Source organism: Pseudorasbora parva, chromosome 14 (genome assembly GCF_024679245.1).
Source record: "Pseudorasbora parva isolate DD20220531a chromosome 14, ASM2467924v1, whole genome shotgun sequence".
NCBI classification, from domain to species: Eukaryota; Metazoa; Chordata; class Actinopteri; order Cypriniformes; family Gobionidae; genus Pseudorasbora; species Pseudorasbora parva.
In genome coordinates this window covers 46,368,299-46,440,387 of record NC_090185.1, presented here as the reverse complement: position 1 = coordinate 46,440,387, position 72,089 = coordinate 46,368,299, and the positions used below count along the sequence as shown (strand labels likewise).

The following is a 72,089-nucleotide window of genomic DNA, read 5'->3' as shown; positions in this document are numbered from 1 at the left end:
ATTTCTGTGATGATTATTGTTGCTATGTTAATGATAAGGATGGTGATACTAATAAGAATAGTGGTAATGGCAATGATATAATAGTAATAATAGTGAGAATGATAATGTTCACTAATAATAATAATGAGAGTGTTTGATTTATTGGGTTGGTTTTGTTTTTGTTTTTTATGAGCTGTTTATGTATGTATATGTGTATTTATTTATTTTTTTCTTATATGTATTATGTATATCAGGGTGCATAGAGCTTTCATGTCAGTGTGTGTGTGTGTGAGCGTGTGTGTGTATGTCATGTATAGATATGTGTGTACAAAATATATACTGTATGTGATGAATTTGAGGAGACCCCAGGAAGAATAGCAACTGGCATGCCAGGAGCTAATGGGGATCTTAATAAAGAAAGAAAGAAAGAAAGAAAGAAAGAAAGAAAGAAAGAAAGAAAGAAAGAAAGAAAGAAAGAAAGAAAGAGCGCAGGAGGGACTTAAAGGGTTACTTCAGCGCTGGGAAGATGACTCTGTATTTAAACTGGGTCATTAATGTAGTAGAAATGTGAAATTATTTTTGAATTTGGTGCTTTTTAGACTGAGAAAAGACAGAAAATGTATTTTATTTCACGGGATGAAAGACAACAATTCCCAGAATGCTTCGCTGCCCTATGAGGCCACTCCCAAAGCCACCGCTACCAAATCACTGGATCACTTTCCCACCACGTTCATATTCATAAAATCGGTTCAGTTAACAGACACTACAATTAAAAACTGAACGTGTCTGTTCAGTATAATGTGATTTAGCCGCTGAGAGAGTGTCACTGCACAAACGCAGCAGGAGCACGATCATTAGAATGTACTCCAGGGTTTCTACTAATAAAAAGCCATATGCTAATCGCTGAAGTAACCCTGTAAGACCGTATCTGGACAATTTTAACCATTAATTAAGTCACATACCCTATATGTAGATATCAGAGAACAATTTAAAATATTGTTTCAACTCATTCTAAGGCACCTTTAAATGATTCAGTGAATGACTCATTAAGACATTTTGTTTTCATTTTTTTTCTTCTTCTTTCCATATTCAAAAATGTCTTTTAGTTAAGGTTTATTAATTTTAAAATTTTATTTGGATGCCCTTTTTTATTTTGGGCACCTTCTCTCCAAATTGTCTGTGCATATCCTGTTGGAAGCTTTTTAATAAATGCACACAGCCGAATAGCTGTGTCCTGTGGTGTTTTTTCTGCAAACAAGCCCACAAAAGGGTTTTTGGGGGCCCAAAAGGGTTAACCCACACAAGGCCTGTTTGGGTTTTCTGTGGGCAGGCCCACAGTGGGTTGCCCACACTAATTCCTCGTTGGGGCCCAAATGGGCAAATCCGCTATGGACCCCGCATGGGCTAACCCACTGGGGGCCCGTGTGGGTTTTCTGTGGGCAAGCCCACGGTGGGTTGTCCACACTAAACCCAAACGGGGCCCAAACGGGCACAGCCGCTATGGGCCCCGCATGGGCTAACCCACTGGGGGCCCGTGTGGGTTTTCTGTGGGCAAACCCACGGTGGGTTGCCCACACTAAACCCAAACGGGGCCCAAACGGGCACAGCCGCTATGGGCCCCGCATGGGCTAACCCACTGGGGGCCCGTGTGGGTTTTCTGTGGGCAAACCCACGGTGGGTTGCCCACACTAAACCCAAACGGGGCCCAAACGGGCACAGCCGCTATGGGCCCCGCATGGGCTAACCCACTGGGGGCCCGTGTAGGTTTTCTGTGGGCAAGCCCAACAGTGGGCTTGCCCACAGTTAGCCCACATGGGGCCCCAAAGGGCTTGCCCTTGCCCACACTGTCCCACAGAAAACCCACACTTACCCACAGTGAGCCCACACTGGCGTGTTTGCTGGGTGTCATGTGTTCTGATTGGTCTAAGCTCTATGTATCGTCATCGCTGTCATGTGTTCTGATTGGTCTGCGCTCTATGTATCGTCATCACTGTCATGTGTTCTGATTGGTCTAAGCTCTATGTATCGTCATCACTGTCATGTGTTCTGATTGGTCTGAACTCTATGTATCGTCATCGCTGTCATGTGTTCTGATTGGTCTGCGCTCTATGTATCGTCATCACTGTCATGTGTTCTGATTGGTCTGCGCTCTATGTATCGTCATCACTGTCATGTGTTCTGATTGGTCTACGCTCTATGTATCGTCATCACTGTCATGTGTTCTGATTGGTCTGAGCTCTATGTATCGTCATCACTGTCATGTGTTCTGATTGGTCTGCGCTCTATGTATCGTCATCACTGTCATGTGTTCTGATTGGTCTGCGCTCTATGTATCGTCATCACTGTCATGTGTTCTGATTGGTCTACGCTCTATGTATCGTCATCACTGTCATGTGTTCTGATTGGTCTGCGCTCTATGTATCGTCATCACTGTCATGTGTTCTGATTGGTCTGAGCTCTATGTATCGTCATCGCTGTCATGTGTTCTGATTGGTCTGAGCTCTATGTATCGTCATCGCTGTCATGTGTTCTGATTGGTCTGAGCTCTATGTATCGTCATCACTGTCATGTGTTCTGATTGGTCTGAGCTCTATGTATCGTCATCGCTGTCATGTGTTCTGATTGGTCTGAGCTCTATGTATCGTCATCACTGTCATGTGTTCTGATTGGTCTGCGCTCTATGTATCGTCATCACTGTCATGTGTTCTGATTGGTCTACGCTCTATGTATCGTCATCGCTGTCATGTGTTCTGATTGGTCTACGCTCTATGTATCGTCATCACAGTCATGTGTTCTGATTGGTCTACGCTCTATGTATCGTCATCACTGTCATGTGTTCTGATTGGTCTGCGCTCTATGTATCGTCATCGCTGTCATGTGTTCTGATTGGTCTACGCTCTATGTATCGTCATCACTGTCATGTGTTCTGATTGGTCTGCGCTCTATGTATCGTCATCACAGTCATGTGTTCTGATTGGTCTACGCTCTATGTATCGTCATCGCTGTCATGTGTTCTGATTGGTCTACGCTCTATGTATCGTCATCGCTGTCATGTGTTCTGATTGGTCTGCGCTCTATGTATCGTCATCACTGTCATGTGTTCTGATTGGTCTACGCTCTATGTATCGTCATCACTGTCATGTGTTCTGATTGGTCTACGCTCTATGTATCGTCATCACTGTCATGTGTTCTGATTGGTCTGCGCTCTATGTATCGTCATCACAGTCATGTGTTCTGATTGGTCTACGCTCTATGTATCGTCATCGCTGTCATGTGTTCTGATTGGTCTACGCTCTATGTATCGTCATCACAGTCATGTGTTCTGATTGGTCTACGCTCTATGTATCGTCATCACTGTCATGTGTTCTGATTGGTCTGCGCTCTATGTATCGTCATCACAGTCATGTGTTCTGATTGGTCTACGCTCTATGTATCGTCATCGCTGTCATGTGTTCTGATTGGTCTACGCTCTATGTATCGTCATCACAGTCATGTGTTCTGATTGGTCTACGCTCTATGTATCGTCATCGCTGTCATGTGTTCTGATTGGTCTACGCTCTATGTATTGTCATCACTGTCATGTGTTCTGATTGGTCTACGCTCTATGTATCGTCATCACTGTCATGTGTTCTGATTGGTCTGCGCTCTATGTATCGTCATCACAGTAATGTGTTCTGATTGGTCTGCGCTCTATGTATCGTCATCACAGTAATGTGTTCTGATTGGTCTGCGCTCTATGTATCGTCATCACAGTCATGTGTTCTGATTGGTCTACGCTCTATGTATCGTCATCGCTGTCATGTGTTCTGATTGGTCTACGCTCTATGTATCGTCATCACAGTAATGTGTTCTGATTGGTCTACGCTCTATGTATCGTCATCACAGTAATGTGTTCTGATTGGTCTGCGCTCTTTGTATCGTCATCACTGTCATGTGTTCTGATTGGTCTGTGCTCTATGTATCATCATCACTGTCATGTGTTCTGATTGGTCTGCGCTCTATGTATCGTCATCACAGTCATGTGTTCTGATTGGTCTGCGCTCTATGTATCGTCATCACTGTCATGTGTTCTGATTGGTCTGCGCTCTATGTATCTTCATCACAGTCATGTGTTCTGATTGGTCTGTGCTCTATGTATCGTCATCACTGTCATGTGTTCTGATTGGTCTGTGCTCTATGTATCGTCATCACTGTCATGTGTTCTGATTGGTCTGCGCTCTATGTATCGTCATCACTGTCATGTGTTCTGATTGGTCTGCGCTCTATGTATCTTCATCACAGTCATGTGTTCTGATTGGTCTGCGCTCTTTGTATCGTCATCACTGTCATGTGTTCTGATTGGTCTGTGCTCTATGTATCGTCATCACTGTCATGTGTTCTGATTGGTCTGCGCTCTATGTATCGTCATCACTGTCATGTGTTCTGATTGGTCTGCGCTCTATGTATCTTCATCACAGTCATGTGTTCTGATTGGTCTACGCTCTATGTATCGTCATCACAGTCATGTGTTCTGATTGGTCTGCGCTCTATGTATCGTCATCACAGTCATGTGTTCTGATTGGTCTACGCTCTATGTATCGTCATCACTGTCATGTGTTCTGATTGGTCTGCGCTCTATGTATCGTCATCACTGTCATGTGTTCTGATTGGTCTACGCTCTATGTATCGTCATCACTGTCATGTGTTCTGATTGGTCTGAGCTCTATGTATCGTCATCACTGTCATGTGTTCTGATTGGTCTGCGCTCTATGTATCGTCATCGCTGTCATGTGTTCTGATTGGTCTGCGCTCTATGTATCGTCATCACTGTCATGTGTTCTGATTGGTCTGCGCTCTATGTATCGTCATCACTGTCATGTGTTCTGATTGGTCTGCGCTCTATGTATCGTCATCACTGTCATGTGTTCTGATTGGTCTGCGCTCTATGTATCGTCATCACTGTCATGTGTTCTGATTGGTCTGAACTCTATGTATCGTCATCGCTGTCATGTGTTCTGATTGGTCTGCGCTCTATGTATCGTCATCACTGTCATGTGTTCTGATTGGTCTGCGCTCTATGTATCGTCATCACTGTCATGTGTTCTGATTGGTCTACGCTCTATGTATCGTCATCACTGTCATGTGTTCTGATTGGTCTAGGCTCTATGTATCGTCATCACTGTCATGTGTTCTGATTGGTCTGCGCTCTATGTATCGTCATCACTGTCATTTGTTCTGATTGGTCTAAGCTCTATGTATCGTCATCACTGTCATGTGTTCTGATTGGTCTACGCTCTATGTATCGTCATCGCTGTCATGTGTTCTGATTGGTCTACGCTCTATGTATCGTCATCACTGTCATGTGTTCTGATTGGTCTGCGCTCTATGTATCGTCATCACTGTCATTTGTTCTGATTGGTCTAAGCTCTATGTATCGTCATCACTGTCATGTGTTCTGATTGGTCTGCGCTCTATGTATCGTCATCACTGTCATGTGTTCTGATTGGTCTGCGCTCTATGTATCGTCATCGCTGTCATGTGTTCTGATTGGTCTACGCTCTATGTATCGTCATCACTGTCATGTGTTCTGATTGGTCTAGGCTCTATGTATCGTCATCACTGTCATGTGTTCTGATTGGTCTACGCTCTATGTATCGTCATCGCTGTCATGTGTTCTGATTGGTCTACGCTCTATATATCGTCATCACTGTCATGTGTTCTGATTGGTCTGCGCTCTATGTATCGTCATCACTGTCATGTGTTCTGATTGGTCTGCGCTCTATGTATCGTCATCGCTGTCATGTGTTCTGATTGGTCTACGCTCTATGTATCGTCATCACTGTCATGTGTTCTGATTGGTCTGCGCTCTATGTATCGTCATCACAGTCATGTGTTCTGATTGGTCTACGCTCTATGTATCGTCATCGCTGTCATGTGTTCTGATTGGTCTACGCTCTATGTATCGTCATCGCTGTCATGTGTTCTGATTGGTCTGCGCTCTATGTATCGTCATCACTGTCATGTGTTCTGATTGGTCTGCGCTCTATGTATCGTCATCACAGTCATGTGTTCTGATTGGTCTACGCTCTATGTATCGTCATCGCTGTCATGTGTTCTGATTGGTCTACGCTCTATGTATCGTCATCACTGTCATGTGTTCTGATTGGTCTACGCTCTATGTATCGTCATCACTGTCATGTGTTCTGATTGGTCTGCGCTCTATGTATCGTCATCACAGTCATGTGTTCTGATTGGTCTACGCTCTATGTATCGTCATCACTGTCATGTGTTCTGATTGGTCTGCGCTCTATGTATTGTCATCACTGTCATGTGTTCTGATTGGTCTACGCTCTATGTATCGTCATCACTGTCATGTGTTCTGATTGGTCTGCGCTCTATGTATCGTCATCACTGTCATGTGTTCTGATTGGTCTGCGCTCTATGTATCGTCATCACTGTCATGTGTTCTGATTGGTCTGCGCTCTATGTATCGTCATCACAGTAATGTGTTCTGATTGGTCTGCGCTCTATGTATCGTCATCACAGTAATGTGTTCTGATTGGTCTGCGCTCTATGTATCGTCATCACAGTCATGTGTTCTGATTGGTCTACGCTCTATGTATCGTCATCACAGTCATATGTTCTGATTGGTCTACGCTCTATGTATCGTCATCACAGTAATGTGTTCTGATTGGTCTGCGCTCTATGTATCGTCATCACAGTAATGTGTTCTGATTGGTCTGCGTTCTTTGTATCGTCATCACTGTCATGTGTTCTGATTGGTCTGTGCTCTATGTATCATCATCACTGTCATGTGTTCTGATTGGTCTGTGCTCTATGTATCGTCATCACTGTCATGTGTTCTGATTGGTCTGCGCTCTATGTATCGTCATCACAGTAATGTGTTCTGATTGGTCTGAGCTCTATGTATCGTCATCACTGTCATGTGTTCTTATTGGTCTGCGCTCTATGTATCGTCATCACTGTCATGTGTTCTGATTGGTCTGCGCTCTATGTATCTTCATCACAGTCATGTGTTCTGATTGGTCTACGCTCTATGTATCGTCATCACAGTCATGTGTTCTGATTGGTCTGCGCTCTATGTATCGTCATCACAGTCATGTGTTCTGATTGGTCTACGCTCTATGTATCGTCATCACTGTCATGTGTTCTGATTGGTCTACGCTCTATGTATCTTCATCACTGTCATGTGTTCTGATTGGTCTGCGCTCTATGTATCGTCATCACTGTCATGTGTTCTGATTGGTCTGCGCTCTATGTATCGTCATCACTGTCATGTGTTCTGATTGGTCTACGCTCTATGTATCGTCATCACTGTCATGTGTTCTGATTGGTCTGCGCTCTATGTATCGTCATCACAGTAATGTGTTCTGATTGGTCTACGCTCTATGTATCGTCATCACTGTCAGGCGTTCTGATTGGTCTGCGCTCTATGTATCGTCATCACAGTAATGTGTTCTGATTGGTCTGCGCTCTATGTATCGTCATCACTGTCAGGCGTTCTGATTGGTCTGCGCTCTATGTATCGTCATCGCTGTCATGTGTTCTGATTGGTCTACGCTCTATGTATCGTCATCACTGTCATGTGTTCTGATTGGTCTACGCTCTATGTATCGTCATCACTGTCATGTGTTCTGATTGGTCTGCGCTCTATGTATCGTCATCACTGTCATGTGTTCTGATTGGTCTGCGCTCTATGTATCGTCATCAATGTCATGTGTTCTGATTGGTCTAAGCTCTATGTATCGTCATCACTGTCATGTGTTCTGATTGGTCTGCGCTCTATGTATCGTCATCACTGTCATGTGTTCTGATTGGTCTGCGCTCTATGTATCGTCATCGCTGTCATGTGTTCTGATTGGTCTGCGCTCTATGTATCGTCATCACAGTAATGTGTTCTGATTGGTCTGAGCTCTATGTATCGTCATCACTGTCATGTGTTCTGATTGGTCTGAGCTCTATGTATCGTCATCACTGTCATGTGTTCTGATTGGTCTGCGCTCTATGTATCGTCATCACAGTCATGTGTTCTGATTGGTCTGTGCTCTATGTATCGTCATCACAGTCATGTGTTCTGATTGGTCTACGCTCTATGTATCGTCATCGCTGTCATGTGTTCTGATTGGTCTGCGCTCTATGTATCGTCATCACTGTCATGTGTTCTGATCAAGCCTGCAGTCTCCCTCTCATTTACTGAAGCTTTCGCGCCTCGATCGCCCCCCGGTGACCGGTCCCAGTATAGCCGCCCCTCTGTGATTTCTAATGGACGCGAGGCAAACAAAATAATAAAATTACACTTCAAAAAATTTCCCCCAAAGTTAGTTTATGTCACTGAAGGCAGTTATCATCACGATGATTTCATTTCAGGTGTTCGTTTTAAAAATAAGTTTAGTTTGAGTTAGTTATTTGATGCTATAAAAACGGGGGGTGTGACGTCATGATTGACAGCTGAGACTGACGGCTTCTCTGAGTGAAGTTGTCACTGAGGCTCTAACGGACTTTTTTCGAAATTTTTGGGAGCAGATTGGAGCTTTAGCTTTAATTTCTACATTTCCATAACTGTTTATTTCACACCAACATAATTAATTGTTCTGCATCTGCGAGAGTGTGGGCGGGCGTTTGATATCGCAGCTGTACTTCCTGCTCTACTTCCTGCGCTCTACTGCGCAACTCCGGTCCCGAAATCGCTACTGCGCAGACTCGGTCCCAAGATGTCCGCGCCGTGCAAGGCTGCCTGAAAGCTTCAAATAGGACAAGCGGAAACGGATGATGTCGAGTCGTCCATATTTTTTTACGGTCTATGGTTCTGATTGGTCTGCGCTCTATGTATCGTCATCACTGTCATGTGTTCTGATTGGTCTGAGCTCTATGTATCGTCATCACTGTCATGTGTTCTCATTGGTCTGAGCTCTATGTATCGTCATCGCTGTCATGTGTTCTGATTGGTCTGAGCTCTATGTATCGTCATCACAGTCATGTGTTCTGATTGGTCTACGCTCTATGTATCGTCATCGCTGTCATGTGTTCTGATTGGTCTGCGCTCTATGTATCGTCATCACTGTCATGTGTTCTGATTGGTCTGAGCTCTATGTATCGTCATCACTGTCATGTGTTCTGATTGGTCTGAGCTCTATGTATCGTCATCACTGTCATGTGTTCTGATTGGTCTGAGCTCTATGTATCGTCATCACTGTCATGTGTTCTCATTGGTCTGAGCTCTATGTATCGTCATCGCTGTCATGTGTTCTGATTGGTCTGAGCTCTATGTATCGTCATCACAGTCATGTGTTCTGATTGGTCTACGCTCTATGTATCGTCATCGCTGTCATGTGTTCTGATTGGTCTGCGCTCTATGTATCGTCATCGCTGTCATGTGTTCTGATTGGTCTGAGCTCTATGTATCGTCATCACTGTCATGTGTTCTGATTGGTCTGAGCTCTATGTATCGTCATCACTGTCATGTGTTCTGATTGGTCTGCGCTCTATGTATCGTCATCACAGTCATGTGTTCTGATTGGTCTGTGCTCTATGTATCGTCATCACAGTCATGTGTTCTGATTGGTCTGCGCTCTATGTATCGTCATCGCTGTCATGTGTTCTGATTGGTCTGCGCTCTATGTATCGTCATCACTGTCATGTGTTCTGATCAAGCCTGCAGTCTCCCTCTCATTTACTGAAGCTTTCGCGCCTCGATCGCCCCCCGGTGACCGGTCCCAGTATAGCCGCCCCTCTGTGATTTCTAATGGACGCGAGGCAAACAAAATAATAAAATTACACTTCAAAAAATTTCCCCCAAAGTTAGTTTATGTCACTGAAGGCAGTTATCATCACGATGATTTCATTTCAGGTGTTCGTTTTAAAAATAAGTTTAGTTTGAGTTAGTTATTTGATGCTATAAAAACGGGGGGTGTGACGTCATGATTGACAGCTGAGACTGACGGCTTCTCTGAGTGAAGTTGTCACTGAGGCTCTAACGGACTTTTTTCGAAATTTTTGGGAGCAGATTGGAGCTTTAGCTTTAATTTCTACATTTCCATAACTGTTTATTTCACACCAACATAATTAATTGTTCTGCATCTGCGAGAGTGTGGGCGGGCGTTTGATATCGCAGCTGTACTTCCTGCTCTACTTCCTGCGCTCTACTGCGCAACTCCGGTCCCGAAATCGCTACTGCGCAGACTCGGTCCCAAGATGTCCGCGCCGTGCAAGGCTGCCTGAAAGCTTCAAATAGGACAAGCGGAAACGGATGATGTCGAGTCGTCCATATTTTTTTACGGTCTATGGTTCTGATTGGTCTGCGCTCTATGTATCGTCATCACTGTCATGTGTTCTGATTGGTCTGAGCTCTATGTATCGTCATCGCTGTCATGTGTTCTGATTGGTCTGAGCTCTATGTATCGTCATCACTGTCATGTGTTCTGATTGGTCTGAGCTCTATGTATCGTCATCGCTGTCATGTGTTCTCATTGGTCTGAGCTCTATGTATCGTCATCGCTGTCATGTGTTCTGATTGGTCTGAGCTCTATGTATCGTCATCACTGTCATGTGTTCTGATTGGTCTGTGCTCTATGTATCGTCATCGCTGTCATGTGTTCTGATTGGTCTGAGCTCTATGTATCGTCATCGCTGTCATGTGTTCTGATTGGTCTGAGCTCTATGTATCGTCATCACTGTCATGTGTTCTGATTGGTCTGAGCTCTATGTATCGTCATCACTGTCATGTGTTCTGATTGGTCTGCGCTCTATGTATCGTCATCACAGTCATGTGTTCTGATTGGTCTAAGCTCTATGTATCGTCATCACTGTCATGTGTTCTGATTGGTCTGTGCTCTATGTATCGTCATCACTGTCATGTGTTCTGATTGGTCTGTGCTCTATGTATCGTCATCACAGTCATGTGTTCTGATTGGTCTACGCTCTATGTATCGTCATCGCTGTCATGTGTTCTGATTGGTCTGCGCTCTATGTATCGTCATCACTGTCATGTGTTCTGATCAAGCCTGCAGTCTCCCTCTCATTTACTGAAGCTTTCGCGCCTCGATCGCCCCCCGGTGACCGGTCCCAGTATAGCCGCCCCTCTGTGATTTCTAATGGACGCGAGGCAAACAAAATAATAAAATTACACTTCAAAAAATTTCCCCCAAAGTTAGTTTATGTCACTGAAGGCAGTTATCATCACGATGATTTCATTTCAGGTGTTCGTTTTAAAAATAAGTTTAGTTTGAGTTAGTTATTTGATGCTATAAAAACGGGGGGTGTGACGTCATGATTGACAGCTGAGACTGACGGCTTCTCTGAGTGAAGTTGTCACTGAGGCTCTAACGGACTTTTTTCGAAATTTTTGGGAGCAGATTGGAGCTTTAGCTTTAATTTCTACATTTCCATAACTGTTTATTTCACACCAACATAATTAATTGTTCTGCATCTGCGAGAGTGTGGGCGGGCGTTTGATATCGCAGCTGTACTTCCTGCTCTACTTCCTGCGCTCTACTGCGCAACTCCGGTCCCGAAATCGCTACTGCGCAGACTCGGTCCCAAGATGTCCGCGCCGTGCAAGGCTGCCTGAAAGCTTCAAATAGGACAAGCGGAAACGGATGATGTCGAGTCGTCCATATTTTTTTACGGTCTATGGTTCTGATTGGTCTGCGCTCTATGTATCGTCATCACTGTCATGTGTTCTGATTGGTCTGAGCTCTATGTATCGTCATCGCTGTCATGTGTTCTGATTGGTCTGAGCTCTATGTATCGTCATCGCTGTCATGTGTTCTGATTGGTCTGAGCTCTATGTATCGTCATCGCTGTCATGTGTTCTGATTGGTCTGTGCTCTATGTATCGTCATCACAGTAATGTGTTCTGATTGGTCTGTGCTCTATGTATCGTCATCACAGTAATGTGTTCTGATTGGTCTGTGCTCTATGTATCGTCATCACTGTCATGTGTTCTGATTGGTCTACGCTCTATGTATCGTCATCGCTGTCATGTGTTCTGATTGGTCTGTGCTCTATGTATCGTCATCACAGTAATGTGTTCTGATTGGTCTGTGCTCTATGTATCGTCATCACAGTAATGTGTTCTGATTGGTCTGTGCTCTATGTATCGTCATCACTGTCATGTGTTCTGATTGGTCTGCGCTCTATGTATCGTCATCACAGTCATGTGTTCTGATTGGTCTGTGCTCTATGTATCGTCATCACAGTAATGTGTTCTGATTGGTCTGTGCTCTATGTATCGTCATCACTGTCATGTGTTCTGATTGGTCTGCGCTCTATGTATCGTCATCACAGTCATGTGTTCTGATTGGTCTGCGCTCTATGTATCGTCATCACTGTCATGTGTTCTGATTGGTCTGCGCTCTATGTATCGTCATCACAGTAATGTGTTCTGATTGGTCTGTGCTCTATGTATCGTCATCACTGTCATGTGTTCTGATTGGTCTGCGCTCTATGTATCGTCATCACAGTCATGTGTTCTGATTGGTCTACGCTCTATGTATCGTCATCGCTGTCATGTGTTCTGATTGGTCTACGCTCTATGTATCGTCATCACAGTCATGTGTTCTGATTGGTCTGCGCTCTATGTATCGTCATCACTGTCATGTGTTCTGATTGGTCTGCGCTCTATGTATCGTCATCACTGTCATGTGTTCTGATTGGTCTGCGCTCTATGTATCGTCATCACAGTCATGTGTTCTGATTGGTCTACGCTCTATGTATCGTCATCACTGTCATGTGTTCTGATTGGTCTGCGCTCTATGTATCGTCATCACTGTCATGTGTTCTGATTGGTCTGCGCTCTATGTATCGTCATAAGTGTCATGTGTTCTGATTGGTCTGCGCTCTATGTATCGTCATCACTGTCATGTGTTCTGATTGGTCTACGCTCTATGTATCGTCATCACAGTCATGTGTTCTGATTGGTCTGCGCTCTATGTATCGTCATCACTGTCATGTGTTCTGATTGGTCTACGCTCTATGTATCGTCATCACAGTCATGTGTTCTGATTGGTCTGCGCTCTATGTATCGTCATCACTGTCATGTGTTCTGATTGGTCTGCGCTCTATGTATCGTCATCACTGTCATGTGTTCTGATTGGTCTGCGCTCTATGTATCGTCATCACTGTCATGTGTTCTGATTGGTCTGCGCTCTATGTATCGTCATCACTGTCATGTGTTCTGATTGGTCTGCGCTCTATGTATCGTCATCACTGTCATGTGTTCTGATTGGTCTGTGCTCTATGTATCGTCATCACTGTCATGCGTTCTGATTGGTCTACGCTCTATGTATCGTCATCACAGTCATGTGTTCTGATTGGTCTGCGCTCTATGTATCGTCATCACTGTCATGTGTTCTGATTGGTCTGTGCTCTATGTATCGTCATCACAGTCATGTGTTCTGATTGGTCTACGCTCTATGTATCGTCATCACTGTCATGTGTTCTGATTGGTCTGAGCTCTATGTATCGTCATCACTGTCATGTGTTCTGATTGGTCTGAGCTCTATGTATCGTCATCACTGTCATGTGTTCTGATTGGTCTGTGCTCTATGTATCGTCATCACTGTCATGTGTTCTGATTGGTCTACGCTCTATGTATCGTCATCACTGTCTTGTGTTCTGATTGGTCTGAGCTCTATGTATTGTCATCACTGTCATGTGTTCTGATTGGTCTAAGCTCTATGTATCGTCATCACTGTCATGTGTTCTGATTGGTCTGCGCTCTATGTATCGTCATCACTGTCATGTGTTCTGATTGGTCTAAGCTCTATGTATCGTCATCACTGTCATGTGTTCTGATTGGTCTACGCTCTATGTATCGTCATCACTGTCATGTGTTCTGATTGGTCTGAGCTCTATGTATCGTCATCACAGTCATGTGTTCTGATTGGTCTGCGCTCTATGTATCGTCATCACTGTCATGTGTTCTGATTGGTCTGCGCTCTATGTATCGTCATCACTGTCATGTGTTCTGATTGGTCTGTGCTCTATGTATCGTCATCACTGTCATGTGTTCTGATTGGTCTACGCTCTATGTATCGTCATCACTGTCATGTGTTCTGATTGGTCTACGCTCTATGTATCGTCATCTCTGTCATGTGTTCTGATTGGTCTGCGCTCTATGTATCGTCATCACTGTCATGTGTTCTGATTGGTCTGTGCTCTATGTATCGTCATCACTGTCATGTGTTCTGATTGGTCTACGCTCTATGTATCGTCATCACTGTCATGTGTTCTGATTGGTCTACGCTCTATGTATCGTCATCACAGTCATGTGTTCTGATTGGTCTGCGCTCTATGTATCGTCATCACTGTCATGTGTTCTGATTGGTCTACGCTCTATGTATCGTCATCACTGTCATGTGTTCTGATTGGTCTACGCTCTATGTATCGTCATCACTGTCATGTGTTCTGATTGGTCTGTGCTCTATGTATCGTCATCGCTGTCATGTGTTCTGATTGGTCTACGTTCTATGTATCGTCATCGCTGTCATGCGTTCTGATTGGTCTGCGCTCTATGTATCGTCATCACTGTCATGCGTTCTGATTGGTCTAAGCTCTGTGTATCGTCATCACTGTCATGTGTTCTGATTGGTCTGCGCTCTATGTATCGTCATCACTGTCATGTGTTCTGATTGGTCTGCGCTCTATGTATCGTCATCACTGTCATGCGTTCTGATTGGTCTGCGCTCTATGTATCGTCATCACTGTCATGTGTTCTGATTGGTCTGCGCTCTATGTATCGTCATCACTGTCATGTGTTCTGATTGGTCTACGCTCTATGTATCGTCATCACTGTCATGTGTTCTGATTGGTCTGTGCTCTATGTATCGTCATCACTATCATGTGTTCTGATTGGTCTATGCTCTATGTATTGTCATCACTGTCATGTGTTCTGATTGGTCTATGCTCTATGTATTGTCATCACTGTCATGTGTTCTGATTGGTCTATGCTCTATGTATCGTCATCACTGTCATGTGTTCTGATTGGTCTATGCTCTATGTATCGTCATCACTGTCATATGTTCTGATTGGTCTGCGCTCTATGTATCGTCATCACTGTCATGTGTTCTGATTGGTCTACGCTCTATGTATCGTCATCACTGTCATATGTTCTGATTGGTCTACGCTCTATGTATCGTCATCACTGTCGACTCGTCCCGCCTGCAACTCTTCTCATTGGTTAGTGGCGTCAAGTCTGACGACGACGTTACGGCAAACAGGAAATGCGGTTAATAATATGAGACAGGGGTAGCTGCAGCTTGGAGTAATAGGCGTGGCAAGAGGTAGGGGCGTGGCAGGAGGTAGGGGCGTGGTGAGAGGTTTCTCATTGGTCAAAGGAGCTTCCTCCTGGCGACTGCGTTGGCCAATCAGCAGTAACCTTAGTTTTACTATCGTATGAATCAGTGGAGGAATGAGTTTTGACTTGAACACAAGCCTTTGATGACGAATTCAACTGACGTTTTAAAAAACTTAATTGTAAAAATGACTATTGAATAAATGTTGTTTTGGATAAAATGTTGTTTGTTTTGCTTACTTGATTAATGTCACTTAAAAGTAGTTTATTAAACCGGTTTTACTTCATTTTATATTATATGATGAGTGTTTGATCAAACACGTATACACACACACACACACACACACACACACACACACACACACACACACACACACTCACACACACACACACACACACACACACACACACACACACACACACACACACACACACACACACATATATATATATGTATACCTTTATACAGCAAAAACATTTGCTTTACCATTATTATAAAAAATAATATTACTTTTAGTTTGTATGTAGCCTACTTTAAATGAAAGTACAAAATTAGTATGACTTTAATAGTGTCAGGAGACATTTTTATCTTTAAAATAATAATTAGTTTTTTAATTTTTTTTTTTAATTTATTATTTAGTTCAAGTACAGACATTTCAAGTTTAATGCAATAAAAACGATGAATACAAAGCATTGTAAATACAGCTCAAAGTGTGTAGATCAGAGAATAACAATAACAAGTATACAATGAACAATACAAATAAATACACAAATATAAGTTTATGAATCAAGGTAGAAAAATTATTGTCTTGTGATCTCATGTTTGAAAGCGTTTCAAAGTATACTGTGAGATCAGTCTTCTAAAATGTAATATAGGAAGGGTTCTTTCATTTGTGTCATGCTTATAAAACTTCAGCAAAATAATTTAATTATATTTAAAAAAAATCAGAAAAATACGGGTTTTGGAAACAAAGTAAAATGATATGAAGTTCTAAAATCTAATACTTGGAATTTCTATTTTAGGAATATCTATTTTAAAGTCAGTCTAAAATGAAATAGAAAAAGGGCAATACAAAAATAAATGTTTAATATATTCAAGTGATGTGTTAAAAAAGTGCATTTATCACAAACAGTATGAATGTTTTTTTAATGATTGACTAAAAAAGTCGCGGTGGTGATGACGTCACGTAACCCGCGCCATACAGAAGGTTTCGAAGGTAACATACCCTGCGTCTCAATCAGCTCCCTAGTTCACTAGAGTGAAAGAAATGTATTTTGTCTTGTATAATTATTTGTGTAGTTATAGTGATTCAGTTTATGGCTCGCTTTTATGCGGATCAGGAATTTCGCGTCCTGGTCATAGACTGTAAAAAGACGAGAAGACCTTGCGGCATGCCCCATACCTCGCGGCACGCCCCATTTCTTTCCGACCTCATGGCACGCCCATTGCTCCAGTCTGCAGTTACCTCTACTTGAATAATATAGTTTCTTATACTTATGAAGTACTAGCATGCATAAAAAACAAAACTGTGCATCCGTTAATTACTTATACCTGGTGATAATATATAGTATCAAACACAACACATTGTAAATTGGTTAATTTTTGGAAAACGTTTTATGTATGTAGACTACTTTCCTAACAAGGTTAGGTTACTGCTTTTGACTTCACATCGCAATGTTACAATGCAATAGTTTTAAATTATTTGTATACTATATATTATTTATTTATAACTTATTTGTAAGTTATATATCTTATTTGGTTGTTTATATTGTTATTTTAGTATATTCTTTATGGTTACACGCATGCATTAACATATAAATAAAAGTTTAATGTTCTCAGCAAGAATGTCAAGTCTTATTGTGTTATTAAAATGAATAGATGATGGGTTTACTTGATAATGAAAAGGGTTAGGGTAAAAATACCAGCATGGTTTGTATAACAACATGCCAAGACAAATAGTTAAATGTTATTGAGATATAAAACCGTTTAATTAATTCTAATAAAGAAGGTGGGATTTGTATATACAACTACACACACACACGCACGCACACACACACACACACACACACACACACACACACACACACACACACACCTTCTCTATAATTAAAATCAAGAAGCTTTATTGGCATGACAAAAAATACATTAGAGATATTAGTAATAATAATAGAACTAAAATAAAAAAGACATACATACACTGTAAAATATTGTGTCGTAAAATAACGGTAATCTACTGGCAGCTGTGGTTGCCAGCAATGTACTGTTAATTTACAGCCCTCTACTGTTTATATACAGCTCTCCTTTTTTACAGTATTTTACCGTGATAATACCATGAAAGGTACACTGTAAAATATTGTGTCGTAAAATAACGGTAATCTACTGGCAGCTGTGGTTGCCAGCAATGCACTGTTAATTTACAGCCTTCTGCTGTTTATATACAGCTCTCCTTTTTTACAGTATTTTACCGTAATAATACCATGAAAGGTAACTTTTCATTTGGAAAACTGATTGCTTCAAACAGTTCTCATTTTAAAACTAGTAATTATGGGTGTTTGTATCGTAAAACTTCATTTGAGTCCTTTCACATGTGTAAGGTGTAGTAGTGAAATAATTTAGAAACATGACTTTAACTTCACTTTTTGTGGTTCATTGTGAGCAATAGCACACACGTATGTGATAAATTACTCAACAAACAGCTCATAACTGCATCAGCAAACACAGTCACTGCCGTTAAATAAAGCATCAGGCAGCATATCATCAATGTTTCTCTGCTCATTCTGGACTGAAGCACAGGCTCTACTCTTCAGCACAACGGTAACCCACAAAACTAATGAATTCAACTGAAAGATCTCTTCTATATCATCTTGTGCAACAACACATAAACACAGGTCATTTTAATATTTACTCTCCTTATCAGTTACTGACTTTGCACAACTTTTTTCTATTAACTTGCACTAATATTTCAGTGAAAATATCTTGATTCATCTGATAAATTTGACTGTTACGTTTTACAGTATATTAGTGTAGTACACTGTAAAAAAATGCTGTAAAAAAACGGCCACATTTTGACAGTAAATTGCTGTTTTCCATTAAAACAGTAATATACCGTATAAAACAATGAATTCTGGGTAATATTTGTCATTTTCGAGAAAATAGCCAACAGTAATATACTGTGAATTAACACACTTAAAGTCGACACTCAGAGGCTGTGTTCAAAATCACTCCCTATCCCCTTATTCACTATTCCCTACACTAGTTCACTGATATAGACCACTCGACAGAGAGAGAGAGGAAAGAAGAGAGTGAATTCAGACACTGATGAACACCTGCTGTTATCACTGAAGGAAAGAGAAACATGATTTCATCAACTGAAGATAAAAGAAGACATTAAATCTCTGAAGATCTCATCAGAGGATTAAACAACTCCACAAACAGCATTACCAGCTTCACACATTACTAACCAGACTGACTTTATTTCTGTCAGACAACTACAGAAGCTCTTATTGAGAATTATCAGATGATGTTTGATTGTTTCTTCTGACGTTACCATTATGGTGATCAGTGTTTGCTTTAGTTGGGCTCTTGAACATTAACACAATAACATTAGTTTTTCTCTCGCTGCTGTAATGGTGTGTTTTCAATACATGTGTTATAGCAAGCAAAGCTGAGAAAAAAACATGAGTTGGTCATGTTGACTATTTAATAATAGTTTAAATCACTAATAATTTACTAGTCTTATCTATAAACATGTAGTTGACACTTAATTTTTTGCAAAACTTGAACCCTATAATTTTATAACATTAGTATTGACACAGCCAGATAATTTGAAGAGCATGGGAACAGCTTGTGGTCAAAACATCTGAATCAATCGGACTCACATAGACATCAAGAATCGGCGTATGAATCTCAGCCGTGGTGACACTCAAAACTCCCAGCATGCATTGCGGCACGAATAAATTATGCTGCTGATTAGCCTGGTTATTTTCTTTAATTCTTATTATTTGCGTTTATTTTTGCTGCTGTTGTTGTGTTGACTTTGAGTAGTGTTTTGTGATGTTCAGAGTTGATCTGTTCGTTTTTTTATTGATTGTCACCATTGTTGAGATTCATGTGCTGATTCTTCATCTCTATGTGAGTCTAAATGACAACAGAGAGCAAACTAATTTTTGAACTCATGACTTTATAAATTATAACTAATTCCTAATCAGTGGATAATAATTTCAGAAGGATCCCAGTTTAATAACGTAAAATAAGAGTTTATATGTGTTTTTAAAAGAATGGGCTTGTTTAGGGAAGAAACACTGGACAAGATTAACAAACTAAACATCCTATTACAATTATAGCAAAATATAGTCAATAACTTCTGGCCACATTTTTTTTCTTGGCTTTTTTGCTACAATATATGTGTTTAAGAAACACACAGTTATAGCAGACAAAGAAAGACTAATTACAAAGTCAAGGGCCAAGAGCCCAACTGAAGCAAACACTGATCACGATAATGGTGACCAAATATTTTCAATTAAACATCAACACCTAAAGATCTGATAATTCTCAACAAGAGCTTCTGTAGTCGTCTGACAGAAATAAAGTCAGTCTGGTTAGTAATGTGTGAAGCTGGTAATGCTGTTTGTGGAGTTGTTCAATCCTCTGCTGAGATCTTCAGAGATTTAATGTCTTCTTTTATCTTCAGTTGATTTCATCTAAAGCTGTGGCTGAAGTCAGTTGTAGTTCTTGTGTTTCTCTGTCCTTCAGTGATTCTTGTTAACAGGTGTTCTCAGTTATCACTTAATTGATCTCTTAATTATCTCATGAACTTCATCAATGCTTCAATTACTCTAACACTCTGTAGTGTGTACACTCTTCAGTGTTCATTTAAAACTGAAGATTTTGCTGTGGGGTTAAAAGGGTTAAAGGGGTTAGATGAAAAATCCCACAGAGGGAAGCGTAAATTAACAGTAAGAAACTGTAAATTCATTTACAGAAAAGTTCTGTAAAAAACGGCACTTTACTGGCAACCAGAGCTGCAAAAAACTACAAAAAAATGTTATTTTTACAGGAAAATGCTGGCAGCTGTGGTTACCAGAGAATTATGAAACTATGCGCACTATGAAATTCAAAATTAAGTCTGTGGTTAGAGGAGGCACAGTTTTTTTTTCATTTTTATTAAAAATAAATAGAAAACCAGTAAGTATTACATTAAAATGTAAAGCATAAAATTTATGTATGTAAACTGCATATACATTTTCAATGCATTTGGGTTATTTTTTCATAGACAAATTAATAAACTAAAGATGATTAATATATGCCAGTTATACGTAAATGAAACAGTTAGGAATTATGTAAAAGTACTCAGAAAAACACCCATGTTAAATTAAGACTTCCTAGTGTTCATGTGTATGCTCACTACTGAGTTAAAGTACCATTGAAGCAGTGTTGAAGTTAATGAGATAATTTATTGATGATTGAACATTAATGATGAACACCTGATGATAATAAGCACAATCACTGAAGGAAAGAGAAACACGAGAACTACAGCTGACTTCAGCCACAGCTTTAGATGAAATCAACTGAAGATAAAAGAAGGCATTAAATCTCTGAAGATCCCATTAGAGGATTAAATAACTCCACAAACAACATTACCAGCTTCATGCATTACTAACCAAACTGATTTTATTGTTGTAATTTATGTTTTAATTAAAATAATAGTTTTATATGAAGTCACCATGATGGTGAGCAGTGTTTGCTTTAGTTGGGCTCTTGACCCTTGACTCTCCAACATTAGCTTTCTGGCAGCTTTAACTGTGTTTGTAAAGCACTTTTGTTATGGTATGGAAAGCCAAAAAACCATGGCCAGGTGATTTGGCTCTTTAATGATGATTATATTAATCATCATGTAGTGGCTGAATCACTAAACTCATTCAGATTCTAATGCTCTGGTTATAGAGGTAATGTGTTAATTGTGTAGCCTGCGTAATAAAAGCCATGTGGTTTACATTATAAACTCATGCATTGTTGTGGCAATCAAACAACTTGCAGGACCAAAAAAAGGTTTAATCTATGGCATTATTTAGACAAACACAGACATCATGAATCAGTGTTTGCATCTCTACAATGGTGACAACAAAAAAAAAACACAATTCAGATGCATAATTTATTCATGCCGCAATGCATGCTGGGACTCATTGGAGAGTTTTGATTGGTGGTACCCAGCATGCACTGCAGCATTAAGCTTTTCATTGATTGTCACCATTGTTGAGATGCATACACTGATTCTTGATATCTGTTTGTGTCTAATGTTTGCCATAGATTAAAACCTTTTGTGCACTATATTTTTTTAAATTCTGCATATTAGAATTGCCACGACAGCGCTCATGCTATAGAATCAACTGGCCACTATTATGATTAAACAAAATTAATAACACATAAACAGAGTCTTAGACTCTGAACAAGACCAGTGATCACTAGATGATGATTATATAATCATGAACAAAGAGACAAATCATCTGACCATGTGTTTTCTTGGCTTACCATGCTGTAACTAAAATGCTTTATAAACACAGTTAAAGCAGCCAGAAAACTAATGTAGGAGAGTCAAGGGTCAAGAGCCCAACTAAAGCAAACACTGCTCACCATCATGGTGACTTCAAATAAAACTATTATTTTCAATCAAACATCAACATCCACAGAAATAAAATCAGTCTGGTTGGTAATGTGTGAAGCTGGTAATGCTGTTTGTGGAGTTATTTAATCCTCTGCTGAGATCTTCAGAGATTTAATGTCTTCTTTTATCTTCAGTTGATTTCATCTACAGCTGTGGCTGAAGTCAGTTGTAGTTCTTGTGTTTCTCTTTCCTTCAGTGATTGTGCTTATTATCATCAGGTGTTCATCATTAATGCTCAATCATCTCTTAATTATCTCATTAACTTCAACACTGCTTCAATGGTACTTTAACTCATTAGTGAGCACACACATGAACACTAGGAAGTGTTCATTTAACGTTTCATTTATAAATGATTTACAAATAAGATTTTTATTACTGATTCTTAGATAGTGATTCTTAGTAAGTTGATTAATTTGTTTGTTAAAATTACATAATCCAAATGCATGGAACATTTATATGCAATACAAATACATGTTTAGACATTTTTTAAATGCATAAACGTGTAAAGTGACTTACATTTTTAAGATTAACAAAAATTGTCAACAATATTTGCATGTCAAATTAACAAACTAGTTTTTACAGTATTTTCTCAAAAAACGTACAGGTTTTTAATACCAATATTTGTAGTTTTATCAAATAAAATTTTATTATAATCACATGTTGTAAATATAACAAAATATTCTGTTTAATAGTTTACAAAATGTCACTGTGATTCAAACAAAAAATATATATGCTTTTGGGTTTTCTATAATTTTCTTTTGGGATTTTACATTGTTTTTCTGTAAATTTCACGGGCATAAGGTTAGATCTATTGCAGTTATTCACCGTATATAGTAAGGAAACTTTGTGTTAACCAAATAACAGTTTTTAACTGTAGCATTTTTACAACCTTTGACCGTTAAAATCACGATCATTTTTTACAGTGTACTGTGAAACGTAACAGTCTAATTTACCAGATGATTTAAGATATTTTCACTGAAATATTAGTGCAAGTTAAAAAAAAAAGTTGTGCAAAGTCAGTAACTGATAAGGAGAGTAAATATTAAAATGACCTGTGTTTGTGTTGTTGCAAAAGATGATATAGAAGAGATGTTTCAGTTGAATTCATTAGTTTTGTGGGTTACCGTTGTGCTGAAGAGTAGAGCCTGTGCTTCAGTCCAGGATGAGCAGAGAAACATTGATGATATGCTGCCTGATGCTTTATTTAACGGCAGTGACTGTGTTTGCTGATGCAGTTATGAGCCGTTTGTTGAGTAATTTATCACATGTGTGTGTGCTATTGCTCACAATGAACCACAAAAAGTGAAGTTAAAGTCATGTTTCTAAATTATTTCACTACTACACCTTACAAGTGTGAAAGGACTCAAATGAAGTTTTACGATACAAACACCTATAAATACTAGTTTTAAAATGAGAACTGTTTGAAGCAATCAGTTTTCCAAATGAAAAGTTACCTTTCATGGTATTATTACGCTAAAATACTGTAAAAAATGAGAGCTGTATATAAACAGTAGAGGGCTGTAAATTAACAGTATATTGCTGGCAACCACAGCTGCCAGTAGATTACCGTTATTTTACGACACAATTTTTTACAGTGTATTATCACCAGGTATAAGTAATTAACGGATGCACAGTTTTGTTTTATACATGATAGTTCTTCATAAGTATAAGAAATTATAAACATTGTTATTAACATGTGTTTTGTTTGTGTTTTTTTATTGTGAGAAAAAACATGTAATATACAACAAAGAAAACATATTAATACATATATACAGCAAAATAAAATAAAAAAAGAACAATGAAACAAAAAAAAATGCCAGAGTATATAAACCTTGATAAATTAATTTAAAAAAGTATATTCATTATAAATATAACAAGTCTTTCTTTCTTTTTTATTCACAATATTAATCAAACTGGTGCAATAGTCCTTAGTCTCCTGAAGAAAATGAAGAAAATGTGGCTTGGATCTTGACCATTTCTTTTTGTGTTCCCAAAATAATAAAAAGTTGTACAATAAAGGTGAAATTATTATTATTATTATTATTATTATTATTATTATTACATTCATTGGAATAACATACATATATCAAAATTATTTAATTTAAATATAACATTTGTTTTCCTTCTAATGAAATTTTCCACGTCCACCCAAAAAAATCTTTGTGTATATACAATAACAAAATAGATGAATAATATATAATTTTTCTATTGAACAATAGAATGTAATAATGTAATAAAAATTTAAATGTAACTTCTTTTACTTTATTATTTAAGCAGTATGCTTCACAAATACACCAAGCTTCATTCCAGTTTATATTTCTAAATACACTGTTCCACAATAAACTTTTATGAGTAGCTGTTTCACCTGTTATAATCAGAGGTGGGGAGTAACGAATTACATTTACTTCGTTACACTTACTCGAGTAAATTTTTTGGGTAACTTGTACTTTTAGAGTATATTTAAAACTGGGTACTTTTACTTTTACTCAAGTACATCTCTTGTGAAAAAACTGTACTTTTACTTCGTTACATTCGGTGGCGTTCCTCCGCTACTGTCAATGGTAATAATTAATTATATATTTTAAAACAAGTTAATATGACCTGTTCGCAAGTCTCGCGAAACGTTGGAGAGGCTGCTTCGCGAGAGCCGCATCACCTGCATAAAATTAGTGCGCGTTTAGTCAGATGATGGCCAAAGCAGAGGAAGATCACGAAGATGTGTGTGTGAGCTATGGTAGGCCGTTCCCTCTAGTTCACGTTTTCATTCCTAGATGTCAATAAGAATAGTTTCATAATGCAATAGGCTACTGTGTGCACCAAAACAAACTGACATCTCAGCATGCAGCTCCAACCTGAAAAAACATGTAGCTAGTGGGAAGTGTAACAATGTTGCTTATATTTGAACACTATTAATGGTAATTTGGTAACTATGGACACTTTTTTCTTATTGTAATACTATTTCACACACTGTCAGAGTGTTTCCAACAATAATAAACACTAGAGGCAGAAAAACAGCATTTTTTATCGTTTTGTTTAACCATAGTCCATGATTTGTAAACAAATACATTTTGAATGTTCGTCTTTTCTTACCCATTAAGCTTGCTTGATAGCTCAGCTGATACAGATTTGTATTTGCAATGTGAAAAACTTGGGAACGAACCCCGTGAGGAACGAGTCGTGATAAAAGAGATCAAAGACGAGTTCAAAACACAAGCTAAAATTACCTGGATCACGCACATGTGTTCCGAAAAAAAAAAAAAGCTTTTAGCGCCACCCAGTGGACATTTCACTTTAAAACTGCCGTGATATGTAAGTATTGGTACATATTTTGTGGTTTGCAAAACCATTGCCACAGCTACGTTTTTCCTATGACCAGGCTAAAAACGAAACAAATAAATAGCCTAATTCGACCTCTTGCATTTATACACACATCCAGACAGACAACAGTCTGAAGTGTATACATACAAATAAAAACAGGATTGTATTTTATTCCTACCTAAAGACCGCATATACTTATAAAAACATAAGAACAAAGCATGTTTTAAACAGAGCTCTGGTTACCCCAGCACACTATTAATTTACACTGTTTAACCATTAAACACACACACACACACACACACACACACACACACACACACACACACACACACACACACACACACACACACACACACACACACACACACACGAGTATATATATATGGAGGTCTGTGAAAGCTCTAGTCTGAAATTCAGGGTTTTCGCTTCTTATCAATCAGATCGAAAGTAACTAGTAACTAAATACTTGAGTAGTTTTTTCACCGAATACTTTTTTACTCTTACTCAAGTAACTATTACGATTGTAACTTTTACTTTTACTTGAGTAAATATTTCCGTAAGTACTTTTACTTTTACTTGAGTACATATTTTGGCTACTCTACCCACCTCTGGTTATAATATCCCTAATATGTTTATTAGTAGGCTTACAACTGTGTTTCAGAATATCAATGTCTCCTAAAAACATGCTGTCTTGAACATATACTGCCTCAGGACATTGTTATTAACCGCATTTCCTGTTTGCCGTAACGTCGTCGTCAGACTTGAAGAGACACCCCTCGCTGCAGCCTGTAGCACGATGACGTTGCTGGATCAGATCCAATACGTACTGGATGGTGGATCGTTATGACAATGTCATTCATACAGATCTCTGAGTTAATTTATAATGCGTATGCACTAGTCATAATGTATGATCATTATTGTATATAGATGATGTTCTAAACTGTGTAGTTGTAGAACTGATAAATAGTATTAAGTAATTTTTGATTAATAAATCATCTTTTCATAAATGTGATGCTTAAATTATCCTAGTTTCGCTGTGCATGCATGCAAAACAGTTAATTTTTTATATATTCTGATCATACTTGCTGTTGAGTGGAAGGAAAAATGAGTTAAGTAATTGTCTCTGTAATTTTAATCCTCAATGCAACACGATCTGTAAAGAACTTTAAAATACCAGTAGCCTACACATTCAAGGAAAAATGCAAAACGCGTGTCCTGATGGCGTGAGCATGTTATTAATCATTATTTTTGCACGAGCAGTTTGAGTATTTATCTATCCAGCAAACTCTCCTGTGCATTCAATGTCCCCAAAACTCTTCTGCGCATGCGTATATGACGTCATCGAATTGTGAATGAAACCACCGCGCATGCGCGTCCAGTACGCGTTGGATCTGATCCAGTACGTCATCGTGCTACAGGCTGCAGCGAGGACTTCTTGGACTTGAACGCCACTAACCAATGAGAAGAGTTGCGGGCGGGACGAGTCGTGCAGTCCCGCTCCAGGTGCAACCCCGCCTCAATCGACATCATACTTTGGCACTAACCAATGAGACGAGTTGTGGGCGGGGGCACAAACCACACGTGCAGCCCCGCCCCGACATGCAACCCCACCTCGATCTGCAGGCTGCAGCCAGGTGTACTTGGCAGTTTCAGGACCTCAGTTCTATGACCCAGGTGGTTTAGTTAGCCTACATAGTATCAAGATATTTAATCTCAGGAGTATATTTTATGTGATTTTTTAAATTCAAAATGCATCAGAGGTTAATTACAAAGTGTGTAATACCTGCTTTGATGCACAATTTAAAGTTTAAACAAATTCATTTACACAAAATATAACTGAAAAATGTATATCAATCTTTTAAAAAAAGTTGAGTTCCTTAAATCTTAATTCCTTGAATTATACTCTATATTGATTAACCTCCTTAAATTTAACTAATTAGTTCATTATCAGGTAAAATAAAGATGGAATCAGTATATGCAGTCACTAAATTACAGTCAGATATTTTAAAGGTTGTATAGAGGCAAGACAAGACTCAAGAATGATTGAAGAATATATATTTATGTCATTTTTGCAATAACAACAGCACCAAAAAGACCCCTTTTTTCTTCAGTTGCCTCACAGACGGAATGGATATATCCGATTTAACACTTGTGCACTGCTGGAGTTGTAGAGAGAGAAAGCCAAACTGAATATTAAAGGGGGGGGTGAAATGCTGTTTCATGCATACTGATCTTTTTACACTGTTAAAGACTTGGAATCCCATACTAAACATAGACAAAGTTTCAAAAGTTAAGGTGGACGTTTGATGGGAGTATTTCTTTGTCAAAAATACTACTTCCGGTTAGTCATAAGTTTCGGCAAGTTTTTTGAGATCATGCGTCCCCTTTGACGTTAATGGGGGCGGAATTTCCTTGTATGGGCCTTACGGACAATTCTACCGGAAGCGCGTGAGAGAGAGAGAGAGGGAGAGAGCGAAAGCAACAGGCTATGCCCATCAAAGCGCTGGCTCGTAGGCTGCTGCACAGGTGATGTGCACATAACAATGTCACCAAAAAAGTGCGTTTTTGGTTGCCAGACCAAGACAGTCCTGCACAGATTCCCCCAAAACCCCGCGTTAAGGCAACAGTGGATGTAATTTGCTTTTCCGGATCAGCAACTGAGTTGCGCGAATGTTTATATCTGTTCGCTGCATTTCGGTGCCGACTGTTTCATAAACAAGGCCCAGCTCGACGCCGGATTTTCCCGATCGCCTAATGCTGAAGGATGGAGCAGTCCCAACGATAAAGGTCCCAACGTTAGAACCGCAGGCGGTGAGTGAGACTGCTTCAAATGTCTGTGTTTTTGCCTATGCTCATCAAGTAGCCCAAACATGATCACGTATAGTTAATTGATCAATGGAGCATGCGATGTGTAGTGCGTGTACATTTGTTTAGCTGGCCACTATATGTGTAACTTTATGTTTGTGTATTGTAAAAGCACTCCAAACAACAATACACAAAGAGTGGGGAAATATGTTGAACTAAATAAGCACGCTTCTTCATTCAAATGCGCTACTATTCCGTGTCTTTCTATGTAAACACTTACTTAGCCTGCCGTGCAAAACCAGTCCGTTACTGTCTACACAAACCACGCGTAAACACACACACACACGTGCACAACTGGACTTCCCACATGTACACCTTCAAAGACAAAAATACGACGATATAATTCAAGTATAAATATGTAAATAACACAAGCTGCTCAGCATATTATATAGTTAGTGTATAACTTGTACCACATAGAGACGTCCTGCTCTAGTCGTTTTTGCTGCTGCTCCTGTTCAACTGCAGCCTCTGGGTCTGATTCCGGATCATAGATGTATGGCTGTATCTGATTAAGAGCCATATTTTTATTTTGAATAAAGTTTTTTTCCCGCTGTTAGGGATGACACAGCTTTACGACGCACTCGACTCAACACAATAGCAGCAGCGCACACATGTCATTATTTAGCTCCGCTCACACGATACGCCCCCACCCGCTCGGATTTTTTCGGAAAGACTCGGAACAGCGCATCTTTCTTATATAATTATAAAAAAAATAAAGACTTTTCGGAGATATGCAGGATGCAATGCTACTCTATAGGTACTCAAGATTGACATGACACTGACTGAAACTGAGTGTTTCACCCCCCCTTTAATGTTACTCATGTCTAATTCCAAACTCCAAATTTACAAGTATATAAGAGCTATATCCACCAATTGAGACCATGGTACTTTACAGTTGAAGCTGCATATAGCATAAGGCAACTACTTTAAACATTTCCTATATACCTTACTTAGCTAAATGGATGACAACTGACAGTCATTATACTAATCTGGTGAACATGGTAATTTTGATAAATGAGCCATGACACAAAATTAACTGTAGATAAATTGTAACTGAAAAATTATAAAACTATAAAATTATAAAACTATAAAATTATAAAGCTATAAAATTATAAAACTATAAAATTATAAAACTATAAAATTATAAAACTATAAAATTATAAAGCTATAAAATTATAAAAACCAGCAAGTGTTACAGAGATGAATACAAATATATATATTGTTATAATACCCTTCTATTTTGAAACACTCCATCAGAAGAAGACACCACCACTTTCTAATGAAAGGCATGTCCAGCTGAAAGATGCGTGACATTGACAGATACTATATTAGCATATACTTGGCAAAAAAACAAAAAACGGAAACAACAACAACAACAAAAAACACTGAGACTTTATCCCGCAGTCATTTCCACAGTGATGGCGTGGCAATCCCTAAAAGGAAAAAAAAGGTAACACATGTCAAAAGCCATTGCCATCTCGGTTACATTATGAAATTTACATGATATGCAGAATGGAATATAATAATATTTGTTTGGAGTAGCTAAATATGCATTTATTAATCACTGCAATATTATGCCCAGTCTTTTCAGTCTAGCTCCAAGGATAACAAAAAAAACATTTGTGCAAGATTCATACAGAAAAATTATTTAAAAAAAAATAAAGGATTATTTTAATAGTTTTAATCCTTCACAGCAAAAATATATCAGTACAAGAACGTAGCCAAAATATAAATGGCTGAACTTGTCAAATATTATGCATCATTTAGACAGACTAATATTGTAGTGAAACCAGGCAGTCAGCGCAGATGAAAGATATTTTATTCTTAACTATGGTAAAATAATGAGTATTCAGCAAGTTTGCCCTCTAATACAGTACGCTACAGGTAATCGTACACACCCTTACAACAACATGCTTTTGTCATCTTTTTAAGTTTAATAATGTGCTGGCTAGATGTAATATAGTCATTAAAAATCAAAAAGGATTTAATAAATCTCAGCCACACCACGATCAAGAACATCATAGTAGCCTAGTTAATGAAACTAGCACACAAATTCTTAATTTGTCTGAATTAATTATTAATTCATAGTTAGCAGCTCTCACTTTGGCTATTTTGTTTCGTTTAAAGGTTATAAAATAAAACTTGATTGAATATCGGTACTCACAGTCTGATAGGTGTCCATCGTCCATCTTAAATTAGTGTTTTGGTGATTCATTTCGGTAGGTGGTGCTGTCACAAAAAACTAGGGTCCTAGAACTGGGGTTTGTTTTTCCACTAATAGAAACACATTAGACACATTAGAGATCATTTAAACTCTGAGGTAGCCTAGAAATCTAGACCTAGTGGCAGCAGGGTCCAGGTATCGTTCGTTCATTTGTTTTTGCTTTCACAAATGAAAACGAAAAAACGAGAAAACAACTCCTTTGTTCGTTTTTTCGTTTTTTTAGAAAAAAGAAAAAACGACATTATGACTTGATTTTTGGTTTTCCCGTTCTTGCACAGAAATCGGATTGGCAGGAAATGGATTCGTGTTTTTCAAAATAAGAGTTTTACCAAAACTGTATTTGTTTGCCTGTAAAATTAATAGTCTATATGCATGCTATTTGTCACCCAATTATTTGGCTTCTTTGACTGAAAAAATCTATTGAAATAGCCTAAATGTAAAACATGTTCACTGAGCATTGAGTGTTGTCATCATACAAATGTAAATAATAGATGTTAATAATAAATAAATTTAAATAAATTTTAGATGTTTTTATTAACTTAAATTTCAATGAATAATATATATTTTTGTTATATTAATATAATATAATATTAAGTTAATGCTTCAGTTTATGTTTGCACTACAAACATCATGATGGAGTGGCACAATTTACACAAAAATAATTAATATGCTTTCAGGTTCCTAGAACAATTAATATGCAACATGCTTTTAGTCAAAGTTTGGTGGTAGGCTAATATTACATCGTCATTATAATACAATATAATGCATGATGTGCTCACTCGGTTGAGAGAAGATCCAAACTCTAATAATAAAGCCAAGAGAAAACTGTATTTTTAAAATCATCGTCATATCTATCTGTCCTCTAATAGCCAGACACGATGTATGGCTATTATGACCAAATAAAGGAATGTCGGTATCAATAAAATACATTTTTGGATTGACACAGGCTGTTTAGACATGGCATCTGGATTTACACAACAACTTATAATTGCATAAATTATGTTAAGAGATGAATGTTTAAAATGTAATGTAGAAATATGAAATAATTAGAAGGAAAAAAATGAAACATCGACTTTTTAACTATGAAACTAACACCGCCAGTAGGTGGCAGCAAATCTCTATCCTCGTGAGAGAGTTGAATCCTTTATTCAAACGAGTCTTTTAAAAATCATAATTCTTTTAATCTAGCAAACGACTCTGGGCTAATCTATAAAAATTAGCCTACTCAGTAACTTTATTGAACTGTTGTATAATGTCACATTTGCGATTGTGCAGATGTTCGGAGAAACACTCTTGCTGGTGTGATAGCCTAACTCACAGCCTCATAGGCTCGTGTTAGAACTATATAAAACGGGGACTCGTTAGGCCTAAAAAAAATTTTTCTTCTTTTCTTTCTTTCTTTTTTTCATGTAGCCAATGCCTATTCCTATTGTGATGACCGTGGAGAGAGCGCTCAAAACTATATCATTTAGTGAACAAATTTATAGAAATGATCATTCTCTGTAAAGCAATGAGACGTGAACATATGAGAATTTATCAAGATTTCTCTAAATGTGCGCTCTTTTGGACTAAAAGCCTAATTGAAGCGATTTAAAGTAGCCGATCGGATGGAGTTAATGCGGATCAGCGCGTGCTATTCTTTGCGAAATAAAGATACATATTCTGGTTGCGCCGTTTGATTATGGCCTCGAAGCTCAGTCGGAGGATATTTAGGACTGGGTATTTTTATTCTGTGCTCCCCTCCGTCTTTCAAACTAGCTTTCAAACTACTCCGTGATCGCGAAAAGACGCGTTCGGCGGAGCCGCGCACTCTAAGCGCTCAAAGGCTATAGCCAAATCACTATACTTTGGGCTGATTATAGGCTACCTCGCTCGCACATGGCCAGACAGTGGAAATACGTTTTATAATTCCTGGTTATCTGGCATAAATTAGCCTCATTGATCTTATACATCTTGAATTCGTTTGATATACCTACTAAAAACATCATTGCTGGATTATTTTGACTATAGGCTATTATAAAAGCAGATGAAACATATAGCCTATGGCTACTGTTTATCACATATTAGCCTACTTTGGGCCAAATTTACGTTTAGAAACCATTAAAAAAAATTATCCCTCGGGAGTCTGAGCTGTTTTGGGGCCCTTTAAAAGTTTTGCTCTGACATTTGTGCTTTTTTATTACAATGTATTCAGCACAAACTGTGCTACTATAACATGAGAACAATATGTAGCCTTGCTTGTATTTTTGAGAGAATAATGTTTGTGTATGGGTTTTAAAAAACAAACAAAAAAATGTTTTAAAATTAGGTCTCAAAACACACAATAGATATGCGGCCACAATACTTTAGTAGACTAATGGATGTGGTTGCCTATGTTTAATTAAAATCATAAGTTTAATTAATTTATACGCTACAAAACTAAGTAGGCTATAGAATAGGAAAATATGTGTATATGTCATTTTGACACGAATACATATTAATAAATGACATGTTCATGTTTGAAAGTCTGTAGGTTAACATAAATGCAGATATAGGCCTAATTGTAATAATAAAAAACAGAACAATACAGAACGAAATATTCTGTAGCCTATTTTGCCGTCAATACCATCTATATGTATGGTCAACTGCAGGCTACTGCCGACGTTCTCTTTGCTGTATCAATAGGCAATATATTTATATTTAACATGAAGTATATAGGGCTTCCCTGTACATCAATACCAGCAGCAGCAGCGCCGCGTCAGACACGCTTCTGGTGTGCAAAGACAGAGAAAACACCAGGCAGCCGCCCCGCGGATGAGACGCAACAGAAACGCCACACTCACACCACGCTTGCAGTGTGTCTCCGGCCAGAGACACACTGCAAGCGTGGCGTTTCTGTTGCGTGTCAGCCGCGGGGCGGCTGCGTTTTCTCTGTCTTTGCACACCAGAAGCGTGTCTGACGCGGCGCTGCTGCTGCTGGGAAGCCCTATACTTCATGTTAAATATAAATATATTGCCTATTGATACAGCAAAGACAACGTCGGCAGTAGCCTATTGACCATACATATATATGGCATTGACGGCAAAATAGGCTACAGAATATTTCGTTCTGTATTGACAGGTTTAATATTTCAAAATCGATAATTATGTTGTTTTTTATTATTACAAATAGGCCTATCTCTGCATTTATGTTAACCTAAAGACTTTCAAACATGAAAATGTCATTTATTAATATGTATTCGTGTCAAAATGGCATATAAACATCTTTTCCTATGCTGTTTTGCCTAGAAACGCTTCCAACACGCTCGCGTGTCGCGTGAAAAATAGGCGTAATTCTATTTGAAGCATGCACGTCCGAGCCGCGCGGCTGACGGAGGCAGTATGCAAGCGCTAACCCGTTAACATGGGAGCCGAAATAAAAACGGACACGCCACGCAGCCGAGACGCTCACGACACGCTTGCGGTGTCTCCGAACGCCGGCTCCGCCGGCCGAACGCGTCTTTTCGCGATCACGGAGTAGTTTGAAAGCTAGTTTGAAAGACGGAGGGGAGCACAGAATAAAAATGCCCGGTCCTAAATATCCTCCGACTGAGCTTCGAGGCCATAATCAAACGGCGCAACCAGAATATGTACAGTCTTGTTCAAAATAATAGCAGTACAATGTGACTAACCAGAATAATCAAGGTTTTTCGTATATTTTTTTATTGCTACGTGGCAAACAAGTTACCAGTAGGTTCAGTAGATTCTCAGAAAACAAATGAGACCCAGCATTCATGATATGCACGCTCTTAAGGCTGTGCAATTGGGCAATTAGTTGAAAGGGGTGTGTTCAAAAAAATAGCAGTGTCTACCTTTGACTGTACAAACTCAAAACTATTTTGTACAAACATTTTTTTTTTTCTGGGATTTAGCAATCCTGTGAATCACTAAACTAATATTTAGTTGTATGACCACAGTTTTTTAAAACAGCTTGACATCTGTGTGGCATGGAGTCAACCAACTTGTGGCACCTCTCAGCTGTTATTCCACTCCATGATTCTTTAACAACATTCCACAATTCATTCACATTTCTTGGTTTTGCTTCAGAAACAGCATTTTTGATATCACCCCACAAGTTCTCAATTGGATTAAGGTCTGGAGATTGGGCTGGCCACTCCATAACATTAATTTTGTTGGTTTGGAACCAAGACTTTGCCCGTTTACTAGTGTGTTTTGGGTCATTGTCTTGTTGAAACAACCGTTTCAAGGGCATGTCCTCTTCAGCATAGGGCAACATGACCTCTTCAAGTATTTTAACATATGCAAACTGATCCATGATCCCTGGTATGCGATAAATAGGCCCAACACCATAGTAGGAGAAACATGCCCATATCATGATGCTTGCACCTCCATGCTTCACTGTCTTCACTGTGTACTGTGGCTTGAATTCAGAGTTTGGGGGTCGTCTCACAAACTGCCTGTGGCCCTTGGACCCAAAAAGAACAATTTTACTCTCATCAGTCCACAAAATGTTCCTCCATTTCTCTTTAGGCCAGTTGATGTGTTCTTTGGCAAATTGTAACCTCTTCTGCACATGCCTTTTTTTTTAACAGAGGGACTTTGTGGGGGATTCTTGAAAATAGATTAGCTTCACACAGACGTCTTCTAACTGTCACAGTACTTACAGGTAACTCCAGACTGTCTTTGATCATCCTGGAGGTTATCATTGGCTGAGCCTTTGCCATTCTGGTTATTCTTCTATCCATTTTGATGGTTGTCTTCCGTTTTCTTCCACGTCTATCTGGTTTTGCTCTCCATTTTAAGGCATTGGAGATCATTTTAGCTGAACAGCCTATCATTTTTTGCACCTCTTTATAGGTTTTCCCCTCTCTAATCAACTTTTTAATCAAAGTACGCTGTTCTTCTGAACAATGTCTTGAACGACCCATTTTCCTCAGCTTTCAAATGCATGTTCAACAAGTGTTGGCTTCATCCTTAAATAGGGGCCACCTGATTCACACCTGTTTCTTCACAAAATTGATGACCTCAGTGATTGAATGCCACACTGCTATTTTTTTGAACACACCCCTTTCAACTAATTCAACTAATTGCCCAATTGCACAGCCTTAAGAGCGTGCATATCATGAATGCTGGGTCTCATTTGTTTTCTGAGAATCTATGAACCTACTGGTAACTTGTTTGCCACGTAGCAATAAAAAAAAATACGAAAAACCTTGATTATTCTGGTTAGTCACATTGTGCTGCTATTATTTTGAACAAGACTGTATCTTTATTTCGCAAAGAATAGCACGCGTTGATCCGCATTAACTCCATCCGATCGGCTACTTTAAATCGCTTCAATTAGGCTTTTAGTCCAAAAGAGCGCACATTTAGAGAAATCTTGATACATTGTCATGTTCACGTCTCATTGCTTTACAGAGAATGATCATTTCTATAAATTTGTTCACTAAATGATATAGTTTTGAGCGCTCTCTCCACGGTCATCACAATAGGAATAGGCATTGGCTACATGAAAAAAAGAAAGAAAGAAAAGAAAAAAGAAAAAAGAAAAAAAAAAAACCTTTTAGGCCTAACGAGTCCCCGTTTTATATAGTTCTAACACGAGCCTATGAGGCTGTGAGTTAGGCTATCACACCAGCAAGAGTGTTTCTCCGAACATCTGCACAATCGCAAATGTGACATTATACAACAGTTCAATAAAGTTACTGAGTAGGCTAATTTTTTTTTATAGATTAGCCCAGAGTCGTTTGCTAGATTAAAAGATTTAGGATTTTTGAAAGACTCATTTGAATAACGGATTCAACTCTCTCTTTAAGATAGAGATTTGCTGCCACCTACTGGCGGTGTTAGTTTTATAGTTAAAAAGTAGTCTCATTTCTACATTACATTTTAAACATTCATCTCTTAACATAATTTATGCAATTATAAGTTGTTGTGTAAATCCACATGCCATGTCTAAACAGCCTGTGTCAATCCAAAAATGTATTTTATTGATACCGACATTCCTTTATTTGGTCATAATAGCCATACATCGTGTCTGGCTATTAGAGGACAGATAGATATGACGATGATTTTAAAAATACAGTTTTCTCTTGGCTTTATTATTAGAGTTTGGATCTTCTCTCAACCGAGTGAGCACATCATGCATTATATTGTATTATAATGACGATGTAATATTAGCCTACCACCAAACTTTGACTAAAAGCATGTTGCATATTAATTGTTCTAGGAACCTGAAAGCATATTAATTATTTTTGTGTAAATTGTGCCACTCCTTCATGATGTTTGTAGTGCAAACATAAACTGAAGCATTAACTTAATATTATATTATATTAATATAACAAAAAAATATATTATTAAATAATATATTAATATAATAAAAAATAATATATTAATATTATTCATTGAAATTTAAGTTAATAAAAACATCTAAAACAAATAATACATGTATTATTTACATTTGTATGATGACAACACTCAATGCTCAGTGAACATGTTTTACATTTAGGCTATTTCAATAGATTTTTTCAGTCAAAGAAGCCAAATAATTGGGTGACAAATGGCATGCATATAGACTATTAATTTTACAGGCAAACAAATACAGTTTTGGTAAAACTCTTATTTTGAAAAACACGAATCCATTTCCTGCCAATCCGATTTCTGTGCAAGAACGGGAAAACCAAAAATCAAGTCATAATGTCGTTTTTTCGTTTTTCTAAAAAAACGAAAAAACGAACAAAGGAGTTGTTTTCTCGTTTTTTCGTTTTCATTTGTGAAAGCAAAAACAAATGAACGAACGATACCTGGACCCAGCAGATTTAATCTGCCCGAAAGTGTCGTCTAGGCACTCTCAATACCATTCGGAGCTGTGTTCCTCAAAATCTGGACTGCCCAATCACATCATGTATAGAGTCGGCGGGCGGGGCCATAATGACAACTGCCGAGTTGCGTTTGCGTGCTTCTATTTAACACAGAAACTGGCGAACGGCGGCGGTCTTTCGAATCAGCTTTGACCGCGACTCTGGAAGACTTGGAGTTAAGCTTTTCTCTAAGAAAAGAACAAAGAGCAGCACTGAAGTCATTCTTAAAAAGGGAAGATGTGTTCGGAGTTTAGCCGGCCGGGTAAATGGTGAGTTTCCAGTCCAAACATCTTGATGTGGGTCTGGCTTGTCAGGCTAACTCTGAGGCCCTCTGAGGTGTAATTGTATTTTAATTACAGGGGGGTGTTACAATTGGGAGTACAATTTCATGAAGGCATAAAATTAATCCTATTTGACCTTTTGCTCTCTAACTTTCTGAACGAGTTACAACTAAGTAATTAGACTTGTTGGAAACTGTAAATGAAAATCACAGTATGAGCATGAATTAATACAGATCTGTAAGAAAATTACAGCATGATCACGAATTAATAAAGATCTATAAGAAATTGACAGGATGATTATGAATTAATAAAGATCAATAAGAAAACGACAGTGTGATCACAAATTAATAAGACTATAAGAAGATGACAATATGATCACAAATTAATAAAGATCTATAAGAAAATGACAACATCATCATGAATTAATAGAGACCTTTAGGAGAAAGTCAGTACGATCACAAATTAATAAAACTATAAGAAGATGGCAGTAACACCACATATAAAGCAACATCTATAAGAATAAAGCAGTGGAATCAACAATCAATAAAAATCTGTAAAAAATTAACAAAATATGAGCCAAGCTTTGGTGTACTGTATTTAGATGCATTTAACCTTGCTCTGACCCCTGTGAAACTCCCTCTGGTTGTAGTTCTTTGCCGTGTCTGTTTCAACAATGGTAGGTGAATATGAATTTACCCATAATGCACTTCTTTTCCAGGTTTTCCTTAGTGTCATGTCATTTTAATAAAATAAAATAAAAGAGATTCATATTGTGTTATGTAATATTCTTGTATTCAAATTTCTATGAAATGTGTAACATCTTACTTAAAAAAAAAAAAAAAATGTGTTACCATAATCGTAATAGGCGTCTATTTTAGTTGGGTTTGCGCAGTGTTGCCATAGTGAGTCATATCAGTTTTAATCCAATGAGTGTTCAATGAGTAGTTTGGCAAAGTCAGTGACACCCAATAGCTACAGGTTATTTAGATAACCTTTGTGCAATATTGAATTGTGCATTTAAAAGACTATATGGTACATGCATTTTTCAGGTTGACTTCTAAATTTCTTTATTAAGTTTATATCGTGGCTCAAGATAGTATCTCATATGCATGGAATCTTGTTAATTAGCTCAAGTAATTGATTATCTGCTTTGGCTGTGTATATATATGTATATATATATAAACTAAACATGACGGTGTAGATGAGCAGGAATGAACAAAGATCTATAGCAAAGTGACAATACGGTTGTGAATTATTATAGATTTGTAAGACAATGACAATACGGTCATGAATTGATAAAGAGCCATAAGAAAATAATACAATAACATTTAACAGTTATTTCACATTATATACAATATTTCAGTTTTTTTGTAGGTTTAATAACAAATCCTTTTTTACACTTTTACACACACACGCACACACACACACATACACACACACACACACCACTAATAGAACTTTATACACAATAACGGTCTCGCTGAGGATCGTTGAGAGACGGAATTATGCACCTTTTCATCGCACACGCACACGCACCTTTCCTTTTTATATCCATCCATTAACCATGTACAACTTTCAAAACACGAAAACAAGAATACAGCCCTTTCTTCTCTCTGCCAAGAAGGCAGAAATCGTCACGTTGAGCCAACGCCGGCTCCTCTCAATGCGAAACGGTCCTGCCAGTCTGACCTCTCCAGTTCAAACGGGGCACAATGTCTGTAAAACAAACACATTAATCAATACTAATAAATAACAATGTGAAATTTGAAATAAAACTTGGGTGCTTCATATACGCCAAATATGGTTTCACTGCATAAAAATCAAATGTAAAAATCACATTGACTGTGCTATACTAGTGACACCTTGACACTGATGCCAGACCATAAGCCTCACCTTGTGTGAACAGGTTCACTTTATCTTCTTCTGGCACCCGAGCATGACCTGCAGCCTGAAGACGCTGATCCTGCAGCCACCGCTGGCCAGCAGCTCCTCAGAGAGCCCAGTCCGATAAGGAGCTGATGAATCCTGATCGCTCTCTTGATCATAGCTCTGGCAAGAGGAGAGTTATTCAGTGAAAACAAATATATAAACAAGCTGAAATCTCATAGCCTGACAAGCCAGACCCACATCAAGATGTTTGGTCTGGAAACTCACCATAGACAGGGCTCAATCCGAGGGGTGGGATAAACGGTTGTCTTTCAAACTCCCTCTGCACGCGATAGGATAGCGCTACACCAACCAGAGCAACGAAGGTGAAACAGAGCTCGCTGACAGATTAAACATTCGCCGTATCCGGTCGGCTAAACTCCGAACACATCTTTCCTTTTTAAGAATGACTTCAGTGCAGTTCTTTGTTCTTTTCTCAGAGAAAAGCTCCACTCCAAGTCTTCCAGAGTCGCGGTCAAAGCTGATTCGAAAGACTGCCGCCGTTCGCCAGTTTCTATTTACTAGAAGCACGCAAACGCAACTCGGCCGTCGTCATTATGGCCCCGGCCGCCGACTCTATACACGACGTGATTGGCCCGTCCAGATTGTGTGGAATACAGCTCAAAAGTAGCCTGGATGCCAGCCGAACTTAGCCCGAACTTAATTTTTAGGTCGGGCAATTCGGTCTGGCCTTGCTCCATAGAGGAGTGATTATCCCCAAACAGAAACTGTTCGGACCAATAAAATCATCAGGGCGGGCTTTAGACGATGACGGACAGATGATCAACAGTAACGTAATCATGCACGTCATCAAAGGGGCTTGGATTATATTTGTTTGAATCCTAAACAGAGAGCTTGTTTGTATCTGCATTCACCATCACAATTTCTCTCAGAAATGATGATCATGTTGGGTAAGTACTCTGTGTATCATTAAATTATTTTAAAACTCTTGGCAAAGATCGTGTATTCCAGCCTGATTTCAGCGCGCGTGCAGACAGGGTTCCCAAGTTTTTACAACAAAACGCGGCAACTACTAGGGGGTTCTCCGGTGAAAAAATGGCGTTTGGGGGAGACAGGTCTAACTGCAGAACCGCAGAACCCATATACGTCACTCACAACGCTCTGAGGACAACAGCGCCATGCCACAGTCTCATGCCGGAAGTGGGCGGAGCTGATTTATCTTCGCATACATTGCTCTATTTGGAGCGTTTCAAGCCCAAATTTTAAACGATGTTAATAATGTCAAGTATTTAATTAATAAGTTCTAATTGAAGATAGATAGAGAGATGATAGATAGGCTAGATAGATATACTCACTCATAGTTAAATCATATAAATATGTTTTAAAATAAACAATACTGGATATTAATACAACATAAAATAATTTACGTTAAAAATGTATTTATAAAAAAAATATTGTAACGTTTTTAAAGTAAAAAGTTGCTATTATTTTTTATTTATTTATATTATGTCTTAAATATTATACTAGATAAACTGAACACAAATCTTAACACACAAAAAATGAAAACAAAGATTGAGCATTTGAACATTTATTTTTATGACACAATATATTTGTTTTTTACTCAAGCATCTCAGAATAAACCTTTTTTTCATAGTACATAATATACATTACACAATTCTACACTGTTATGCATGATTCAGATTAATCAAACAAACCCCAAAACACACAGAAATTGTTTAATTTTATAAAATGTTCCTTAAAAACCCCTTAAGTAGCAAAGGCATCATATACTAGCTTGGGTTTGCTTTAGAAAATACACAATCAGACCAAGGGGAATAAATTGAGCTAAGTTGAAAGTAATTGCACAGCAGGTACATGACAAATTAAATCTAAAATAGATGTAACCTCTATAAACATTGACAACTGTCTCTTTGGCCAGTTGTCGGTCAACCATTCAGCCTGTGAAAGTTGAAGGGCTTTTTCCTAGTCTTCCACTTTCACATTTCAGAAATCAGGGCTCTTCCACTAAACTGTTGAAAACTTTTGGTTGTTCCACAGTCTTTAAACTGCAGTGCAGAGGTCTTCTGTGATCCGCGGCTCCTTCATGAGACAAGGGTACAAAAAAATAGGATGAAATGTTGGAAGTGTTTTAACAATACCGTGTGTTGAAGTCAGGATGTAGCATGTATAATAAAGTTGTGAAATTCAGTTTCTCATGTCTAAATTTCTGACATAAATGATACCCTGTCACAATCAAATTAATTAACCATTTTCAGTTCAAAAGGTATACAGAAATTAAAGGCAAGCACTTCATAGAGCTTCTCACACTGAGCTTATCGTCATTCTAAACACACTTTTAACCTCGGGTAAAGTAACATTTCACACTTTTATATTTACGTGCTTTGGACAGTCACTGAAACACTGTGCACTCTATATAAATAATAAAGTCAGCATTGAAGAGGAAAAACATCAAATGCAAACAGAAAACGCAATTGCAGCGAAGAAGAGACCATTTAAATTATTGTATAGTCTGAAATGTCCATTCAGGATAAACTTGTAATACAAGGACATGCAAAGCTTGAGCATTTATGAAAACATCTTGTGTGCAGTGCAGTGTCTATCAGTGACCCGATACTGCACATATGTTATCCCATGGTTTATTAAAGTACAGTGTGGAACGGCAGTGTGTGAATACCCAGGATTAATTGTTCATCTCAGGTAAATGATGATCAGTGTGAAACATGAAGCAAGATAACCCAGGATTCTGTATACCCGGAGTTTACTATTTCAAGTGTGAAAAACCCTAATGTTTTTTATCCTAATGAAGGGAAGCTTGTATTTAAAAAAAAAAAAACCTTTTCCTTCTTTTTCTTACCATTAACATGACGATCCTACTGTCAATAGAGCCATCCAACTGTTGTGGAACAGTCTAAAACAATTGAACATTATAGAATAGAAGAACATTCCTGGAAAATGTGACATATAACAACACACTATCTGTATAAGTAGCTTATGTCTTTATTAGAGCCTTTTAAAACTAACCTTGTTTTTGATCAGCTTCCATTATCCTGGGTGACATTCTGATTGTCAATTTACTGCAACAAAATCAAACAGATATATATAATGCTTGGTTGTGTACTTAATTTAATTTTAATGGGACACATTCAAACACATGAAATAGTGTTTGCATTTTGTTAGCTTAAGCACTATATACACTTGAAACTTTATAACCAACTAATTCAAAAGGGACAACAAATAAATACTATTTCTTGCTACTGTGTATAAACAAATAACTCAAAACCTTCATACCTCCATGGACAGCTGCTTTTTGAAGTGAATTTGAAGGTGTACTGTGCCATCTGGTCAGTTTAACACACTGGGCAGTAGAAACTGTTGCAGAATGTCTTGCATTGATGTACATGAAGTAAAGCTGATCCTCTCCAAATCGTAATGCCTCAATAAATTAGTGGGAAAAACACATAAAACACAGGTCAGTATCAGATAAAAGCAAATAAAAAATACGGCGCCAACAACAAAATAAAATCACAAACAATTATGTTACTTAAACCAAGACCATATCAACAGACGCGATAGACATCGTGAAGCAAAGCACATTAGAAAAAAATAGAGCCACGTTCTGTATAAAGTGTTAATACAACAACGATGAATCAAATACACAACACAAATAAACTTGATAGATTAAAACCACAACACAAAACAGCTGTTTACCGTGTCCTCTTCTTCCGCCGTGCCGATTGTTTAGTTTTCGTGAACTCCGCCCACTTCCGGCATGAGACTGTGGCATGGCGCTGTTGTCCTCAGAGCGTTGTGAGTGACGTATATGGGTTCTGCGGTTCTGCAGTTGGTTATTATTGGTTTGGGGGGTAAAATGTGTGTTATTGTGGCAAGGTTGCCTGCTAAAATTCGCACTCCAGGGTCTATATATCACATAATAGTCACTTCAACCCGCAGAAATAGAAAAGAACCCGCGGAAAAAACTTATCAGAATATGAGTCTGATACTGCTCCCATTGGGCTGTGATTATGGGGCGTGTTTCAAGCGAACCAGGAAAGACATCAATTGGATAGACCTACAACCAATCAGAGCAACCAAGCAACGCATTACGTTAGTTGTCAAATGTCAACAGAACCCAACTGCACTGTGTTGCCAAGTCTGCATTTTTTTCCACGTGTTGTTTTACGTGTCCGCGGGTTAAAGCAACTATTATGTGATATATAGACCGATGAATGCGACTTTTAGCAGGCAACCTTGCCAAAATAACACACATTTCACCCCCCAAACGCCATTTTTTTCACCCCCCCCCCCTAGTTTTTCTATACATGCATGCTAAAGAGTTAAAATGGTAATAAATTATGGTCATATTTGCTGTTGAGTGGAAGCAAAAATGAGTCAAGTAATTGTAATTTTAGTAATTGTAATTTTAATCCTCAAGCTACATTGCAACACAATCTGTAAACAACTTAAAATACCAGCAGCCTACACATTCAAGGGAAAATGCTAAACAGTTGTCCTCGCAGAGCAATATGTGTCCAGTGTGCTCACACATCTAATGCGACGGATCAATGGAGTTAACCAAGGTCACTTGGGAAAGCAGTGAGGATGTTAAGTGTCCAGTAAGCAGTCTTAACACATCCAGTTTAAAACAACCCCTTGCTCGGCAAAAGATTTTCTCCTTTGGCCGTAATCAAAGAGGAGCTCCTCGTCAGCTGGAATGTCCCCGGATGAAATTAAGGGAATTACATCTCTGTCATTTTGGACAAACAGCCTCGAACGGATGTTGGCACTCTTAGAGGAGTGTCTTTTCAGGTGCCCGTAGGTTATGGCGAGGGGGTGACACTGGCAACTTTCTTCACGAGCATCAATGCACATGCCCTTGCTCGCTTTGTTCCTGAAGAAGAACATGTAGCCAGGTCTCATGTCAGCGGTCGAGGCATGGATCTTCATGCCCTCTTTTTGACTGATCTGCCGTCCGTGGTAGTCACAGGCGACCTCCCCCTCTTTAAAGGACCTTTTGGTGAAGACGCCACGCCCTTTCCCTGGGACCTCCTGAACAAACGTGGTCCCTCGTTGCTGAAATGAAATAAATCATGTGGTCAAATGAATGTACATATGATGAGGTGAAACATGTTCAGTCCCAGGATACATGAATGATGATGTGAAACTTTACCTCTGATAGTACTTGCCAGAGCTTTCCTCGGATGCGGTCTCATTGGCAACTTCTTCTCCGCCGCTTTGAGGAACAGTTGCCAGTAAAGAGGACGCAGGCAGTGTGAGGGCAGGGAGGACCGGAGGTACGTTCCTTACCACCAAGCCCTTCTTTTGCATCTCCTCTAAAAACCTAATAAAATAAAGTGAATACACACACACACACACACATTTGAAGAAATATTGAGTATTGTACTTTGACAGGAAAAGAGAAAGCATAAATGTTGGCTTCACACCTGGCAAGAGGATCAGCAGCTCCCAAAATGTCCCGAATCTGCTGGTATTCCCAGAAGCGTCCCTTGTGGGATAATTCAGACAGCTCCTTCTTGGCTTCAATAACAGTAGCCTGAATCTCTGCCTCGGTGCGGTCACACAGGCAAGCCGTCCTGAGATGGCCAGGCAAAGTGCGCGGTGCCTTCTTGCAGTGAGGGCAGAGGAAGTACATTCTGCTGCTGTGGAATCTGTGTGAATACATTTTTGATCCAAAGCACAGCCAACAAATTATTATTGTGAAATATTATTTTTTTTTTCTTTCAAAAATATTTGCATTTATACTGCAAATAAAAATGAAAATATAATAAAACATACATTTACACTTTTGGTTCCTTGCAGATGTCACCTTTGGCTTGGCTTTCTCAGTTGGGACACTACATTTTTAACTAAATATTCACATAAACTGAATCACTAAACTAAATGAACTATATCAAATAAATTACTGATCTGCCCACAGTGTCGCGATATGGCAATTGAAACGAGCTGATGATGTCACACAGTTTTCTCTAGAGCAGCTGTAAAGGCGATTTTCCTGTTAACACTGTGAAGCTGCTTTGAAACAATCGACATTGTAAAAAGCGCTATTATTTATGATTAATCTATGATTTATGAAGGATCATGTGACTCTAAAGACTGGATTAGGGCTGAAAAGCAAACAATTCTCTTCTTACTAATTTTGTCTTGTTTCTAGTCTAAATATCTAAAAGTTCTTAAATCAAGATGCATGTACTAGGCAAGGAAAGATATTTGTCCTTGTTTTCTTAAAAATAAAATCAAAATAAAGTGAATATTTGCTTAAAACAAGCAACATGATCTTATGGCATTTTACTTGTGTAGTAAATGAATCTTGAATTTTTAGATATTTGGACTGGAAACCAGAAAAATACTAAATAAGAAGAGCATGTTCTGCAGTGCATGTACATTCATCCCTCAATCACAGGAATAAATTACATTTAAAATATATTCAAATAGAAAGAAATTATTTGTAAACATATTTACAATAATACTGTTTGTTCTCATTCTAATATGACTTGCTGCTCAACAAACATCTATGATTATTATCAGTGTTGAATGCAACTGTGTAAAACAAAATTATCTGCCAGTGGGGTGAGAAAAATCATCTTACTTCTGTTTGGGACAGAAACAAGATTTACTTTTCTCACCCCATTGGCAGATAATTGTTCTTGTTTTAAGCAAATAACTCACTTCACTTTGATTTTCTTTTCAAGAAAACAAGACAAAAAAAAAAATCTAATGTCATTTTACTTATCTTGTGAATGCATCTTGATTTAAGAACGATTAGATTTTTGGACTGGAACAAGAAAAAAAAATACTTTAGCATTACATTAGCATGTTTTTTTTTCTTTTTCTTTTTTTTCTTTCAATGTAATTACACACAGGGCTCGACTTTTGATTGACCTCTTCCTAAAATGACACAATACTTAAAGGGGGGGTGAAACACTCAGTTTCAGTCAGTGTCATGTCAATCTTGAGTACCTATAGAGTAGCATTGCATCCTGCATATCTCTGAAAAGTCTTTATTTTTTTATAATTATATAAGAAAGATGCGCTGTTCCGAGTCTTTCCGAAAAAAGCTGAGCGGGTGGGGGCGTATCGTGTGAGCGGAGCTAAATAATGACATGTGTGCGCTGCTGCTATTGTGTTGAGTCGAGTGCGTCGTAAAGCTGTGTCATCCCTAACAGCGGGAAAAAACTTTATTCAAAATAAAAATATGGCTTTTAATCAGATACAGCCATACATCTATGATCCGGAATCAGACCCAGAGGCTGCAGTTGAACAGGAGCAGCAGCAAAAACGACTAGAGCAGGACGTCTGTATGTGGTACAAGTTATACACTAACTATATAATATGCTTAGCGGCTTGTGTTATTTACATATTTATACTTGAATTATATCGTCGTATTTTTGTCTTTGAAGGTGTACATGTGGGAAGTCCAGTTGTGCACGTGTGTGTGTGTGTTTACGCGTGGTTTGTGTAACGTTAGACAGTAAGCGGACTGGTTTTGCACGGCAGGCTAAGTTAGTGTTTACATAGAAAGACATAGAATAGTAGCGCATTTGAATGAAGAAGCGCGCTTATTTAGTTCAACATATTTCCCCACTCTTTGTGTATTGTTGTTTGGAGTGCTTTTACAATACACAAACATAAAGTTACACATATAGTGGCCAGCTAAACAAATGTACACGCACTACACATCGCATGCTCCATTGATCAATTAACTATACGTGATCATGTTTGGGCTACTTGATGAGCATAGGCAAAAACACAGACATTTGAATCAGTCTTACTCACAGCCTGCGGTTCTAACGTTGGGACCTTTATCGTTGGGACTGCTCCATCCTTCAGCATTAGGCGATCGGGAAAATCCGGCGTCGAGCTGGGCCTTGTTTATGAAACAGTCGGCACCGAAATGCAGCGAACAGATATAAACATTCGCGCAACTCAGTTGCTGATCCGGAAAAGCAAATTACATCCACTGTTGCCTTAACACAGGGTTTTTGGGGAATCTGTGCAGGACTGTCTTGGTCTGGCAACCAAAAACGCACTTTTTTGGTGACATTGTAATTGTGCACATCACCTGTGCAGCAGCCTACGAGCCAGCGCTTTGATGGGCATAGCCTGTTACTTTCGCTCTCTCCCTCTCTCTCTCTCACGCTCTTCCGGTAGAATTGTCCGTACGGCCCATACAAGGAAATTCCGCCCCCATTAACGTCAAAGGGGACGCATGATCGCAAAAAACTTGTCGAAACTTATGACTAACCGGAAGTAGTATTTTTGACACAGAAATACTCCATCAAACGTCCACCTTAACTTTTTAAACTTTGTCCATGTTTAGTATGGGAATCCAAGTCTTTAACAGTGTAAAAAGATCAGTATGCATGAAACAGCATTTCACCCCCCCTTTAATACTCTCCTTGTAAATGTTTCTTGATTGAAGAATTTTAGATATCTGGACTGGACACAGCACAGTTACAGAGCAAAATGAACTGTTCCCAAAAGTTATAGCAGAGGTTTTGATTGTCTTAAAGCAAACAGATAGTCAGACAGAAAGTACTCACCCCTCAGAAGCCATTTCAAATGCGACAAAATGTGACTGGTTACAAACAAAAGGATAATCTCCAGATGATACTGAAAAATAACTGATTGCAGTTTTTGCAATCGCAAACAATCGATGGTCTCCAAAAGCAGCTTTTCACATTCAGAATGTGTAAAACAAGTGGTTGCTGAAAGTCCACAGCAGACAGACTTAACCTGAGCTTATCCAAACCAACCAATCAGGAATGCCTTAACCTGAGTTTATTCAAACCAGCCAATCAGGAATCTGCTGTATCCCGGAGCCTATAGTCCAGGTGTGAATGTCCCATTAATCCCCCCTGTCTTGTTGCTGAGGTCAGACCAGCCAATCTGTCTCCAGGGGGCTTTTGTCCGGGTGCAAGTCACTCATGAAGCCTCCTGGATACAGATTCCTGATTGGATGTTTGACCCGGAACAACAGGATGGGGGGTTTAATGAGTGATTCGCACCTGGACAAGCCTCCTGGATACAGATTCCTGATTGGCTGGTTTGAATAAACCCAGGTTAAGACGTGACTGAGCAAAACAAGTCTTTTGAGTGACTTGGGTGGAGTTTAATGAAAGCCTTATTGAAAATAATGGCATTTCATACTGGCTAGGAAATCAAAACCTCTGGAATAACTTTTGGGAACAGTTCATTTCATCAGTGCCTGGCCACATTGGGAACTGCAAAACATAAAATGGTAAATGAAGTAAGTTTGTTCAAGTAAAAAATAAGTAACATCACTGAAGCAACCTAAATAGGTCCTCTGTTGGATGGTAAAATGTGACGCGTGTTTGGTTGCGTTGCCATTTCTTGCCGTCAAAAACACACTGTAGAGATTTTGAACACTATCGTTGTCTTTTTTAAAACTGTAGCTGAGAGGTGGAAAGTTGCCTTGTAAGTCGCTTTAGATAAAAGTGTCTGGTGAGTGATTAAATGTAGACGGTCAAACAGAGTCAAACAAAAACCCAGAAATAGCTGACACAATGGCATGACATATTTTTGCAAAATCTCCAAATAAAGGTTTGGATGCTAAACTTTACTCATTCTTATCCTCTGTGTACTACTCTAGTGTGAATTAGTTAGCTTACACAACCCCCACAGGTCATTTACATTTCAATGCAGGACTCAAAGCCTCAGAGTCACAGGTGAGGTACAGGCCAAAAGAGCTCACAGACTACCAATACTGTCACCAGCATGTCAAAGAATAAGTGACACTTCTCAACAAAACTATACCCAGATAGCACACATACGTCTGGCCGACGTCGGCCCCAGAGCGGACGTCGGCCTCCAAATCATAACATCGAATAAGTATCGGCCAGGCATACGCGAATATCGCTTTATTTCCAGCTCGTCGGCTTTGGGTCGGCCCAATATACTGGAGGCCGATGCTGTGTTTATCTGTTGTTTGCTCATGCTGCCCATTCATCTCTTTGCCACCAACCCGAGAGAAAGACGAAGCGACGCGACGCCATCTGTGGGTTTTAGGTAAATTTTCACTTGAGGAAATCAGAAAAAAAACAGGCAGTTTGTAATCGCAGTTTTCACTCCAAGAATTCCTCACAGTTTTTAGTCAGAAATGGTGCATACTCTTGTGCCAAAGTTTTTTGAGTTGCCAAACTGTCTGAACATTTGTCATCATCTGATAAATAAACTGACTGTTCATTAAATTGGTAATGTACGTGTTTAATCTACGTAATGCTGCTGCGTGACTTTGACGGGCGTGCGTTGAACAGTCAAACACTGGAAGTTACCATGGAAACGGGCCGGAGTTTGCAGCAAGCCAGCAACAGCACAGTAACGGACACGCTCCTGTTATTTTCGCTGCTTTCAGGTAAGTTTAGTCCATAAACATTACACAAATAATATAAAACTGTTCCGTACACGTTTCTTACTGTAATTGACACGCTTCTGTCGAATATTTACTTTATTAAAATTGTTCAGTGTCTTTGAAAAAGTCCGTTAGCATCTCAACCGTTTTTTATTAGCAGTTTGCTAATATACTTTAGCTCTAATGAAAGTGAGTTTTTAATCACGTCTTTATGTGCAGAAGAGAGGCTTTGATAGTTTTTTTTTAGGTTTGCTGGTAGTCTGTCAATGGGTTATTGGAAGTGAGCTAATTTATTTAACCTAACTTCACTATAAGTTAATGTTATTACAGGAAACGCCAAAATCAAATGAAATGATCTTTCACGGTAAAAAAACAACAACAACAACAACAACCTAAATTACATTTAATGTTTAATTATTTAATACCAATTACGTTCCTTTTTTTCCCCCCTGTGATTTCAGTAAAAAAAATAATAATACAACAACGGAGGCAAAGGATGGTCCCATGGGCTGCTGACAGAAGGGTAAAATCTCATTAAATCTTTAGTATTTTTTCTACAAAAGGTAACACTTTAGTAAGGTGAACAATTCTTAGCTTGCACATTTGCTGTTTATTAGTATTATTAAGCACATATTAATGCATGACCTTATACTACAACATCCCTAAATTCTTCCTGGTATCTAACTAAACTTAAACGCTACAACAACTACCTTACTATCTATTAAGCAGTAAATTATGAATTTGAGGCAAAAGTTAAGTGAATGTTTCCCATACCAAAGTGTTACCATAATAAATATTTTACCTACATCACCCTGCATGTTATTTTCTTTTGCAAAATTATTTTTTATTACAGTTTGCAAGGTTCTGACAACCACACGTAAGTAACACTGAGCAATGTAAAATGAAGTAAGCCTAAAACAAATTATGTTAAGAAATTATTGTATGTATACTCTGCATATTCTACTTTCTCTTATCTGCGTTTCACCTCTGCTCTAGCTTGTCTCCTTCTAATAAGCCTGACATTATATCTCTGTGATAAATTGTTTATGTTCCTAGATTCTTCCATGCTGATGGCCTGCACTCCTGTTGAAGAAAATCTCAGGCTAAAAACTAGATGACTGGTAAGCAAAACCTCAAAAATTATACTACTGTTCAAAAGTTGGGGGTCTGTACATTTTAAAAACATTAACTCCATGTTGTTACAGTAAGACCGTCTGAAAAGCCTTTAGGGTAAAATAATCAGCAAAATTAGACAAGGTGACAAATGTTATGTGTTATAGTTTGTATTTATGATTAACTATTATGATAACAGGATGTTATGGTCTTAAATACTTTTACTAAATACTTAAATACTTTAAATGCTGACTGTGGTTCAGGCGGTCAACAACTTTAGGCATTTAAGTTATTTTTCAGCGTACTCACTGCTCATACTATTAGCCTCTAAAATGTTTGAATTATATCACAATACAGTGTCAGAGGGTAAAGATATATCATTAGAGTTCTTACAGTTATTACTGTGCTCTTATTACCAGATCAGATATAAAGCCCAGCGTTTGGTGCTGAGATTTTTCAGGACAAGGCCTTGATGACATCTACAATTAGTACATGAAGATGGTGAGTTTCCCAATAGCTGCCACTATCCCAGATCAAAAGACTGAAAACAACAGGCTTCAATCTGTATTAAAGGTATAGTTCACTCAAAAAATTAGACTGTGCTGTTTATCTGCTGGGCTTCCGAGATGTAGGTGTGTTAATTTCTTCAGTAGAACACAAATGAAGATTTTTAACTTAGCTGTTGCTCATATAATGCATGTCAATGGGGTGTATTTCTATGAGAGTAAAAAACACAAAGACTTAGGAATCCATATTAAACCCAGCGGCACGTGGCGACACATTGATGTGTTAAAACACAAAACGATCACTTTCTGTGAGAAGCACACCAGTATTTGTGTTATTTTTTACCTCATATCAGACGAATCTCATCTAGTATTCCCAACGCCATTAGTTCCATCTAAGAAGGTCAAAACCCGGTGCGATCATAGATATATGCCTTATTAGTGCCTCGATGGATCGGTCGAATGAGGCATCTACGTTCGCGCCGGGATTTTGACCTACTCATCCTAAATGAGATTCGTCTTATATGAGGTAAAAAAATAACAAATACAGTTGTGTTTATCACAGAAACCGATTGTTTCGATGTGTCGCCACGAGCCACAGGGTTTAATATGGATTAATTTCGCTCGTATAATGCATGTCAAAGTTAAAAATCTTCATCTGAGTTCTACTGAAAAAACAAACACACCTACATCTCAGATGCCCTGCGGGTCAGCAGATAAACATCACATTTTCATTTTTGGGTGAACTATCCCTTTAATTTATTTTGATAAGTTTAATGTTACATTGTTAGTCTGGAAAATACACTCAAAAACAAAGCTATTGAACGCACTTAAATTAAGGAAAACTTTTCCACAAAATTGAATTACATTTTTCAAAATCTAATGGAATGATCTGTTATAATCTTGTTATATGAATTTAATGGGTTAGTTCACCCAAAAATGAAAAATCTCACTACAGTGGTTCTACACTAATTTTATGAAGCGATGAGAATAGTTTTTGTCCGCCAAAAAAAAGCAAAATAACAACTTATATAGTGATGGCTGTTTTCAAAACACCGCTTCCTGAAGCTTCGAACCGAGATCTAAAGTTCCGAGAAGATTAGGCAAATTAGTCTGGTGATGTAACCTACTGCGCGACTGCTCCTCCATCAATGTCGGACAGAAATCATTTTTGTGTATACCGATTGAAAGATTTAGTGGACTGTCTACATGAGCCGTTATCTAAACTGATCTGGTGTTTACATGTGATGACTTTCAATCGCAATCATTTTGTCACATGCAGCTTGTCTGCCGCATCAAAAATGTCACCGCTGTTTTCTCCAGCAGCTGGAGTGTGTTAACTGTAGCCATAGCAGCTCTTAACGGCCACCAGGACTAATACAGTATTATTTATAGCTATTTATTTGTTGTAAAGTGTAATTATCATCTCAGAAAAACAAATCTTCTGTCAGGCGCAGTTAAAGTAAAAACTGCCTGGGGCAATATACGCTGTGTCATTATTCCAACATTATCTTCATAACTTACGAAATAAAATGTTTACCCCTCAGAAAAATTAACTATTCTCTCTTGTCAACATGAGCGCGGCGCGTGCTGTCACGTCATGTAAGAACGCACACTTAAAAGTAATCGGTCAGGTCGTTTACATGGTGAAAAAAAATGAATAACAAGTATGGAAGAGATTCAAGCTGTGCTGCTTTTGCTGGTTATGACAGAAAAGAGCACTAATATGCAGATTCAGCAGCATATTCAGAAAGCTTGTAAAGCTAGATTTAAAATGACAATGTATATTATTATCAGCTATTACAGACATTGTACGTAAGATGGCTGAGACGAACGCGCGGTTGAAATAAAATGCTGCGTGAGCTCAACCAATCAGCATGTTCAGCGCCCAAGTCCCGCCCTCGAAAGTTCCTGAACTTTGAAAAAGTACTACCTTACTTCCTACTTTACTATCATAAAATGATTATAGAGCCACTGTAGTGAGATGGGCTTTGTAACGCCGTCTTTAGTGCCTTTATGGGTCTTAAGAGAGGAAATGACATTGGTGTCAGTGAAGGCCTTTCTGAGCAATCTGATACATATTTTTATATGTATTTAATTGCTTTTTTTACATCTTGGCCAGGGGACTACAGATGAAAAATAGCCTTTTAGCTAATTCTGGCTTTTTTAACCATGTTTGTTCATGTGTTTTATGAAATTGCACTGTCCCCTTTCAAATAAACCATTAAATCAAATCAAATCATCTGATTTCAACACTAATATCTTCATCTGTGTGTGAAGATGAACGGAGGTCTGACCGGTGTCCAACCACATGAGGAATTATGGCAGAATTTATTGGGTTATTGGGTTAATTTTGGGTGAACTAACTCTTTAACTTTATATCGCACACCCCACCCACACCACAGGTTTAAACGATGGTGGTGCGCCCTGCAGCCTCACTTCACCGCTCTAAGGCTGCGTTCACACTTGTAGTTCGGTTCGTTTGGTTAGTTTGGTCCGGACCAAAAAACAAAAACAAACATAATAGTCCTGGTCCGCTTAGCGTTCACACGGGCATTTTTAACAGCGAACCTAAAGTTACCGAACCAAAGGCACAGGGAGACGCTCACAACCTGATTGGTCGGTTTATATGACGTAGGAGCTCGTTTACCGAACATGCAAAACAATGCTATGTGCGGATTACACGCGCGGGCATTTTATGCGTGTACATATGGCATTATTTTTTACCAGAGAACTCATGAAGAGCTCATGAAATGTTCACAACATTCAAAACAACGGTGTGTGCTGGATTAAACGCGATCATTTTATGCGTGTAACACATGGCATTATTTTTTACCGGAGAACTCATGAAGAGCTCATGAAATGTTCAAAACAACGCTGTGTGCTGGATTAAACGCGATCGTTTTATGCGTGTACATGTGGCATTATTTTTACCCGCTGAGAACTCATGAAGAGCTCATAAAATGTTCAAAACATTCAAAACAGCACCAGGATTTCCTCCGTTGTGCAAAAGAGACAGCCGTTCTGTCGTCTGTACCTGCTCATAATGGGCAACACAGGAACTTTGATGAGAAGAGCCAGGTATGCTTTTTGTGTGTTTTTTCTAGCATTTTCGAAACATGCTCGTCAGACCAAATATTGATGAGGCTCTTCCTCGTTGCTCTACGTTTGTCCTCTAACGTTAAAGTTACTCATTTTGGATACGCCGAGCTGCATTATGCGTGGCATCTTGTGACATTACGTCCGGTTTTTGGTCCGTTTACATGTCTTTGGTCCGTGTTGCGTTCATATATCAATCGAACCGCACCAGAGTTCGTTTGGAAGTGGACCGAGACCCATCTTTTTAGCGGTCTCGGTCCGCTTGTTTGGTGCGCACCAGGGTTCGGGTGGCAGCGTTCACATATGTTCAAATGAACCGCACTAAACGAGCAACCGCACCAGGGTTCGTTTTAATCGAACCAAACATGACAAGTGTGAACGCACCCTAAGACACCAGCATTGCATCCGTGGCTAAACACCCCCTAACTTTAGTGCATCGTGATTGGATATTTTGCTCATATCAGCATAGACTCATTGGCACACAAAACAGAGCCAATTCAGAGAGAAATAAAATGCACAGAAATTAATGCAATACTCAAGCGCCTATTGATCCAAGGGTGTCGTACCGAATGGGTCAATATTATATTGAGAATTGTGACATCCCTAATATTTTTCCAGTTTAGTTATGTAATTATTTATATTTTACATTATTCATTCATTTTGTATAAAAATTAAATAGAGAAGAAAATGTGACAATGTCACTGGGCTTGTCACAAATTGCCAAATTAATGGAATATTCAGAGTGCAAGACAAAACCGTGCCTTTTGTGCAATATTATGCTGCAAATATTGTATATTGAGCTAAAGTTAAATTGAACCTTGTATGATAATTTGTGTAACCAGATTCAATACTTTGTAATGAGTATGAACTGTACTATTTTTGTTACAGGTTCTCTGGGAATCCCCAGTTGAAGGCATCAAATGTTGGCCTGGACAGATGTACCAACAGTCCACCACACTGACCTCTGCTTTTGCATGGATGGCTGATCAATACCCTGTTCTGTGAGGGTATTATTATAGAAAAACTGAACACCTGTGACAGTGGGATTTGTAGTTGTAAAGAATAGTCACACATCAGTGCACTTAGGGTGCTTTCACATCTCTTGTTCAGTTAATTTGGTCCGAACCAAGGCCAAACAATTAAATAATACATTGTTGCATTTTACAGCTTTTTTGGTTCCTTTTCACACCACACTGATTGCTTTGGTCCGGACCAGTTGAAACACGTGACAACATCCACATCACTCATTGGCCATGGTGTATTACCTAAACTGCTTTTCGATTGGTCAGAATTTACTTTGTGGGAAAATTTCAACAGAAGAGGAAAACCCAGCAAACTATAACACTATAGAAAGACGACTGCGGGCAGGTTTTGTCCCTGGCCATAATCTACTACATATTGTGTATTAACCACAGTATGCAAACAATACCTTTCTATAATGAAGCGCGGATGCGACTTGAAAACAACGTACTGCAGACGGCGAGCGCACATCACTCGTCACTTCAATCAGAGGCGTGCATTAATTATTCTTAACTCTGACACGCTCATTCCGAAAATATTTCCAACGATCTATCAGGTAATAATGTCATGCACATAATGCCAGCGCAGCTAACTACGGCAGCTGGTTTAGTCAAAATATTATCAGTACTTTTGCAGTTGGTTCTGTTCGAGGCCGGATCACGTTCTCACCACCAGCTAACCGCTCCAGAGTTCGTTTGAAAGCGCACCGAGATCAGCTCTTCAAGGAGGTCTCGGTACGCTTGTTTAGTCCGCTTTTGGTGCGCACCCGAGTGCGATTGCTGCTATTCACCAAACGAACCGCACCAAAGAGGAAAATGAACTCTAGTACGATTCAACTGAACTAAATAAGGCAGGTGTGAAAGCACCCTTAAAGTCAGAGAACATGTTTTTTTTAGAAGTTGCAAACTTTTCTTTCTCTTACAAAGAACACAACAGTTAAACCTTTTCAAATTATTTTCTGGTGGTGCACAAGTCCTATTCTACAAATTAACAAATGATAAAAACATGACAAAACATGATATGACTTCATGCTCTGCAGAGTCTTTATATAAACATGAATTCAACATTTAAAAACAGTATATTCAAAATATAAAAAAAATATCTACTTGACTTTAATACAAAGGTTTCTCGTCAATGTAATGTAAAGTGTAGTGTGACCGTATCTTTATTCTGCGTTTGGTGCACCCATGTATCAAAAGTGTGAAGCCATGGACAAATTTTACTTGTTAGATGATGTGAGATCGTGAGTATGATTTTTTCCCCCTTGATGGAAAAAATGAGCCCACGATTTTATTAATTTGTGATTTGTAGAATAGGATTAGTACAAATGTAACTGTTGTGTTTGTGAGAGAAAAGAAAACTACAAGTTTACAAATCCTAATACATTTTCTCAGTGACTTTACTGAAATTTTCTCCACTGTCAGCAGTGCTTAGTTTTGCTAAAATAATACTCGATATTATACAGCACATGCATAGTTTGAGTCGATCTTCTGGTTATATTTTTTCCAGTCTCAATTTACCAATGCCAAACCTATTTCATTAACAACTATTAATTCTGTTTGTAGTCAATATATAAACAATTGATATTTAATTCAAGAGATTGGCTGGACTTTGCGGACTCGATCAGTATTTCTCGTCCAATGGTCAAACTTTAATTTTCCAGTTTCACTAGTATTGCATCCTTCTCATCGGTATTTAATAATGACTTTTCAGTGTTGTTTAAACCTCTTTTTTGGCTCATAATATGCATTTTATTTTTTAAAGTAATTAAAAATATTTTCTCTATGCTATTGAAAATGTGGGTTACATCTTTGTCACCTTTTTCACCAAGGAGTTTACACTTGCTGATAGTAGGCTGCAATAGTTGCAAAAGAAAACCAATTCATCTGCAATATTCTTCTGCCCTACATTTTCAAGGGTAAGCTTTCTTTATAAACCATCTACTCACCCATATGCATTTATTTTGTGTAACACAAAAAGAGTCCCATAGTCTCAGTCACCATTAGAAAAGAACCTGTGATTTGAGTCTCATTATGTTCTGACTGACATATCCTTTTGTGCTCCAATAAAAATAATGTGTCTGGTACATGATCAGTTGTTCTTGAGTAAATATTGCTTTTAATTTATGTACCTGTATAGCCTACCTCTTTGTGTAGGTTGAATGTAAATGCCTTTTCTATTATATATATTTTTCTATTAAATGCCCTTTCTATTATATTGTCATATTGAATATTTATATAGATTGTTTGCTCTAAACATGTAGGCTATCTGTAACTGCTCTGTAAATATTAAAACAATGTTAACTGAATGTTATGTGTGATTATTACATAAACAGGCTAATGTATCTTATTAGTATTAAGTATTTGCTATTTTTAAAACAGAAAATGTGTTAACGTTAACTGTACCAAACTGAAATCAACATCGTGTTTCACTCAACTGACATCAACGTCATTCAGCATAAGGTAAGTAAATCATCTGCGTAGATTGGTGTTTTGAATGGAGTGTCTGACGTTGGTCTTTAATGCCGTGAGTGTAACGTTGATTCTATGCCAGTGTGCTATCTGGGTGTAACCCGAAAGGTTCGACCTAAATAAAGGTCCTAGAAAGCCCATGAATAGTGGCCAGGATTTGCTGTTTTGCATCGTCCACACGTCGGCCGGACAGCATTCGCGATCAAATGCCGATGTCTCGGCGACTTTGTCCCAATTAGCAAACGCTCTCTGATCGATGTCTTTCCGATGGAACTTTGTGCATCGCGCCGACATCGGCCCGACGTATGTGTGCTATCTGGGTAGGGAAGACGCTGGGATTTACCTAGGGGGAGAAAACCAATGTACACTAGAAAAAAAAAAGAAAAAAGAAAAAAAAAAAAAATATATATATATATATATATATATATATTATTTATCACTAGGACACATTTCTCAATAATTAGGTCACTTTTTCAAAACTCTTGCCACAGTTCTCCTAACAAAGCTTGGCACCGCAGTTCATTTCATGTTCAAAATGCACTAAAACTACCAAAAAGGATTCTGAGGATTCAAAGGATTCACCCAACAAACACACTTTGTTCATCATAAAACACACTAACAACATGATCATTACACAGTGTTTTCTTTTGTAAAATGTTCTTTTCAAAACAAGATTGGCACTATAATAATTCAGTGCAGTTAATGTTACATGGTCCATGACAGTATAAAAATATTCCTAAGGGTTTTGAATGGATGTCAGTGAGATGGAAAAACTTACACCAGCCACATCTAATTGTTTTGATAGTATTTTAGATTCAGAATCCCTCCAAATGTAGCAGATTTCTGTTATGATTTTTAAGTTTTGAACACAAGTTTAACAGTTTTTAAAAGAGAAAATACAAATGTTCAAATTGGCATTTATAGAGAAAATAATGAATGTAAATTGAAAGATGTCATCATTGAACGCATTTTGTGCCCAAGCAATGATCCAAAGTTTAGCCACATAGATGGATCTGATCACTGAGTGAAGTTTTGAAAACAGGACTAGTATTGAGAAATGGGTCCTAGCAAATGTTTAAAATAAAACTGTAAATGTGTAAAATTGTTTTAAAAATTCATGATATTTTCTTGATGTTTAGCCCAGCACTTTCTGCATATCGCTTTACAGTTTTCTGTTTTAATTGCATCGGCCAGTTCTAAATCGACATGTTTCAAACTGTCAGAGTCATTTTCCATTGCTTTCGCACAAAATGCATTCAGTGACCACATTTTCCAAAATCCACAGACTCTTTGTCATTCGTACTTCACCATCTGCAAAACTATATATTTGTAGCACATTCTTTGAATGCTAACACACTGCTTTCAAACTGATAAAAAACATGAAGGTCAACTCATTTCTGCAGGAATTATATTGAAATATAAAATCTTAAAATCATCATTTATCATTGCTTTGGCATAAAATACATTCAATGGCGACGTCTTTCAATTTCCATGAATTGTTTTCTCACTTCAACACAAACACCACCAAAACATTATGTACTATACAGGCCAATTTGCACATTTACATTCTCTTCTCAAAATCGTCTCTTCTCTGCCATTTATAGAGCACCGTAACACCACAGAATTCTGGGTTTTTGTTTGACTCTGCTTGACCGTCTACCTCTTAATTTAATGAATAAAATTGCTATTGTTTTGTTAATAAGCGCAGTTACTAATAAAAGTACATGTTTGTTTATGGGAAATGTAAAAGTGAAACACTGAGTTTGAGTTGATATGTAGAAAAAAAAAACTTGTATTAACAACAGTAATGTGCAAAACCCTCATGTTATAGGTAAAATGTAAATATTCTGCTCTTATCAAACCATTATGTACCTTATGTGCCATTGATCTTCTGTAGTCTCACACCGAACTGACCGACAGCACCAGTGATTATAAAATGAGCTCTTTACTTGTTTTTTGTGTAATCCAGTCACAATTTGATGAAAGGACTTTGTTTTTCATGAGACTGAGTGGCTTCCTACCTTTTTCATAGGAGGGGAAATGTCTAATAAGTCAAATAAGTGCTCCTATGCCACCACCTCCTGGTTATAGTGGTCATTCCGTGTCTCTTTTTTTTTAATGAAAGTGCTTCTTTGCCATAAAGTGGCCTATACCTTTAACTTTTAGTTTTATAAATCAGCAAAGTAAAAAAATAATATCAAAATAGGATACTATTGAGAGCTTTGAGGTGCTGGGAAAAGTGTTTCTCTCTTGTTCCGCCCATTATCTGGTCGTGGTGTATGTATTTTAAGTATTAGAGTTTGTTATTTTTCTGGACATGATCAGTGTTGATTTATCAGTTCGGCAACAGTTCAACGCGCAGCATCGATTTCAATCCATAAACAGTTTTTGCCTTGGAGAAAGATATGCCTGTAAGTTAATCTACTATAGTATCTTTAAAAGCGTTTTGTCAAGTGTTATACATTACCTGCCTGTGATCGATATTTAGAGTTTAGATTTAGAGTTATGCATTTGGCAGACGCTTTTATCCAAAGCGACTTACATTGCATTCAAGGTACACAAATTTACATTATCTAAACACATTGAAACACTTGCGCGCACACTGAAATACTCGCGCGCGCACACACACACACTGAAACACTTGCGCACACACACTGAAATACTTACGCACACACACTGAAACACTTGCGCTCACATTGAAATACTCGCGCGCACACACACACACACACACACTGAAACACTTGCACACACACACTGAAACACTTGCGCACACACACTGAAATACTTGCGCGCACACACACACTGAAACACTTGCGCACACACACTGAAATACTTGCGCACACACACTGAAACACTTGCGCTCACACACTGAAATACTTGCGCTCACACACACTGAAACACTTGCGCTCACACACTGAAATACTTGCGCACACACTGAAATACTTGCGCACACACACACTGAAACACTTGCACATACACTGCGCAGACTAACATATATTTGGGCACATATATGAAACACGCGGTTACAGGGAGTCCTTGCATATAACCTGTAATTGCCCACGTACTGTTCTGCTGCACCTTGAAACACACGCGTGAGAGAGCAAAAACATTTTAGTGTGACCGGAAGTCGTTTCATTGCAACCGGAAGTCGTTTCTTTCCAACCGGAAGCTTAGTTAATTTGGAAACTGAAGCGCGGTTTATTGGAATCTAGCAGTCATGGCAGATAGCAAGGCTGCTGCAGAAGCTGTAAATATTTTGCGAAATCTTCTTTGTTCTCCTGTCTTGATCAATACGATTGCTAATTCCGTTGATTCGAGTCCTTCGACCAGTCAGACTCAGATTGATTCAGAAATTGGAGCATTGTTTAGACCCACGCACAACGTGGACGCTAGGAACACAAACCTCACACAGCATGTGACTTTACCGAGCACACCGGGATCAGAGAACCAGACGCCCCGTTTCATAGCGAGACGATACAGCAGCTGGAAACCCAACTCCAAAGGAAAGAGGTACCGCATATTTATGTTTTTCATAACGTTACAGTTGTTGTAGTTTTTTGTTGTTGTTTTGGGTAACGTTAGGCTGATGCAGGCTGACGAATATGAACTTCATTAAAGTTTTAGTTTTATATAATTGTAGTCACCATTCATTTTGGCAATTACAATTCGCATTTCCACAGTTTTACTACAAATACCATGGTTAAACGATTGATGCTGTAGCAAAATCATGGTTAATTTATGGTTACCATGAACTGTAATATGGTGACACCACAATACTGTAATTTATCATGGGAAATAACAATAAAATCAATAATAGACAGGTGCTAAAATATTTCATTTAGGCAATGTGGGTTGAAATTGTGATTTAATTTTTTTATTTTCTTTTTTTTCTTCACATAAAAGGGTATTAAATTTGATTATTTTCCCTACCTTTCATCGAGCGTATCATTAATTAAGAGAAAAAACACATTAACTGTGTGTGTATGTGTGTACATGTTTTTCTAGCCTGGTGGGGACTTCACTCTGAATGCACACAGACTCATGGGGACAAGTGTCACTGTGGGGACCTAAATTGAGGTCCCCATGGGTACAAAAGCTTATAAATCATACAGAATGAGTTATTTGAAAATTTAAAAATGCAGAAAGTTTTGTGTGATGGGTAGGTTTAGTGGCAGTGTGTGTGTGTGATGGGTAGGTTTAGGGGCAGTGTGTGTGTTTGTTGGGTAGGTTTAGGGGCAGGTCTTAACGTTTTCTGATATATAAAATGAGGGGTTACAACTAATAGCACTTTTATGAAATTTAAAAATTTTTGTCTTTTTTTTTCCAGGCCAAAACCACCGTATCATCGGGTTTATAATAAAGATATAATTCTTCTGACACACCCCAGAGAAAACAATGTGGTCAAGCAGAAGACGAAGCAGAAGTTATATGAAAAGGGCCACATAATTAGTGCTTTTGAGTTTGATAAAACCTGGGACTACAGAACAGTCATGAATAAAATGCATGAGGCATTCAAAGGGAAAATTCCATGTGGTGTGGGGTAAGTTGGTTTGTAATCGTGCATATGCAGGTGTTTACAACTTTTTACGGTTAGTTAAGGTTTGAAAATGCTGAGCTTGATCTCATGCTAAAACTGTTGTGTTTACAATCAAGTGTTTAATCAAATTTTATAAAACATTATTAAAGTTTTACTCCTGTTTTTGTTTTTTGTTTTTTTTGTCTTTTAGTCTGGAAATCCTCTTGCCTTGTGGAAACAAACTTGTTGCTCCTACATTCCATGAAGGCCAGAAGCTCGATGGCAATATGATTCAGAAGGTTTTCAAACGAGCTTCTCTTTATCTGAGACCATCCGAGCCTCTTCAAGTAAGTACAACCCATTAAACTGAATTAATTTAAATACATTTACTTAATTTACTTTGTAATTAAGTATATTCCCAAAAGGTTAAAAGTTTAGTTTGACCTATGTTTTGGCATTAACTTCACACAAATGTGCACAAAAGCACTGATCAGAAGTTTCACTACTGCTAACTTGTTTCTGTAGTCAGTGAATGGAGAATCCTCAGATTCTGAAGAATACTATGAGGAAGAGGCAGTAGAGGCAGGTGGTTCAGATGATGAGTGGCATTCCTCAAAGTCAGACAAAGAAAGGGCAGGGAATCCCACCTTGATTTCAGGAAGTACCAAAACCACAATAGAGCAGCTACCCATGACAGAGTCCCATGGCATGAAAATATCCAATGATGAACAAGAACAACCATCAAATGCCCAAGCCTCTTCCAGCAGCCGACAAGAAATGTCACAATCAAACAGCCCCACCTCAAAGCGCTGGCAAAATGATTATGGGGCTTATATTAACTTAATAAATGACTCCTTAGATGAGGATGAAGATGAGGAATTGTACACGGCAATTATTGCCAGTATGGAGGACCAGACGTAAGTGCATTATGTTTAATTTAAAGTGATAATTTTTACTGAACTTTTGATAACATCAGAGGAGTGAGTCTTTTTCACATCATGGTCAGTTAGCTAACAAATAGGAGCTGTTTTAAGTAGGTGACTTTTTACTACAAATTTTTAAGATGGGATTTTGAAATGTTACATTTTTTAAAAAGGTTTCTTTTCTGTTATTGTCATTTTAGACGCCCCAAAGAAGATGCCTCCATTAGCGAAATACTAAAAGAACTTAATGAAAAAATCACAAACACAAGCATTTGCAAATTTAACATAAATCGGGCTGCAGTGCTTGACGGAGCGATTCGAGGCTTTCGAAGAGTGTCCTATAACCCTAACCACACAATGTGCATTAAGTTCTCTGACGACAAAGGAACAACTGAAGAGGCTGTTGATCTTGGTGGCCCTCGACGAGAATTTCTGAGGTTACTTATGGAAGCACTATCTCACTCTGAAATGTTTGAGGGACATGAGGGACACTTGAACTTGGCCCTTGATTCCTTTGGTATGTATAATTGCACTGAATCAGTAAAAATATAGTAATAATGAATTTGCTGAATTCATTTTATAATATTTATTTTGAGCCACAGTATTGTAACAAAGTGATAGTTGCCTGATTGGACTTTTATTCTCATTTTACAGCTGTGCGAGATGACAGATATTTTTTTGCTGGTCGATCCATTGCTGTCAGCCTGGTTCATGGAGGCCCACCGCCATGTTTCCTCTCTGAAACTCTTTTCAGCTGCTTAGTTAAAGGACCAGAGATGAGCAGACCAGTCATTGAGGACATTGCAGACAATGAACTCTACGAAAAACTAAAACGGGTTTGTGGACACTTTTACGTTTTCTACTTGTGCAATTTGCGATTTCTTTTTGTTTTTTGTAAGGCGTGCTATGAATATTTTTCTTTTGGATGTAAATTAAAAAAAAGAAGAAATATATCGTTTGTGCATATAGTTATAATTTTTGTTTTGTTTGTTTTTGGAACCAGATTTCTGAATCCAGAACAGTGGAGGAGCTTCAGACATCTACTGAACCTTTGACAGATTACTTGTCTCATGCGGGCTGCTTAAGACCTCTTACAAGTTTGATGGACAAGAATCCGTTACTGGAAGATGTTCTAATGTTTCAAGTGGTTCACCGTGTCCGTGGTCCCTTTGAAAGGTATGTGTCTCAGTGAATACTATGCTCTCTTAGTTTATTGGGCAAAAATGTGTTTTTGCAAGTTAATTTTTTTAGCTACTCTTTTAGGTCTATCTCGGTAGTAGCAATAAGGGTTTAAGTGACTGTCATAAGAAGAAGATAAGGGTAGATAGGATCCAATTCTAAGTTTTAATAACAATAAATACTAGAACAGACAGGGGTTTACCAGTCCATTTAACTGTTTAAACAGCAGCAAACTTCAACCGACACTCACGACTGAAAACAGAGGTACTAAAGACAGACAAAACTAACAAAATTATGAGCAGCTTGGCTGGAGGATTAGTGTCTATGGTAACTGATGAGTGACGGGGAAGTCAAACAGGAAACGTGTGACTGACAAGTCAAGTCACCTTCATTTATATAGCGCTTTTTACGACACAGATTGCCTCAAATCAGCTTTACAGTGATAATAGGAAATTCATTTAGCTTTAGAAGAAAAGCTAAATTAAGTTTTTGATTGATTCATTTCTGTAGTAAAAATGGATTAGTTATTTAATTTGGTGCCACTTAACACCATCCTCAACTAAATCCCCAATGAGTCTAGATTAAAACTGACTTCCCGAACTATTGTAGGAAGACAAACAACCTAAAAATCCATGAAGGTAAAGATAAACATGACAGGAACACTATTTAATAATGGAGTGTTATATTATCTTCTGTCTCAATTTTGTATATTTAGGTTTAGAGATGGATTGAAAACACTTGGAGTGCTCCAGAAGATCCAGCAACATCCAGAAGCCTTTCATGCTGCCCTCTGCTTCACTCCAAGGAACCTTTCAGCAGATATCATGGATGGGCTGTTTGAAATCAGATGGTCAGAGACAGGAAGCAATAGACGAGCGAATGAAAACCGAGTGGTCACCTATTGGAGAGATTACCTCCAGGATGCTGAAGGTGGGCATTTTAGTGTTAAAACATTTAGAATACTGGTGCTGCGTCATAATTTGCATACTATCTGTCCTAAATAGTATTTGAAAATAGACAGTAGCGTACCGTGGGTTTCAGTCAGGGCCTTCACTAACTACCCCCACACACATACACACATACACACACACACACTGACTTAAACTCTCACCCACACACTCAGATTCATTCTCACTCACACTTGGGCTCACACACTCAGACACACACACGCTTGGGCTCACACACATACATTAAAACTCTTAGGCCTGGTTTCACAGACAGGGCTTTGTTTAAGTCAGGATTAGGCCAGTTTAATTAGGACATTTAAGTTGCTTTTATAAACCTGCCTAAGGAAAAAAGCATTACTGATGTGCATTTTGATACAAATCAACTGACATATTTTATGTCAGTTCAAGTTGCTTTCAGTTAAAACAGCTCAAACATGCAATTAAATCTGGGACTAGGCTTAAGCCTTGTCTATGAAACTGGGCATTAGAATCGCACACTAAAACTCTCACACAATCACAGATTCTCACTCACACACTTGGACTCAAATTCTCTCTCTCTCTCACACACGCACGCACGCATAGATTAAAACTCTTAAGATTACACTCACAGACTCTACCTCACACACCTGTACTCAAACTCACACACTCAGACACTGATTAGTGTTTAGTGTAAACCACTACATACAGTATTAGTTTTTAAACTTGTCAGCATGGTTAATGGTTTTCTATGCTACATTTCCATCAGAAGAGGAAGGGCCAACAAAGCTGGAGGATATTTTAACATTTGCAACCGGATCGAATGTGGTGCCACCCATTGGTTTTTCTCCTAAGCCCTCTCTGGAATTTCTTCACAATGAAGGAAAATATCCAGTAGCCAACACCTGCATCAACTGCCTTCGACTCCCCATCCACAAAAGTTATGAAGACTTCAAAAACAACATGGACTTTGGGATCCAAAATACTCAGGGTTTTGGAATGGAGTAGAGGCATGAAACCATTTGTTCCTTGGTTTTGTTGAGCCAAAAGTGTACTGTTTATACTGCAGGTATGTGAAGACAATTTTGTGTTATTTTATATCCAAGCCTCTGAACAGGCATGCACTTATTCTGTTTTATTTAGCATTTTTAGTTCAGTAGATTACAAGTGAATAAAAACCTGTGAGAGTTAGCCTCGTTAAACAGTGTTTTTTGTTGGCCTGTGCAATTTAGTTATTTGACTAAACACTTTAAGACAACAGCACAACTTTTCATTTGCACAACTTAAATTTGCACTACTATGCTCTTTAACCTTTGTAAGTGAAGATGCAAATGTATGTTTTGTTAAAATAAATGTTACATGTCCTGAGGCTCTTGACATCTTTATTATGGTACAATAAGCATTTAATTAAATTAACATAATGAACATGACATTTTCCTTGTGTATTTTGAAAGTTTTAGTTTTTTTAAATAACTATTCAACATGGTGCCTAAGAGATTACACTTGACTTTAAGGGACTTGCAAAAACAAATGTACAATTACTGTCTTGTTTCAAGAAAATGCACAAGAGCCAAAAAAATGTCAATTCCGTGATTACCATCATCTTGCAAAGGATCAAACATCTGATGGATTTCATTCAGGATAGTGTCGTTTACATGAAAAGTGTTTTCAGGAATTGCAACTTGGTTGCTGAGCATATCTTCTGCCAAGTGTCCAGTGTCAACATTAATTGAAGAGTCATTTGTGTCAAATACACTGTTCACTGCCATGTTATTCTGTCCAACACGACAAATCACTCCTCTGTACCACAATTGCAAAGGTGTCATGTGTCTTTCTGTAGATAAAGCGTGGTTATTCCACTGGTTAGTAAATTCCCTCGCAGCCCTTTGGATTCGTGGCATGTAAACATAATGTAAGCCAAACAGGTGCAGTTCAGACAGTGAATCAAGAATAAATTGATTCTCCATGAAACTGAACAAGTCTGAGTAGTAGTATGACACCACACGGTTAAGTTCACCCCAAAGCCTCTCTATCCGCTGATTGTGAACACTGCGTCCTGCTATAATACTTCCCCTGTTCAGTCCTCTTCTTCTCAGCATGAATCTTGCCACCTCAATGTTTTCCATACCACGATCACATCTGACTCTAGAAGGCAATCCGAAGTTGCACACCCCTCTTTGAAACAGGGACAAAACGCTGGAAGCCCTGTTGTTGTTTAAGCAGTCAAGGTATATTATTGTACGGCTATACCCGTCTACGCATCCATGGAACACCATCCTCCATCTAACCAATTTATGGTTTCCGTCTATGTGCCTGTCAAAAGAGAAAATGGCAATGGTGGATTATTGAGCTTTTCACCTTGTAAAATCCAATGAAATCCAGTTATACTGTATAGCCTGGACGTTAAGGAATTTTTTTTTTTTTTTTTTTTGGTCTTTTAAAGTCAGCTTCTAGTAGGTTCAACGCCGGAATGATTCTCGTTTTCAAAACTACAGCCAGGTTGGGAGAATGTGTTTAAGGCTAGACTAGTGATACATAATCAAAAAGGTTTTGTTTTTGAAAGAAGTTTCCTGCTCACCAAGCCTATTCCAATATAAAGCCAGTAAAACAGTAATATTACTCCAGTGTAAATCAGCGGTTTTCTCTCACTGTGTGTGTGTGTGTGTGTATGTATGTATATATATATATATATATATATATATATATATGTGTATATATGTGTATGTGTATATATATATATATATGTGTATATGTGTATATATGTATATGTGTATATATATATATATATATATATATATATATATATATATATATATATATATATATATATATATATATATATATATATATAATGTGTGTGTGTGTGTATATATATATATGTGTGTGTATATATATATATGTGTGTGTATATATATATATATATATATATATATATATATATATATATACACTTACTATATAATCACACAGAACAGCTAATTTACACTGGAGTAATATTTCTGTTTTACTGGCTTTATGATCAGATAGGTACAGATACGAGAACATATTTTATATTGTAAAAATAGTTCACAATATTATTGTTTTTGCTGTATTTTGGAACAAATAAATGATGCCTTAGTGGCATGAGACTTCAGTTTGAGAAGGCAATAGATTTTTCATAAATTGACTTTGAGGAAATATCCCTGCTGAGCATGTTCTGGCGTTATGTACCTCGCGGTTTAAGAAGTTTAAACAAACGTAAATGTCGTTCGGGGGTTAAACCTATTCTAACTGCACCAGTGTATTTAATGCATTTACCTTAATTGACATTATTAGCCTACTTTGTCTACAGACCGTTTAATAATCCATATTGTAATCTGTAAAGGTACAATAACATACAATAAGTTAGTTAATTGATTACATACCATAATTCATTAGGACCTCCGACACTGTAAATTCTGCGACGAATGGCTTGCCTACGTCGAAAGCATCGTCCGACAGGGTCAATTTCCTGCAGAATTTGGCGGACCCTCCACCGCTGAATGCGGAATCCCCTTGAGCGAAGACTTCCCCTCACATATGTTTCACCAGCATTTGGAGTGTTCTCTAGAATTTGCCTAATTATTAAAGTCAGATTCTCATCTGGCAATGAGCTGTATTCATTCGATGGAATAGAAAGACGTTGCCTGTGACGGAATAAAGTTCGCCGGTCTATTCCAAACAGTAAAGATATTCCCTGCCAGTTATAACCCAAATCCAAGCAGTGGTTAATCTGATCTGTTGTCAAATCATACCGTGGGCGACCAACAGTGCCACTGTGAATTGTTGGCGGAACAATGCAATTGTCGGTGTCTTGTAGTATTTGGCTGTCAAACTGCTGCAGAATTAAATTGAGATTATTATATAATGACTCTAGAAAAATAATGCATTCTTCAGACCCCTGGCCTCCCGCACGAGTAACTACATTCGTAATTGAACGAACTGTCCGTGCATGGTGCTCTAGTTCAGTAAAGTATGGGATTACAGGGTCAGTTTGTAAACGTTCTAGGCACTGAAGGACACGCGAAAAAAAATTAAAAATTTCGTCAGAGTTTGCAATAACACACGAGTGATCACATACGAAAAAGCCTATTGTAAAGAATATCAACAAATACTTCATTCTTTAAAAAAGTTTGGAAGGAGCCACAAATGGAGACTATTTAACCTAAAACTTCCGGTTGCAATGAAACGACTTCCGGTCACACTAAAATGTTTTTGCTCTCTCACGCGTGTTTCAAGGTGCAGCAGAACAGTACGTGGGCAATTACAGTATATGCAAGGACTCCCTGTAACCGCGTTTCATATGTGCCCAAATATATGTTAGTCTGCGCAGTGTATGTGCAAGTGTTTCAGTGTGTGTATGTGCAAGTGTTTCAGTGTGTGTATGTGCAAGTGTTTCAGTGTGTGTACGCAAGTATTTCAGTGTGTGTACGCAAGTATTTCAGTGTGTGTGCGCAAGTGTTTCAGTGTGTGAGCGCAAGTATTTCAGTGTGTGTGTGTGCGCGGGAGTGTTTTGATGCGCGCGCGCAAGTATTTCAGTGTGCGCGCAAGTGTTTCAATGTGTTTAGTCCCATTCGGCCTCCCATATTATTATCAGTTCTTGCTTTTCCTGGGAATTGAACCCATGACCTTGGCGTTGCTAGCGCCACGCTCTACTGGTTGAGCTACAGGAATGCTCTGACCACTGTGAAACTCCCTCTGGTAGTAGTTCTTTGCCGTGTCTGTTTCAACAATGGTAGGTGAATATGAATTTACCCACAATGCACTTCTTTTCCAAGTTTTCCTTAGTTTGATGTCATTTTAATAAAATAAATTAAAAGAGATTCATATTGTGTTATGTAATATTCTTGTATTCAAATTTCTATGAAATGTGTAACATCTTACTTAAAAAAAAAAAAAAACATTTAAAAAAAAAATGTGTTACCATAATCGTAATAGGCGTCTATTTTAGTTGGGTTTGCGCAGTATTGCCATAGTGAGTCAAGCGCTTGGGAGGGGCTCAGTGTCAAGAACTGGGTCGGGAGGTGGGCAGTTGGCTTCGGTCAACTTCACGACAGGGTTGGCGATTGCAACTTTTGAACTCAGACGGTAAAATCAAATAAAACTACTCACAGTGAATGTAAATTGGACAATGGCTGAGACTTCTGGTGGATCTTTCACATCATTAAGCCTAGACAATATACTTGATGAAGGTAATATGTTTTGGGATGAGGTTGTTAACTACAACAAGCAGAATGTACGACAAAGATCTGAGAGTGAAGGGGATTCCATAGAATCAGTAGTTGTGGCGAAAAAGACCAAAACAGATGGTAACATGCCCTTGAGACCTCAAGTCGACGTTTGGAAAGTTATTTTGGTATTTGATCAAAAGGGTGGACCAGATCTGCATCCAATACATATCACGAAAGCAATAGAGAAGGAAATAGGCAAGATTAATCACGCGCGGTTCATGGGGAATGGGAGGATACTCATCTTTGCAAATTCCAAAGAACAACAAAGTAATATTCTCAAGAAAACCACACTTAACAACCTCAAAGTAACACCACATATTCCGGGTGCTGCATCTAAAGTCAGAGGAGTAATATCTGGAATCCCAACTTCAGTTTCAATAGAAGAGATAATGGAATGTTTAAAAGATTATGATTTAGTTGAAGCTAAGCGACTGACAAAAGGTAAAGATAAAATAGAAAGTCTATCTATTCTATTAAACTTCAAGAAAGAACTACCCAGTAGGGTTCAAATGGGATACATGTCATACTCAGTGAGAGAATATATCCCGCCACCGCTAAGATGTTTTAAGTGCCAACGGTATGGTCATGCTGCTAGCCAATGTAGAGGAAAAATTAGATGTGCAAAATGTGGAGGAGAACATGAGTATGGCAAATGTGAGGAAGATGCAGTGTTAAAATGCTGTAATTGTGGTGGCAATCATAGTGCAGCTTATGGAGGTTGTGAGAAGCACAAAGAGGCAAAAGAAATACAAAAATGCAAAGTTATTCACAAAGTTTCCTATGCTGAGGCGGTTAAGAAAATTGAAATGGAAAAGAAAGGAGCTAACCTAATTCCCCCCCCCAAAACACCAGAGCAATCACGGGAAACAAGTGTTAGCAACTCAATAAGCAGAGTAAATCACAGGAGCCAACCTAACGAGAGAATCCAACAAGTTAGTAGAACTAGACCTAATTCTCAACAGTCAGAGTGCTGTGAATTCCAAAAGAAAATGTCAGAGGAAACATTGTTGGTCAAGAAAAATGATTTCCTTGCCTTCATTTGTGCAGTGATTAATAAAGCAACTGAACTTCCTCAGGGAAGTAATAAGGTTAAAGCAATTGTGGATATAGCAAATGACTTTTTAGGATTTAGGTCACAAGCTAGTAAAATTCAAGAGATACTGATTAGTAAAATATGAGGGTCAAAATAGTGATTAAAAGCATTATGGTACTTTTCATTCTTCAATGGAATGCCAGAAGTTTAATTTCTAATGGGCAAGAATTTAAGCGATATATACATAATCTGAAAGGAAAACCTGAGGTCATATGCATTCAAGAAACATGGTTAAAATCAGACAT

At 38.3% G+C, this 72,089-nt stretch overlaps 1 protein-coding gene and 2 long non-coding RNA genes across 4 annotated transcripts; 2 read left to right on the top strand and 1 right to left on the bottom strand.

The window, feature by feature from the left end:
- Positions 1-40,919: 40,919 nt before the first annotated feature.
- LOC137039662 (uncharacterized) lies at positions 40,920-43,221 on the bottom strand. Its single transcript, XR_010897748.1, has 5 exons — positions 43,077-43,221; positions 42,657-42,801; positions 42,390-42,442; positions 42,223-42,276; positions 40,920-41,447 (listed from the first exon to the last, which is right to left on the bottom strand). It is a non-coding gene; the product is annotated as an uncharacterized lncRNA (long non-coding RNA).
- Positions 43,222-49,160: 5,939 nt separating this feature from the next.
- LOC137040687 (uncharacterized) lies at positions 49,161-55,383 on the top strand. Of its 2 annotated transcripts, XR_010897975.1 has the most exons (7): positions 49,161-49,412; positions 49,661-50,119; positions 50,217-50,278; positions 50,609-50,632; positions 50,812-50,876; positions 51,288-51,369; positions 55,359-55,383. It is a non-coding gene; the product is annotated as an uncharacterized lncRNA (long non-coding RNA). The 2 variants fall into 2 exon arrangements; XR_010897974.1 differs by lacking the exons at positions 50,812-50,876; positions 51,288-51,369; positions 55,359-55,383 and having other exon boundaries at positions 49,661-49,758; positions 50,217-50,804.
- A 5,795-nt stretch (positions 55,384-61,178) lies between these two features.
- Positions 61,179-66,510, top strand: LOC137039813 (G2/M phase-specific E3 ubiquitin-protein ligase-like). Its single transcript, XM_067415086.1, has 9 exons — positions 61,179-61,471; positions 62,289-62,501; positions 62,689-62,824; positions 63,003-63,394; positions 63,601-63,917; positions 64,055-64,236; positions 64,404-64,576; positions 65,295-65,509; positions 66,272-66,510. The coding sequence occupies exons 1-9, from the start codon at positions 61,179-61,181 to the stop codon at positions 66,508-66,510; spliced, it is 2,160 nt and encodes a 719-aa protein (XP_067271187.1).
- The last annotated feature ends 5,579 nt before the right edge of the window (positions 66,511-72,089 follow it).

Bases quoted from the DNA above. Each gene is read 5' to 3' on its own strand.
- LOC137039813 (XM_067415086.1), top strand. From the start codon at position 61,179: ATGGCAGATAGCAAGGCTGCTGCAGAAGCTGTAAATATTTTGCGAAAT. The intron at 62,825-63,002 runs GTAAGTACAACC...TTGTTTCTGTAG, and splicing joins GACCATCCGAGCCTCTTCAA to TCAGTGAATGGAGAATCCTC. The intron at 64,237-64,403 runs GTTTGTGGACAC...TTTTGGAACCAG, and splicing joins TCTACGAAAAACTAAAACGG to ATTTCTGAATCCAGAACAGT.